At 37.3% G+C, this 72089-nt stretch overlaps 4 protein-coding genes across 8 annotated transcripts in view; 3 read left to right on the forward strand and 1 right to left on the reverse strand.

The window, feature by feature from the left end:
• Positions 1-24382: 24382 nt before the first annotated feature.
• On the forward strand, positions 24383-35169 carry NDUFB6 (NADH:ubiquinone oxidoreductase subunit B6). Its single transcript, XM_039875604.1, has 4 exons — positions 24383-24703; positions 26573-26665; positions 32569-32613; positions 34998-35169. The coding sequence occupies exons 1-4, from the start codon at positions 24524-24526 to the stop codon at positions 35064-35066; spliced, it is 387 nt and encodes a 128-aa protein (XP_039731538.1). The 5' UTR covers positions 24383-24523; the 3' UTR covers positions 35067-35169.
• A 452-nt stretch (positions 35170-35621) lies between these two features.
• TZMP1 (transition zone microprotein 1) lies at positions 35622-36347 on the reverse strand. Its single transcript, XM_039875605.1, has 2 exons — positions 36165-36347; positions 35622-35826 (listed from the first exon to the last, which is right to left on the reverse strand). Exons 1-2 carry the CDS (start codon positions 36207-36209, stop codon positions 35704-35706), a joined length of 168 nt encoding a protein of 55 aa, XP_039731539.1. The 5' UTR covers positions 36210-36347; the 3' UTR covers positions 35622-35703.
• Positions 35999-46419, forward strand: TOPORS (TOP1 binding arginine/serine rich protein, E3 ubiquitin ligase). Of its 3 annotated transcripts, XM_039875603.1 has the most exons (4): positions 36405-36491; positions 37712-37906; positions 38332-38553; positions 42864-46126. In XM_039875603.1, the coding sequence occupies exon 4, from the start codon at positions 42867-42869 to the stop codon at positions 45792-45794; it is 2928 nt and encodes a 975-aa protein (XP_039731537.1). In that variant the 5' UTR covers positions 36405-36491; positions 37712-37906; positions 38332-38553; positions 42864-42866; the 3' UTR covers positions 45795-46126. The 3 variants fall into 3 exon arrangements, with proteins under 3 accessions (XP_039731533.1, XP_039731537.1, XP_039731536.1); XM_039875599.1 differs by lacking the exons at positions 36405-36491; positions 38332-38553 and adding an exon at positions 35999-36210 and having other exon boundaries at positions 42864-46419; XM_039875602.1 differs by lacking the exon at positions 38332-38553.
• Positions 46420-59006: 12587 nt separating this feature from the next.
• Positions 59007-72089, forward strand: part of RIGI (RNA sensor RIG-I) — a 33676-nt gene continuing 20593 nt past the window's right edge. The window contains exons 1-9 of one of the 3 annotated variants that reach the window (XM_039875607.1): positions 59007-59138; positions 61538-61672; positions 64365-64546; positions 65485-65632; positions 66678-66800; positions 68181-68282; positions 68670-68823; positions 69582-69840; positions 71484-71646. In XM_039875607.1, the coding sequence (XP_039731541.1) occupies positions 61651-61672; positions 64365-64546; positions 65485-65632; positions 66678-66800; positions 68181-68282; positions 68670-68823; positions 69582-69840; positions 71484-71646 (1153 nt within the window). In that variant the 5' untranslated portion in view covers positions 59007-59138; positions 61538-61650. Of the gene's footprint in view, positions 59259-61537; positions 61673-64364; positions 64547-65484; positions 65633-66677; positions 66801-68180; positions 68283-68669; positions 68824-69581; positions 69841-71483; positions 71647-72089 lie in introns of those variants that run through there. The other 2 variants (XM_039875606.1, XM_039875608.1) reach the window with 2 other exon arrangements.

A 72089-nucleotide genomic window follows, 5' to 3' on the forward strand; every position in this document is an offset into this window, starting at 1 on the left:
CAAAATTAACCTATTCAGAATCGAACCTGATTCTCCACCAGCACCTTCTGTCCCTCACTTTTCGTACAGTCTTCAGTATATCAGGAATGGCTGTCTCTGTCTTTTCTAGTTACCCAAGTGAAAATCGATTTCCTGTCTTCCTTTGATACTGCACATCAATCAGTAAATACGGTTCGTTTTACCTTAAAAATACTATATATCGAAAATTTGAACACTTTTCACCACCTCCCCTTCTATTTTCCTCTCCCGAGCTTCCACCATATTTTACATCCTCACTTGTATTATTTTAATAACTTCCCAACTGGACCCTGTTCTTTCATTCCCCTTCTATATCTGTTCTCAACATAGAGACTGGAGGGATCTATTTAAATTGCAGATAAGAGCAGGTCAAAAAATTGGAAATATTTACAATTGATAAATGGATTTTAAAAACTGTTCTAAACACACAGTGCAATATTAGTCACATTTGTTAGAAGAATTGCTTTTCAAAAAGTCACGTTGACCCTTTCAGACTGGTCTGACATTTCACTTGCCTCTGTTAACGGCTGATGGAGTATATGGGAGCGCTTGAGAGCAGGAGGATAAACTTTTAACTCAGGGAAAGGCAGCATTATCACCTCACATTTCTCCCTTCCATTTGGCTCTCTCTGTTCCCCATCTGACCTTGTGCTCTTTTAGTCATTCCTGCTGTCGCCTGTGGTTGGGCTCATGGTCCCTGTGATAGGACCAGACAGCCAAGGATGTTTGCACAGGAAGGGCATTTGCTGTGGGCTCAGCTGCCTCACTAATTCTGTCGGGTGTTTCACATCCCCTGGAGCAGGAGGAAGAAATAGACTTGTAACTTGAGGGCAGGACCTTGTCTTGTGCTTCCTGTAGTGATGCATCATCGCCAAGTACAGGGCCTCATGTTTAGTTTAGGGTATTGGTACTGCTTCTTATAAGTTATTGGTGGGAATAAACAGACATAAAACATCTACCAATGTTTGGAGACTTGTATGTGGACAATTGAATCATGTCATGCTTACTGATGCTATGTAGTGACTTTGAATCATTTGAGAGAAAATTTGAATTCAGTAAATTATTTTTCCAAATTAAGATAAATTGAGCTCAAAAGCCTCATTCTCTAAGAAGTCATTACTAGTCATTAGGCATGATGGAAGAACCTCTGGCTTACAAGATCCAAGAGGAAATAGCATATATGCACAGAGGACGAGTCAGGAAAATGGGGAGTTTTTATTACTCTGAAAGCGGGTCTCAAGCTCCAGAGCAGAGCTCCAGTTAGGCTGAGCCACATGGAGGACTCCTTTTAAATATTGTATCTTTTTTTTTTTTCTTAAATTTAAACATTCTCTTATTATTCTTGTATAAAAATAATGTATGATTGGCGGGGAGTAGGGCAGAATGTAAAGCAGAAAGTAAAAGTCCTCCATAATTCTAGGCCTCAGATATGTCTAAACTTTATAACCAATTTGGTTTATATCTTTCAGGCATGCCTTTTAACAGCTGCATACAATGTCATTAGAGGGACGTATATATTTTACTTAAGCAATCCTATGACGATGAGTATTTAGACCGTAACCAATTTTCCTCTGTTATATATAACTCTATAAAAAATATCTTTATACATAGATCATTGTGCCCTTAATAGGTCATCTTCTTAGAAAGAATGCCTAGAAATGAAATTTCTACATTATGAGTCTGAAAATTTTATATTTGAATGCATATTTCCAAATTACCTTTCAAAAAGGTAACACGAACACTGCACTCAACAATAGCATGCATAGGAATGTTAGTTTCTCTACGTTGTGCTTACAAGATTGAGATTTAAATATATAAATGAGATGTTTTCCTTTTTATGTGAATTGTCAGTTCTCATGTGTTGGGCTGTTGTTCCAGTTATCTATTGTTATTTAACAAACTATCCCAGATTAAACAACCACCATTCTATTATAGCTCATGATTTTATGAGTTAGAAATTTGGGCAAGACTCGACTAGGTGACTCTTCTCTCTACATGATGCTGAGTGGTATCACTTGATGATATGGAACTGGCACCTGGAGTAGCCTGTAGGGTCCAAGGTGGCTTTACTCATCTACTTGGCATCTTGATGGGGATAGCTGGGCCCTGCTCTTTGGTGTCTTGAGGGTACACACAGCTGGGCCCTGGTCCTCCTCCATATAGTGTCAGAGCCTCTTGATGTGGACTCCCGGTGGGGTAGTCTAACTTATTCCAGATGGCTCAGGGCTCTAAGAAAGTAAAATGAAAGCTTCCAGTCCTCTCAAAGACTAGAATCAGAACTGGCATGATGTTGCTTCCACCATTCTAAATTGGTCAAAGCAGTCACAGATCATCCCAGATTCAAGGGAGGTTCAACAGACCTCACCTCTCAATGGGAGGAGTATCAAAAAATTTGTGGTCATCTTGAATCTATCACAATTGTTAATAGTAGTATATTTCCTGATATTAAAAAAAAAAATCTCTCCATTCTTTGAGGAAATCTTACTTGGACGTGGTGAAAAATCCTTAAATATGTTATTTTGTTTAATTTGTAAGTATTTTACCCAAGGTTTTTGCATCTATATCAATATATAAGATTGGTTTATAGTTATTATTATTTTAAGTTTTAATAAGGTGATTTTAGTTTTATTATAATTAATTAGGTGGGTTTCCATATTTTTAATCTTTGAAGGAGTTTACAAAGGATGAGAAACATGTGTTTTTTGAGCATTTAAAGACTTACCTACAAAGCTCTCTGGGCTAGGAGGTTTCTTTGGAGGGAATTATCTGAAGATTTAAAAATTTTGTTGCTGGTATTCAGATGAGATAACTGAATCAGTTACAATCATTTAATGGTTTTAAGTCTAAAGTGGTACATTGTGGCTATGTATGTGAACTTGGAAAGTATTTTTTCATTTAAGGAGGGAAAACAAAACATTCAAGCAAGGAAAGGCTTATTGCAGGCATAAGAAGCTAATTTCAGACCTTTATTTCTCTTCATAAAATTCAAGAAGATAAAAAAAAAAATGAAAGGATAAACTTATAAGAAACTGAGATGAGACCTGCGTTTGAGAGACAGGCAGAATAAGAAGCCAAGTTAGGGCCCTTAGGAGCATCCTAACTCCTGGCAATAGATGGTGAATATGTGAAGAAGGAGTGAATGAATGAATAGGAATATCAGTTTTCACAGTGTGGTTTGGTCTTATGGAAACTGTAGGAAAGTGAGCTGGCCCTCAGAGACCATGGGAGTATACTCTGAGTCTGCTTTTGTTGCACGCTTGGCTCGCTCTTCTCCATATCCTCTCAAATCACCACGTGTTTACTCTCCATGCAAAAGTCCAGCATGACTGACTCTCAGATTTCCTCTTCCCATTGCTTGCTGTCGCTCTCCTGGTTCACTTTTTCCCTTCCCTGAGTGTTGCATACATCATGGATTTTTTTAACCACCAGCAATTAATCAGGTATGTCCTCAAATTCTAGAGTTTCTCAGGCTGCACAGCAAATGAAAAGAATACTTAGACTCATGGCTACATCTAGAAGATATTATGGGACATCTGGCGATATCTATCTCATTCCTTTCATAGACTGAGACAACTGCTGGGTTGATGGCACGAGCAAGATCCATTAAAGAGTTTATTTCAAGAGGCTTGAATGTGATTTTCAGAAAACAAAAAGCATCGTTTGAGGTAAAGTTATCAGATTAGAAAGTGTCATGCTATGCAGATAGATACACGAGAAGTAAAAACTCATGAACCTGTCAAATAGAACAAACATCAGTGGGATGTATGTTGAACATTTAAAATCATGAAATCTTAAATGTTCTATTTCATTTGTCCAATCCACTATATGGAATCAAAAAAATCCTTTCAGCGGAATTTTCCTTTACAGCCTCTGAGATGTGAGCCCTTCGCAAGCAGAGAACAAGCACTTTCATCTCTGATATCTCTAGTACCTGCATTGTCCCTGGCCCCAGCCTGGCCCTGCTGAATTAGTCTATTGTGCTAGCCATCTGAGGATATATGTGCTGCTTCCATGGATTTTTAAAAGTGTACAATTTAATAATTTTTTTGTAAATTTACAGAGTTGCACAACCATTACCACAATCAAATTTTTAGAACATTTCCATCACCACACACACACACACACACACACACACACACCTATTTGACATGCCTGTTTGCATTTAACACAACACTTCCCCATCCCCTCCCTGTTTCCACTGCCAGCCCCAGGCAACCACTAATCCACTTCCTGTATCTATAGATTTGCCTACTCTGGGTATTTTATATAAATGGATTCATACAACATGTGGTGTTTTGTGTCTGACTTCTGCCATTTAACACAATGTTTTTGATATTTATCCATATTGAAGCATATATAGTACAGATTGCTTTTTTCTTGCTAGAATAGTATTCCACTATAAAGATATACCATGTTTTATTTATCCATTCACCAGTTGATAGACATTTGGGATATTTTCATGTTTTGGATATTATGGCTAATGTTCTTATAAACATTCACATACAAGTCTTTGTGTGAACAAAAGTTTTCATTTCTCTTCAGTAGATAACTAGGAGTGGAATTGTCAGGTCATATAGTAGTTCTATATTTAACATTTTAAGAAACTGCCAAATGTTTTACAAGGTGGCTGTACCATTTTACATTCCTACCAGCAGAGTACACGAGTTACAGTTTCTCTGCATTCTCATCGGGACTTGTATTGTCTGTATTTTTATCTGTTGGCTTTGTAAATATTGTAAAGACTGTGTGGAACCCCATACCACCTTCCTAGATCCTTAGGTAGAAGCTGCTATTCTAATCACATCTCAAGAAATAGATGAATTATCCTTTATAGAAGCTTAGGAACTATGTATGTTTTCCAGCTGTTGTATAAAATCTAGAAACTAGTACTTTTGTATAAATATTATATGACTTAAAACTTATTGTGTGTGTGTGTGTGTGTGTGTGTGAAGGAAGAGAGAGAGAGAGAGAGAGAGAGAGAGAGAAAGAGACCGTCAATTATACCTAGTATCCAGTCTTTCTTTCTCACAAAGAAGTAGAATTATTGGATGGACACAACTAAAAAGTATATTTTCCAGGCTCCCTTGCAGCTAGATGTAGCTATATGACTGATTTTGGGTGAATGAGATATGAGCAAAATGTTCTGTACTATTAAACAGAAAACGTGAGCCCACCTCTTACTATCTCCACATCTTTACTGGGAAGTGGAAATGATGGTAAAGGCTGCAGTAGCCCTCTTGGACCCAAGATGGATACCCCGTGCTGAAGTGGGTAGGGCTTCAAAGTAGTCTGGATCTCTGATTGCAGGGCCGCCACACCAGCCCTGGATTACTTACCTGGACTTTAACATAAGAGATAAATATCTTGTTTAACTAAGGGTTATTTTGAGGCTCTCTGTTAAGATAGCCAAAATGTGAAGTTACTAACATTTAGAAAATGACATATGAGGGTGTGTAGTCTTCACTGATGAAAATGATCACACAAGGAAAGGTAGGCTAATGCACTAAAAAGAGCATTCGCTTCAGAATAAGGTTACTGGAGATTTAGTACTGATTTTACCTCTAGTCAGCTTTGTGATGTCGGGTAAATTTTATACAGTTAAAAATAAAAATTTAACACTTAAAAATTAAAAGCACCTAGTTTCAGAAGTACTTCACTATATTCATTTTCATAGTAAAGAAACAGTAAAAATTTTAAATGTATAGACTTGAAACTTTGGTCCAGCCTTCTCTAATAAAATAATAAGATGATAATCATCTTTAGCAGCTGCATCATTTGTACAGAGCTAAGAATTCTCCCATGTATTAAGCTTTCTTATCCTCCCCCATGGGTGCCATTATCCTTGTTTTATAGATAAGGAACCTGAGGTTCAGTGAGGATAAGTATCTGGCCCTGTCATGCAGTTTGTTAGTGGTAGAGCCAGAATTTAGATTCCTGCATCCAGACCACAGGTGCATAACCACTGCTACCCTGCCCCCATAATTACTACACCTAACTAATCGTTTTGAAGCATACCAGGAAATCAATGGTAATAGCCATTGGCACACATGGCCTCTTTAGCCATTGTGACTAGGAGGCATTAATATACTTTAAAATGAAAAATAACTCTTGCAAATTTGCTCACTAGGTTAAGGTCACATGCGAAGCAATCATTGTGAATTAAGCTACTGGTGAAGCACACCTGCAAAATGCTAAAAAAGAAGATAAGCAGCCCTCAAGAATCCATAACCTGCAATGCTGGGCAATGTGATCACTGGACTCCAAGGACCACAGCCTCCTGGGCAGCTGTGATTCAAGGGCGGGAGGGTGATGTCAAGCTCCAAAATGTGCTGTTTCCTGCCCATTGCACTTCACAGAGGCACATCGGAGAAGCTAAGCCTGATGGACTCTGAACGCTGTTTTTTTTTTTTTTTTTTTTCCTGGCAACAAAATTAAAACTGTACCTAGGGATTTATCCACCCTTTTGCTGATCTCGATGTGAACGGTGCAGTGAAATCCCTGCACACAGCACTGACTCTATCTCCCAGGGTGTTGCTTAAAATGTGGCTGAGCACAAATGGAAAACATCAAGTCTTGTTGAAGTCAGCACACAGAATTAATCTCTGAAAGTAGTGAAAGAATTAGTTTCACTCTGTAAGATAAATAATTGCAAAGTATGGTAAAGTCAGAGATGTTCAGCTCAGCTGCTTTTAGAAGGAGACATACTGGGAAAAGATATTGCGTACTTGGGACACATTTTAATGCCACTCTGATACCTTAGGTAATTATGATGCTTTGGATTTCTTTTTAAAAATGTATTTAACATATGAGATTGTAACCTGCAACTATTCAGTTCTTTTTAACATTGGGAAAGGTAAAAACTTAAAAGAATCTTGGCCATTTTTTTTCTTTTTTTTCTTTTCTTTTCTTCTATTTTTTAGGTCTCAGAAACATAAGTAATATTTAAGTAAATATTTATATTTAAGTAAATATAAAATTAGGAACCATCTCAATATTTAAAGCCGATATGAAATGAAGCTCTTTGCTTTCCACCCACCCACCCTTGGTGTTATTTTTACCTTGACTCTGAATTTCATGCTTTGTTTTTTTTCTAAGTGTGGGCCATGGACTACCTGCTTGGAATCCCCAGGAGTGCCTGTTTAAAAGTTGTTCTGAAAGTTTGGGGTAAAGGAAGTCAGATCAGAAGACGTTCCTCCCCAAGTACCTAATGAAATAAATAAAAATATTATTTTTCAAAAGGCCCAACGTCTGTCAGCAGTAATCAATATTGAAAAGGGTTAAAACTTCATGTAATAAAGCTTGAATAGTGGCTCTTAACCTTGCTTACCACACCTGCTCCCCAGAAAGAGAACTGAGGAATGGTGAGTCAACAAAATTCAGATAACCTGAATTCACCTTAATTGGAAGAGAAGTGGCCAGAAGGGTGAGTAGGTGGGAAAACTACAAGCACTGGAGCCATCTCTACACCACTGCAGGTCTTATTGAGGCAAGAGGGGTTGACAAGGCCAGCCATGCTCCAAGGTCATTGCCGAGTGGGAGGAACCAACCAGAGTCAGTGGATGAGGCAATGCCTGGACCTCGGTGGGAAGACTGACTCCGGTAAAGGACAGTTGCCGGCTTTAGAAGAAGGAATGTAGTCCAGGATCCCAGCCAGGACTGCAGGCAGCTCCAGAAGAGCTCTTCCCCTTCCCACTCTCAAGTCTTAGGCTACAGAAAAGTAAATAGAAAATGACATACAGCCCCGAAGTTGTTGCCCACAGGGGTGATAGACAGTTTCCAGGGAAGGTAAGAAGAAAGTCAAGAAGAACTTCATTATATAGAGAAACTGAATAGTTATACAGAACTGCCCAAATGTAGTTTGAGCAAAATGAAAACAAATGACATGTCAACCTTGTAAATGCGCCACAGAGGAGAGAGAGAGAGAGAGAGAGACAGAGAGACAGAGAGAGAGAGAGATAGAGAGAGAGAGACAGACAGAGAGAGAGAGAGAGAGACAGACTATATGCCATACACACAAATAAAACCCCTGAAAACAGGAGCAAACTACCCCAGGATGCCTTGTGCTAAAGTAAAGCTTAATAAAAAAATATGCTATCAATAAAATAAGAGCTCAAAGACGAAATGCCGAAACAACAAAAAGGGATGAGAAATTGCAAGGCCAGGGAAAAGAATACAATTATAGTTCTAACAAATAAATTAGAAACCAAAGAACAGTTTAGACACGACTGAAGTGCTACCGGCATTGAAGAGGGACTTAAAATGATCACTTTGAACACAGCATAAAATTACAAAGAAATTAAAACAATTAGAGATCAAATAGGTGTTCAGATCTAGATGATACAAAATATAGATAATTATTATTATCCTCGAAATAGCATACTCAACAATAGATAAAAATTATTCAGAAATATAATGAAAGAAAATTGCCCTGAAGGAAAGATTGAAATCTGCTATTGAAGGGTACAACATCTACCTAGAAACTATTTGATATAAAATAATGGATATTAATTAAGATATTTCATTTTCTTTGGGATAAAGAAAGATTTCCTGAGGCATTCAGGCAGAAAAAGTTAGCCACATACAAGTGGGAAAAGTCAGTTTGGCCTCCCACTTTTCCACAGAGGACAGGTGAACACTATCTACAAGTTTATGTGGGGAATAATGTGGGGCCCAATGATATTGTACTAAAGCTAAGTTGTCATTCAAACGTCAAGGCAAAAGGCAGACATTTTTAAACACACAACAAAATAACCAGAGGGGGTAAAAAAAGAAGGAAGGGAGAGAGGGAGGAAGCAGGAAGAAAGGAAAGGAGAGTGGAAGATAGTATCATTTTACACACACACACACACACACACACACACCCACACACACTTCTTTGACAATAAAATCAAGCTAACCATGAGATGAAGTTAAATCACCAAATTTTTCTATCAACATTTTTCCTGAGATTGTCAGGAATTCGATTTTCAAATTTCAAAGGAAATCTCACCTACTTAAGAGCATCAAGCAGGAGGGAGGATTGAGATTTGGAGACAGGGGAGGAGGAATGGACAAAAAGTACAAAAACATAAAAGCCAAACCATTAGACTGACAATTTTGCATCAGGTTCACCCTCCCTGTGCTCCATAGCCTCACAGGCAACATGAAAATAATAACCCCTGCATCACAAGACTGTTGGGAGGAGCAAAAGAGGAAAAGTACACAAAGATTGGATCACAGAACCTCTGCATTCTAAGTGCTCAATTATTGCAGTCTCTCCTCCATCCCCATTCCTTGCTTGTAGCCTATACACATGTGTGTTTTGTTTTGTTCACTCGGACTCGCTTTATATTCTTATGCCACTGTAGTATTTCTGGTTGAGTAATTTATAGCTTAAAGCTAAATATTTGCTACCAAACTATTCCTACAGTAGCATGGGAAAAAGCATGGCTTTGTCCTTAGAACCAGACTTCGATCCCGGGTTACTTCTCTCAGAAACATACAGGGACTATCTGAAGGAGAAGAGAGAGAGAAAGGAACAGAAGCAACATTAGCAATAACTACTAGGAATTTTCCCCAAATTAATGTCAGACAGAAATCCACAGATCCAGGAGACTCAGAAAGCACTATATAGGATAATTGCCCCACCCCAAACTATACCTAAGTATATCATATTCAAACTGCAGCATATCAAAGATAAAGAACAAATCTTGAAAGAAGCCATAGTGAAAAACACCTTACCTATAGGAGGGCAAAGGTAAGAATTACATCCAACTTCTCCTCCTCAGTAACCAGGCAAGAAGTGAATACTTAAAACATTGAGAGAGGGAAAAACTCCACCAACCTAGAAATCTGTATTCTATGAAAAAGAAATACTTTCTTAGATGAACAAAAGCTGAAGGAATTTGTTGAAAGTAGACCTGCATTGCAAGAAATATTAAAAGGAGTTCTTCAGAGAGAAGCAAAATGATATAGATCAGAAACTCAAATCAGAAACTCAGACCTACATAAAGAAAAGAAGAACATTTGAAAAAGAATAAATGAAGGTAAAATAAAAACTTATTTTTAAATTATCTAACAGATAACAGTTTGAGATAAAAATAGCAATGTATTCAAGGCTTATAGTTTATGTATAAGTGAAATGAATGACAGCAATGACAAGAGATGGAAGGGAGGAATTAGAAATATTTTGTTATTATAAGATATTGGTATCACTCACAAAGTGATATGGTGTTATTTGAAAGAGGTCATACAGGCTACCATGTAACATTGTTGCTTTCACCACCTGTGATTTATCATCCAAGGACTGCAGAGGCGTAATGGACCTCATAGCACCACAGATTGTGACCTACCTATAGCCTAACTGCGTGGGATGACCTCATGTAATTGGAGTTGATGATTCTGCTATGATTCTCCTGGCAACCAGTTCACAAATGACACTTACCGTTGGATGTGTGCATCTCTTTTAACCTGATTCTCTCGGGGCCTGGGTTCCCCTCTTAATATCTCTCTCCTTCATACTCAGTGTATTAGCAAGTCTTGCTTATGCTACTTCTGAAATAGCCCACACATATGTCACACTTATGTCCCCTGCCACAGCATTTGAAGAGCCCTTACTGCCTTGTGGCTAGATAGTTGTACTAGCCTCCTGACCGGTTCGTTTTGCCTCTGAGCTCTTTCTTCTCTTGGCCGACCTCTGCATTATTGGAACAAACCTCATTACTCTGATTATAAAACTTCATGGACTGCTTACAGGGAAGTCTAAACTTCTTGGTATACACAATCTTTCAGTGTCTACCATGTCAGCCTCAGCACCCATCACTCTCATGCACCCTCCAGCTTCATGGAACAGCTCAGCTTTCCAAGGATATTCCACCTGGCTTTAGGCCTCTGTCTTACTATTCACTCTGTCAAAATACCCTTTCCTTCCTTCTCCACCTAAACAATTACTCACAGTTTTAAATCTAACCAAGAAGCTTGCCACTTTGATATGCCCAGGAAATCCAGTTGAAAGTTTCTCCATGCTTAGTTCTAGGCCTTGGCCCTCATCTCTGTATACTCTTTCTCTAGTTACTGTCACCCATAACATGGCTTCAATTGTTGACATGCTTATGATCCATAAATTTATGTCTCCCATGCAGACTTTTTCTCCAAATTCCAGACTCATATATCCAACCACCTACTTGAAACTGCCTTTTTTTTTTTAGTATTCAAGAGCTCTTCTAATCTTCATAAAAAATTATGATGTAAACACTGATATTATTCTCATTTTGAAAACTAGAAGGTGATAGCTCGTAAAAGCAAAATACATTGTGTAAGTTTGCACAACTGATTAATGTTTGATGAAATCTGAACCCAGAACTCTCTGTCCTCAAACCTCATACTTTTATCCAACATGTCATTACTGAGATAGCTTGCTTAACATCATCATCATCATTAATAAAAGTATTACTGTTCAGAAATGGAACCAATTCATTTGAATAGGAATAAATCAACATTCTATATAATTCAAAAACTTACACAATATAATAGAATCTATGTTTGAGGTCATAGATTTTTGTTTTTTATTTTTAAAGAAATATTTTTATTTTTCATAAGAATGGTTTAATATTGCTTTTTAGAGCAATGAGGAGAGAAAATTAATGTCTGTCTCATCTTCAGGAGAGGAAGTTCTGTGGCTATTTGCCCACCATTGTACTTAAAGGCTCTAACACAGTGCTTGAAACATAATTAGTGCACAGCAAATGTTTTTTTAGATGAGTAGATCGACCCCTCTCTATATTTCAGTAGTACTTTGTCTTGATCATTATCTATTGCAATCCAAGTTTTAAGGACATGTGCCTTGTCTTATTCATTTTTGTATTTCATAAAGGGACTGACACTTGGCCTGACTCACAGTAGATCTTCCACGGGGGTTTGATTTTCTAATTGGTTAAGGTAGAAGGGTCCTTGTTACTTTCTCATGGCCAGAAGTGGAATTACATACACATTTTCTTGGCCAAACTTAATCCCTCAACTCTCTGGACACACAGATGTGCAATTTTTGTGGCTCGGAATTTAATGGATAAGGAAATATATGGTTGCCATAAGTTTGGAAGAACCAGGATGAGAAATGTTTTTAATATAATAGATAAGATAACACAAATGACCACACTCCTGGCGGCAGATTATTTTAGCCTGAATGCAGTACTTTGATTTCTTGTCCACAATTGTGGATGTGTATTAGAATGGTTTGATAATGTTGAGTGTAGTGCGAGGGCTCCATTTAAATACAGAAAGAATCCTGAAGGATAGTAAAAGTGGAGGAAGAAGGCTCTAGTGTTGACTTCCTTTGTTTCTGGGAATAAACCGATATTGTTATTATCAGATTTGCTAGAGAGATGATGAGAGCAGAAGGGACAGAAGATCCCACTATTGGTCCCCTTTGAGTAGGATTAAGGGTTGAGAAAGGGATGGAAGGAGAGTTTCAATAGATAATTCCACTACCTATTTCCTTGATTTTCTTAATTTTTAGCAGATAAACTCTCTTCTTGCGTTGAGAGTTAGTACCTGGTACAGGATGCCAGTATTAATGGATGCATGGGTAGGAAAAAGACACTAGTGTCTCCTGTTCTCTCTTGTCAGCAATTCTGGAGATGCCTTATAAGGGCAACTACCAGGCTCTGGTTGCTAAATACTAGGTTTGCAGGTTTTTATTATAATCATCTCATTTTAATTTCAAAGCATATTTTAATTGGGTGGTTTTGACTTTTTTGGAGTTGTCAGAATCCATAAAACATACCAGAATAACCTTAGGGTTTTGAAATGTGTGTCTCAAAATAGAGCTAGAAAAAAAAAAAGGAGTAGAATCTGTGTTAGTTTTAAAATCCACTTGGAACAAGGGAAAGTCACAGCTTGGGCCGCTTTCTGGGCTCTCCACACATCACTGCTGATTCTGCGGTTTGGGGGGACAGGCTGTCATTTCAAGGTCGCCAGGTTGTTCATTTTAAATGATCTGTTCGGAACAAAATACTCTTTATTAAGAAAACTTTGGGCTAAATTCTTTTCCCAAAATGGTTTTCATGTCATATTAAAAGACAAAATTTGCCAGTTTTTAGTATTTTAAGAAAACCACCTACAATTGATAATGAAGTGCCCTAAATACTTGAAAAGGTATGAGTTGCAGCCTCTGATGAGAGGCTGTTCATCTCCGGCTTAGTAATATTTTGAAACAGGGCCATCTAGTGGACTCTCCTAACTGTGAAACCACGAGTGCATTCTCTGAGACCTTACATTCAAGTTTTAGAAATATCTCTTTTAATGCTTCTAAATCCAAATGAACTGTCCCTGATATAAAGAGTCTGCTTAGAAATGCATACCTTTCCACTCAAATCCTGCACTTATTAATTTGACAATACCATAATCTGTGGATACACATTCAATTAAGTTTCTTAAAGTTTCAAGTTGTTTACTTTATCCTCCATCCTATGAAAAACACCCCTTACTCTCACACTGCCACCCCTTCCACCATGAAAATCTCACTGAAGGATTAAGAAACGTATATATGAGACAATCTGTGAATGATAGAAGGCAGTTACAAATGTAACTGAGCTGTACATGACCCATCAAACACTGTTGGTATTGTGTGAAATGTCAAAGTGTGTTTCCTTGGACTGGGTGGAGAGAACAGGCTTCTATGACAAGGTATATATAAATTTCTCCCTAACCAAATGGTATGGAGGATTTGTTCATCAAACTCATTTCGTTCTCTTCTTGGAAACAAGCTAAACTACGTTTTGCAGCATTCTCTGAAGTCAGGTAGGGCCCTGTGACTGAATTTGGCAAATGGCATGTGAATGGAAGAGATATACGTTCTTTCCAGTTCTGTCTCCTAAAATATCCTCTGTGTTTCTTTTTTCTCCCCTTTTCACCCTCCATCTGATTGATGCTGGTGTCCAGGACTGAAGGGCGCTTTATCAGCCTGGGTCCTTCAATACCTGTGTGGAGCCTACCCTGGCCCCCTAATCCCCACAACCTACAATAGACTGTGATGTAGACATGAAATGATTTTAAGCCAATGAGATTTGGGGATTGATTGTGAACTACGCTGATTAACACAGGAGAGAAGAAACGGTCAGGAGAAAGAAAAGAAGATGACGTGAGAGAAAGGCAGTAAAGTCCAAACTTCCTTCAGAGACATTTGTGAGCATTCTGACTCTTTTCTCCAGGTTTCAGAGTAAGCACATAGTTGATAAATTCTGAAAACATCCTGCATAGCAGATGGAAATAGGACCACAGAGTGCTTTCTGATGGGGTTTGAGCTTATGGGGTCAGAAAGGCAGACTTGGATGGAGATGAGGAAGCTTGGATGGAGATACTTCCCACAGCTCGAGACACGGTGAACACAGTGTGAAGTATTTACAATATGGGAAATTTGGGAACAGCGCTTGTCAGCTTTAGCCAGCAAACATGTACTAATTGTTTCATGCTAATCGCACTTTTTAGTTAACTCTATTCCAAGACGTCTGCCTGCAAGACAGGCAGTATGTGCCCGTTTCTTTATAATGGATGTTCCAGCTATATTCAGGCTGAGTAGAGTTCTGGTACATTAGCAAAATTGTTCATCTGAGCCATTTGTGGAAGCAACGCTTGGCACAGGTTTAACACACAAGGAGTCCTTTAAATGTGCAAAAGAAATAGAAATCAGTGAGCCACAGAAGTCAAAATTTTGCAGAAGAGGTGGGACTTGAGCTAAACTGTCTCCTGGAAGAGAGGAAGGAGGCAAGTATCACTGGTGGCAGAAAGCAAAGGAAAAGGAATGAATAAGGAGATATTGTCAAGGGGTAGAAAGATGTTTGGTCTTATAGTGTAGGACTGAGGTACAGAAAGAGGGTGGAATTAAGCAATAAAGGGCAAGTTCCTAAATGCCTAAAAACCATCACTGGGATTTGGGTTTGAAGCTACAGGACATAGCTTCCAGGCCAATGGAATATAATTAATAAATAAGTTGGGCTTACCCAATCATTTGTTCTGGTACCTGCCATCGTTCACTTTTCCCCAGTAGTACACTCATGGGTACTTCAAGCTGGGAGAGGGTCTGATTGAATACCCTGCTCCTGAATCTAAACATGCAGAGATAATGAAAAGTACTAGTCTGTGTTTCCTCCTTGATAACCCTCTCATCTGCCCAATGACGGTGTCTCATTCTTCTAGATCCAGTTCTATTGCCTTCTCTACTGTAACGCCTCCCCTGAAGCCTCACCCAGGTAGCTGATCACTCCTCTTGTACAACCATAGTAGCAGATACATGCCTTGACTATCTCCTGTTTATTGCAAATATTTATTACTTATCTGGATTCCTTGAAGGCAGGAGCTGTGATTCATTTAACTCTGTATTCCTGACTCTGACAGCAGAACCTGCCATCTGGTAGGTACTCAAGATTAATATATGATACATGCACAGATGAATGGATGAATGAAAAGTAGATAGATTTATTTTTCTAAGGCTGGAGACTTCATTAACACATCCACCATAGCCTTTGTGTGCACTTATTTGTCCAAATATTTGTCTTCCTTTGTTAGATTGTAAGACTCCTTGAGTCTTGTTCATAATTTATTTTAAGTGCAGTTCAATGTCTGGCATATGTAAAACACTAAGTAAAATGTTTACTGATAAAGGGCTGCATGGATGGCTTCTGCTATAAGCACTTAAAAATCATGAAGATTTGATGGTATGAGATCTTGGAAAAAATTTGATAAATGAAAATTATATATTATTCTAAGTAAATAGTTGCTAGAAAAGTGCTTACCTATTCACGCATGGTAAGACTCAAACTTGAAAGTAGAGCATATTTGGAATAACATTACCATATATTGTTTGAAGTAAGCAAATTGCAGAAAACTTTGCCTTTGGCCACAAGAATGTTTTGGGTTTTGATACTGAAACCTTTTCTCTCCACATAGATAAACCAAATTGGGCCCATTGTAATTAGTCTCTTGCTTCTCTGAGAAGTTCTTGTGAGTAAATAGGCCAATAAAAAGTAGTAGCCTTGGGGACATGAACTGACGAGGAGCTGACCTCCATTTGATAAAAGTGTGTGTGCCTGGCAGGGGCTATTCAAGAGTGAATGCCACTAGTTCGGATGATACTTTGAGACTTAATGTGACCTTGTGACTTCACCTTCCAATCCAGAGGAGACGCTACCTTGCATCAACCATATCCAAGGCCAGCAGAAAATGTCTTAGCAGGGAGGTTCTTTTCATTCTTGACCCACTAAAACAAATAAACTATCCCCTTTTCCATTTTTAAGAAGGAGAGTGTTAAAAGTGCTTCATTTGATCTTGAGTAGCTTGGGAAGAAATGATGTAGACCATTTTCTTTGACCCTAATTTCTCTAAACAACTCAGAGTCAACAAAAAATAGACTCGAAGGTTGTTGTGAGCATTAAATAAAATATCTACATGAAAGAGTTTTAAAAACTGGAAAATTCTAAGCCAATACTAAAATAAAGATTTATCCACAAAATACATATTGTTTTCACTGAATGAATAATGGTATAAATAATGAGTGAAATGTTCTTTCCTTAATGATGCAGATAAAAAGTTCAGGTAACAATCAATGCATTGAGCAATGCTAACAAGTGCTGATATAATTCTGGCTAAAATAAATATTAATGAAAAGATTTTATGTAGTTTTGTTTCTCAACTCTCCACCTCATTGGGCCCAGCCTAGACATACTGTTTTTAATTTAAATTTGCCAGGTAAATAAATTGATGACAGTGGTTATGATGTTATCAGAAGTAGGCAGAATCTATCTGTTGTGTGTGTGTGTGTGCGTGTGTGTGTGTGTGTGTACAAAGAAGTGGAGAGAATAACAACTATTCCGGATTATGACCACTACATCATCGTGCTAATGAAATACATAAGTACAGAAAAGAAAACAAAGACGTGTTCTCATCACTTATTTTATTACAGAAACCCATGAATATGACGAAGCACACATGTGGAGATCAAAGATAAATTATGAGCAGCAAAGAAACAAAATGTTATTTCAAAACCACAAACAGAAGACAGCTATGTTTTTCGCAATGATGAAAGCTTTTAATGTTAATTAAAAATTTTTTATAAAAAATACGTTTTGTTTTATTAATAAGAGCTTTAAGACTCTTAATGTCAGATCTGTAAAGTAAAAGGTGAGGGCAATGTTTATCAATTATTTTATAAATTTGTGTTATAATAAATTGGCATGATTCAGATTCCACCTCTCTCCCTCCAAAAGCCATCTCTTTCATCCAAGAAAATCAATTAAAATTAAGGGGGGAAAAAGACAAGATTAGTTGCTCTTTGCAGGGGGTAGGAGGGTTGGGGGTGGAGATGGAGGGAATGAGGAAAAGAGGAAAAAGAAGAAAAGAAAAATTGCTTTCTGGCAAATTTCAGAAAATTTCAGGCTTAAACACTTTGCCCTTATGTTCCGTGAGATATATCATTTATGAAATACTATTTACTATGTTGAAATTAAAGAATGGTCTTACGTTTAAGAATACTATATCATACAAAAAGTTAGTTGTCACTCTAGTCCCCAAAAGGCAGTGCAGCTGTTCTTATGACTATGTCCTTACTCTGTTTTTTCCTTACTTTATTCCTGCTGGTCATTAATAACTTTATAGAAAAGAAATAAATCTGCATGATGTTACAACAGTGTTTTTCAAATTTACATAATGTAATAACCCTTTTTAAAGGAAGGAAAACAAATTCTAGTATATTCCTAAAATAAAATAATTTTCATCATAACTTTACTTAAATATTCACAAACACAAATGTCAACGTAAGAAATGTCCGAACCTATAGAAAATCCTAATGAGCTTATGTGAGCCAAACTGATGACAATTGCTGGTTAGCAAAATCTCAACGGACTAAGAAAATGCTCTGGATGAATGGCAGTTTTGCAGCTTATTTTACACGTTAGAATCAAAGAAGATGTAAGGAGAGTTCATGGTGGTAGATTAAGAAGGTGGGAGAAAACAAAGCAGGGAAATCTCTGGGATTGGATATAAAGTAAAACAGAGGGACACATACTTTTATACTGGTGGGTAAAGGAGAGTTCATAATTAGCATTTACGGCACACAGAGATGATATGTGGGAGACAAAATAACCAAGAGGGGTTCTGTGCTCTCATGCTCTGGTGCAGTGGGCCATGCCCTGCAGGGTCTGGAAAAAAAGAATTACTCTGACATTCCAAGGGCGTGTAGATGCGAAAAGACAAAAAACAGGTTCCTTTAAGGTAAAGATTGACCTTTGCCAAGAAAGCTACAGGCCCAGGATGCGACTGGCTGTCATGACCTGCTTTTAGTTAGGAATTTTTATGTTCAGACCATCCTATGTGGTTAATTTCGGTTTCGGAGTTTGTAGGGCCTGCCATGCTGGCCTCCCCTGAGCTTGTCAGGTTTAGTATTTGGCTCTTTTTTCATTTACACAAATTACATGTAATCTGACTGTGTATATTATGTTTCAATCAAAATTAATTTACAGATTAAATGCAAATAAAAATTTAATACTAATAAAATTCAAATAATGAATACATTTGAATAAAAAAACAATAATGTTGGGTTGAATAGTGAAAAGATGCATTTTGGGGTTTTCTGCTTTGTTGTTTATTGCCTTGATTTTGAACATGCTGGAACATTATTTGAGTCATTGAACATTGTTTCTATTTTTCCTTTTAAACGATTTCATTGATTTTAACCAATTTATTGTTTTTTTGGGCTGATCTGCTTAATAGCACCCTCTAAATTGCAATAGTAAAATATTCTTACAATAAAAAGGCATAACAACAACCTTTTCATTTTGCCTATACATTACCTCACTTATTGAATAAACTATTGCTAGTCAATATATACAAAGATGGAATCTTTGCTGTGAGGTGCTGTGTGCTATAAGGTTGCTCCATTCACCAGTTCTCTACCTCTGAATGACTGTGAAATCTTTATTCATATAGTATGGCATAATATCACATGGCCTCCACTTGGCTCCCATGCAATTATAAACACACATGCAAATCTGAGTACTTGATTATAATAAGGTGGTTATACAAATGATCTAGAATATCCTCACACTAAATTTTTTAAATTATCATTGAAATGAAAACAAAAAATTTAGAAATTCTTGTAAAGAGCTTGGAGAGAGGTTGCCTTCTGTGTTACAGAGCTAGTGGTTTTAATAAATCATTCTATAGTGATTGGCATCACTTCCCACTGAGAGTGCAGGGATTCAACTAGAAGTAAAAGCTTGAGAAAATGGACGTTGCCTTGGACTACTAAAAGCTTCAGAAGTCAACTTATTTTGCTATATTAATCTGAGAAGAATAGTAAGACAGCTGTAGTCATGCCAAACGTGCTCCTTCGAAGTTTTATGGGCTGGTTAATGAAACTTTATATAAAACTCAATTTAATTGCATTAATTTTTCAGCAAACTAGAGTGCCCCCTTGTGGGAATATTCAGTAATAATTTAGGTACTGCAAGACCATCTGATTTTGTGAGTACACATTTACCAGGGGTGTTAAGCTGAACATACTCCTCTATTTTGCTTTTTTTTAATTCAACTCATCTTCATGGGTTTCACAGCCATAGGTAAATGAGAAGGGGTGGAAATATGGTAGTTAGTAGACAGTGGTATAAGGATATATTTTCCATAACAATATTGATTTCATTTCTTTCTTTTTAAATAGGGTGGTGGTGGGAGGTGTGGAAAGGATAGTAATTTTCCAGAGTAAGTCAGCGAGAAGATCCCAAATTCAAGAAACTGCTAGATGTCTTTAATTCTTCTCACAAAGGGAATATTTATTCGGGTTATCAAATGCCTGACTGAGGACCTAAAAACAGTCTTTCCTGGGATGATTAAGCACTCAGAGACTTACTCCCACTTCAGTACTAATTATTTGGATCTCATCATAACAAAGTTGAGAACTCTAGCCTAAGTAGGCTGGAGAATTGTAATCCAAAATGTAGCTGTTAAAAAACAGAATGAGGATTAAGAATAGCTTAAATGCAGTTTTCTTACTACTTCAAGGCATAGGTCTTTAAAATGTTTTATTTGGAAGAATATTTTATTTGGAAGATTTCAAACATATACAAAATAGTATATGCGAAGAGTATAAATAATCCTCATTTACCTATCGGACACCTTCAGCAAGTACCAATTTATTACTATTCTTATTTCCACCATATTGATTTCTCCCTCTCCAGTTATTAAGTAAATTTCAGACATCATATCCTTTCACCCATAAATAATTTAGAAGGTATCTCAAAAAGATGACTTCTCCTTTAAAAATATCTCATACAAAAATTAACAATGATTTCTTAATATCATAAAAAATTTGAATTTCCTTCATTGTCTTTTTTTAAAAAAGACTTTTCTTAGAGCAGTTTTATGTTTACAAAAAAATTGAGAAGAAGGAACAGAGATTTCTTATATACCCCCTCCTCTCACACATGCATAGCCTCCCTTATTATCAACATCACTCAGCAGTGTTATGGCACGAACGATTCTAAGACCCATGGAGCCAATTGAGATTAATTATGAGCCTTTATTAGCCGGCCGGCGACTGACTCTCTACTTCGCAGGGTTAGAGGAAATCAGCCCCGAGCTTCCAGAGGAGGCCAGCTTATACTACATCCTTGAATAAGCAGATTACAAGAAGCAGAAGTTAGCCGGTAACGTTTTGTACAAAGATAAATGTTGCGCTTCCAGGGAACTCTCAGATCAAACAGGGCCTAGTAGACAGTTTTATCATCTGCACCTTGGAATGTTGCGCTTCTCCTGGGGCTGGCGCCTGGAGATATCACCTCCCTGTAACTGGAGAATTTCCACTTTTACAAGCAAAATAGTACTTTTTTTTTTTTTTTTTTTTTAACAAGGATGAACCTGCACATCATAATCACCCAAAGTCAATAGTTTACCTAAGGAAGGGTTTACTCTTGGTGTTGCATATTCAGTAGGTTTAGACAAATGTATAATAACGTATATCCATCATTACAATATCATACAGAATGGTTTCACTGCCTTAAAAATCCTCTGCCTATTCATCTTCCCACCACCACCAGCCCTGGCAACCACTGATCCTTTTACTGTCTCCATAGTTTTCCCTTTTGCAGAATGTCATATAATTGGATTCACACAGTGTATAGCCTTCTCAGACTGGTTTCTTTCACTTAGTAATGTGCACTTAAAATTCCTCCATGTCTTTTCATGGCTTGATAGCTCATTTCTTTTTTGGCACTGAATACTAACTATTCCATTGTCTGGCTGTACCACAGTTTATTTATACACTGATCTACTGAAGAACATCTTGGTTGCTTCCAAGTTTTGGCAATTATGAATTAAGTTGCCCTAAACATTAATGTGCAGGTTTTTGTGCGGACATAAGTTTCCAATTCCTTTCGGTAAATACTAAAGAATGAAATTGCTGGACCTTATGGTAAGAGTGTGTTTAGTTTTATAAGAAACTGTCAGTCTTGCAAATTGTCTGTACCATTTTGCATCATTCCCACCAGCAATGAATGAATGTTCCTGGTGCTCCACATCCTAGTCAGCATTTGATGTTATCAGTGTTCCAGATTTTGGCCCTGTTACTAGGTATATACTGGCGTCTTGTTTTAATTTGCATTTCCCTGATGACGTATGATGTGGAGCATCTTTTCATATGCTTACTTGCCATCTGTATGTCTTCTTCGGTGATGTGTCTGTTAAGGTTTTTTGCCCATTTTTTAATCAGGTTGTTTGTTTTCTTATTGTAGAGTTATCATTGTCTCTTTTAATCTATGGGTTCTCTTTTTCTCCTTGAATAATTTAAGAAACAGAGTCGCTTCTCTGCAGTTTATACAATCTGGATTTTTCTACATGTGTCATATTGGTGTTTTATAGGGGTTCCTCTGTCCCCTATATTTCCATTAAATGAGTAGTTAGATCTAGAAACCATCAGATTCAGGTTCAATTTTTTGTTTGGCAAGGCTACTTCACAGGCAATGAGGCAGCATTCCACCGAGAGGCGCAGTTCTCTTTTTGAGATGTCAGTAGCTATCGATCACTGCATTCATTAATAAACTAATTGTTGCAAAATAGTGATATTCTAACTCTGCCATCTCTTCTTTTATTAGTTTTTTATGTTTCTTTGAAGAAATTGCCCCTCATCAACTATATTGCTATTCTAAGATGCAATTTGTATACAGAGGGCCGAAAAATGCTTAACTTTTCCTCTACTTACCAGTTTTCCAAATAAAGAGTTGATTCTCTAACACCACCAAAAAGTGACCAATGAGTTTTTTAAAATCATTATGAACTTATATGTGTATATGTTTTTTAATCCTCTGATGTCATTATACGTAATGATGCTCAAATTGTTCCATCTTGGACAAGTGGACATCTATTTAAGTTGGCTCCTGAATCCTTTTTGACACAACTCTACTAATCTTTAAAAATTTACCTGCTTTTTGCTAAGACAAAAAGGTCCAGGCTTCTTTTTACATTTCATAGTTTGGACCTGGAATTAGCTATTTCTCAAAGGCAATGCTTTCAAAAGCATAATTCGGGACCCGTGGGAGTGCCTGTGATACTTTCATGGTGTCTGTGAGGTCAAACTATTTTTATAATAATACTGAGATGCTATTTGCCCTTTTTAACTCTTATTCTCTTACAAATGTGTATGAAATTTCCCAAAGGTTATATGATGTGATATTATAGTTGAATGCAGAAGTGGTTTTAAGAATTCTGCTGTCATTTATTAAGCCAGGCATCAAAAAAAAATCACAAAAATGTAAAACAATGGCACTAGTCTTATTAAGTAATTTTTGTTAATGATATTTTGTTATTTTTAAATCTGTTTTAATTCCTAATGCAATTCTAATTTAGTAGATATAAGCCACATAAACAAAAGCTCTTTGGGGTCCTCAACAATTTTTAAGAGTTCGAAATCTGGGGGGCAAAATGTGAACTTCTACTCCAAGGAGACCCAGTTCCTTTTAATGGAAAATAGTATTTAGAGATCACGATGTAGGAGTTAAAAATATCCATGGTTACTAGGTCGGCCATTGTTTTTATACCGTTCAATAGGCAGAGCTGAGATAAGAAAATACATATTTAAAGAAATACGTTGTGAGTTGATGATTCTATTCAAATTCAGGACTACAGAATTTTTACATAAACATATACAATTTACATTTGTATTTCCTTTCTTTCATTGCAAAAGTTCCAGCATGAACATTTATTTTCCGTGTCAGATAAACAATGCCACCGTTACCATCACTACCAAGGATATGATTGTTTAAAACAGCTGAAGATTTTTTTGTAGTTCTTTTTGTCTTTCGGGTATATATCTCTAAAGATGTTTAAAGTTACTTGAAATAGTGTGTTTTTGAGATTATGCCACCAAGCAGATTAATTTTGATTTTTATAGACTGCTTATTATAAATTTGTTTTAATGATATGAAATGTTTACATGTTTCTTGAGTCAAATCTATTAAATAAGATATATTCAGAGAAGTTTAGCTTCCATCCCTGTCTCTTCTATTCTATCCCCTTCCTCGCATAGAGGTTAAAAAAAAAAAAAGTATTCCTTTCCATTATTTTTTAAATTTAAGCAAACATATATATATATTTAGTATTGCTACCACCCTCCCTTTTGAAGACAAAAGGTAACATAATATACACACTTCTCTCTCCTTAGCTTTTTTCACTTAACATACCTAAGGTAATCCACGGTTGCATGTTGAGCATTGTTATTGTACCATATTCAACCAGTCCTCTATTGAGGAATTTTGGGGTAATTTCCACTATTTTATTACAAATAGGGCTGCACTGAATAGCCATGCACATTCCTTTCACAGTTTTACCACTATGTCTTTAAGACAGAGTCCTAGAAGTGGAATTGCCGTGTCAACGTGTGTATGCGTCCAATTCTCCTAGACCTTAAACTACTCTTTTTACTTTCGAAGTACAAATGAAGGAACATACTGAGATAGATAGCTGCTCAAGTCACTTTAACACTCACTGACACCGCTGGGAGGAATTCCAAGGTGGGAGACACATTCAATGAATCACATATTTGCACCCTTCCAGCTCCCAGCACAGCAGTTCTTCCGTATTCGAACGTCTAGACCTCTCACCTTTCAAACTGGGACATCACATTCAATGAATCACATATTTGCACCCTTCCAGCTCCCAGCACAGCAGTTCTTCCGTATTCGAACGTCTAGACCTCTCACCTTTCAAACTTTCTTCTTATGGGTCTCTTTCCATCTAAACCCAACTAAAGCGCTCCGCCCACCCTCTCCCGAGTAATCTGGGCCCGTCAAGCGGCCAGTGCAGGCTCTGCGCATGCTCAGTCACTACGCGGTGTTTGGAGCCGCTGCAGAGGTAGAACCGGTGACGTTATAACAGCGCGCGGTGCCCAGGCGTCCTCGCAAGGTCGCTTTGCAGAGCGAGAACGCGCCTAAGGGGCGAGACCCTAGTTTAGGGGCGCGCCGTTTCCTTCTGTCTGGGTACCACCGGCAACATGACGGGGTACACGGCAGATGAGAAGCTGCGGCTGCAGCAGCTACGAGAATTGAGAAGGAGATGGCTGAAGGACCAGGAGCTGAGCCCGCGGGAGCCAGTGGGGCCCCCACAGAGGGTGTGGCCTATGGAGAGATTCTGGAATAAGTTTCTGCAGGACCAGGCCCCCTGGAAGAACGTGGTGAGTGATGGTTCTCCCCGCTACCATACACACAACCCGCGGCGACCTGGGACACCTGCTGCTTATAGCCACATCAAGGGCAGACGTCGCTCTGCGCACCAAGTCCTGGTGGTTCCCCGAGGGAAAAATCAGGTTCAACTGAGATTTAGGTTTAGCGGGGAAGCTGCCTTGTCTCAAGAGTCCTGGACTGGGAGTCAGGAGTCGAAGAGCATGTATGGCTTTGGAAGAGTCATGCCCCTTTGCTGTCAAGTGGGATGAGAAAGAAGCGAATCTTTGCTTAGGTTTTACAGGACGCTGCACGTTTGGGTCTTTGACTGCAGAAATCTTCCCCTCAGAATGATAGCCAAGGATTTAGTAGTTAAAATTCTATGATTTTAGTATTTGAGGACACTTGTCTGATTTTTAAGGTCAAGGTTACAGAGACCAACTACACTACTCCCAACTACCAGAAGGCACAACAAGCGTCTAGCTGGTAGTACAGCCCCCGTAGGATCACCATAAAAGACAGGGTCATATTCAAGACCACCTTTCTCAACTACAGCTATGTACTTTTAACACACATTTTCATTTAAAAATGCCATTCCTGGACTTTACTCTGCAGAAAATTCCTCATTCAAGACCTGTCATTGTTTTCGGGGTCTCTGGACATTCTCTTGAAGTTGTTAATTCAATCACATCAATTATGGGTGACAAACACTATATCTCAGAATTGCTTTCTGTCAGCTATGACATTGGCTGATGATAATGGTAATACTAATAAGTAACACTTGGGTTGTTACTTTATGGGTGGCACTTTGCTGAGGGTTTTACATGATACTTTAATTCTTTACTCCTACAAAACTATTCCTAATTCTTACTTTAAATGAGTGGAAACCGAGGCCTACAAAAATTCAGTGATTTACAGAGCTTGGTCACAGAGCTAGGAATTAGAGTTCACATTGAAATTCATGTGTATCTATTTTCTTACTGTCCTACAAAATCTGGTGCAAATTTTTCTGAAAAAGTGGTATTAGACATATTTATGGTGGTAAACTCTAATCCAACTTTTCTCTCACTCTTTGTATCCTTGACATCACTTGTTGATTTTGGCAGCCACTCCTTGAAAGTTGACATCCCACCCATCAGCTCGTGATGTAAGGAAGTAAATAATCATGGGTTGAAATTCATCTTACCATGAGTTAATTTTTCTTCTATAATCATTATCTATCTAATATAACACTTAGAATCCTTTCCCTGGATGGATAAGTGTGTATGTCAAATTGGTTGCCATGGAAGAGTTCCATTTTTTAGTTCTCTTTTACCTTTCTCTTTTACAATAGTATGAAGGTGTCTCAAAATGAGCTTGGAACACCCTTATCCCAGTATGTAAAACACTCCTTTTCCAGTATCAGTGTGTTCAGGTTGCCTGCCTTACCCCCAGAATGATGCAAGTGGTGTTAATTGTAGGTATCTGAAATTGATAAATTTGGGAGATGACTTTACCTGAAAAATTCTGTATGTTTGATTACTTTGGTTAAATTGATTAAAATTATTTTTTCATTATGTATGCCATATTTTATCTTTAACAAATATATAATATTTTTAGAGGGTTTTTTTTTTTAAATCTGTAAATGCCTTATTATAGTTTTGCAAAAATGCTGCTTGTCTTAAGCCTCATTTACCCTGAACTTTATAGGTTTCTCCTAGCAGGCCCCATTTTTAGTAAAAATATTTGAATGGGTGAGGTTAGCTACAGGCTATAAGGAAATATGTAGCATGTAGAGATTTTAAAATAATCATGACATTGTTATATTATTGATGTTTTTTTCCTGCCACAAATGTGAAAGATGGAATATCTGTTTATTTTGTGTATGTTTTTCCCCCTCGCAGATCTATAAGACATACCGACACAGTTTCCTTGCTTTTACTCATATACTTATACCTGCCTGGATTATTCATTATTATCTCAAATATCATGTGAATGTAAGTATGTTTTAAATATGTGTTTTTCAGAATTTATTTTTAATATTGTACAAAATTACTCCCTATGTGGGTATGCCTTACCCTGCTTTACGTAGTGAAAATAATCTGCCACTTGTAACTGATTTTTTAACTACTTTGAATCCTTTTAGGTAAAAGGTTTAATGAAACTTAAGTAATGTATAGTTTTTCAAAAAGTTAATCATTATATTAGTTGTTTACAATTTGAAATGATCAGTGTTTAAATGATCAGAATGTAGTTGACCTAATAATACTAGTGTAAACTCAGGGTCATGAGTAAGAAGGGAGAAAAGGATTTCTGCTGCTTTTTTTGAGCATAGATTTGATATAAAGTAAAATTAAAATAGATAGTAGTTATCTTTGTCACCATCCCATTTCCCTTTTCTTCATTCTGTCATCATTAGAATCCAAGATGTTCAAAAGCTTGAACTTTTTCACTGGAAGATCTTGCATGTGGTGATTGAACCGAGCCAGTTGCCTTATTTTAAAGGCTAAGGATAGACTGGTGTAGGGTGTTGGATCACAGGCAGGGTGAGGAAGGAGTGCATTTCAGGGAGTGTCATGGAAGGGAGAGAAGTGGTGGCTGTCCAGCATGGAATGTTGTAACCCAGAGGAGGACAGCATTCTTGTACTCATTGAAGAATGTTAGATCCTGGGTGGGTGGGTTTTGAGGGAGCTGGTGAGTACACTTGTTTGGAGAGTAGCAGTGCAGCAGCCTAGTGTAGGATTTAGAAACCTGCGCAGGGGGAGGAGGACATCTGGAAGAAGGGTGGTTTGGAGCATTGATGGAGGTGGCAATGCAGAATGAAATGTCAGAACTTGAATGAGGTGAAGAGGTTATTTATATTGCAATGTGGTGGTGATGACAGGCGATCGTTTATATACAAGAAGATTGATCAGATGAGTATATATAGTGACGATGATGGGACCCAGGATTCTCATTGTTGGAAAAGGGAATTACACATATAGTAAGGGAGAAAATCCTATGTTGCTGTAATGGAATTGGAAGTATTGGTGTTAACACGTGGTTTTTAATAAGTACTAATAGATATAGAAGTAATTATAGATGTTAGTGTAGACATTCCCTAGCTCTGTCCACTGACAGCACCTGGCAGCAGCAGTGTTACCCCATGGTAATTAGCACATCTAGCATCCTGGTCTTATTTTCTAAATAAAATTCTCCACTGAAAGGATCCAGAGCTCTTTGGAAAAATGGCTGATTCCAGGACTGGGGCAGGGAAAATACAAGATGAGCTTGGGGTGTTAGAAAGTAAAAAACTATTCAAAGAATGATAGAAGATATACCAAAAGGACACAGAGTCAGCCTGAAAGGACTCCCACTGGGACAATATGAACATAAAAATGAATAATGATAGTAATAGATGATAGATAACCGAATAAATAAAATCTAAATCCACGAGTCCATACTTATATAAATAAGTAAATGAATTAATATATGGGTAAAAGAAAGCTTTTTTTTGTACGAGATCGCTAAATAATAAATGGACAACGAATGATGGAATTAGAAGTCACCATTCGTGAATCATTATAGTAATACCTTATTCAGCTAAAGAACATCAAAAGATGCTAAGGTTAATCTCAAAATACCTATCTTCAACATACTTACTTGATACAAAGGTAAAAAGGGTAATTTTGTGGTAGAGAAACCTGGCAGACATCAGCTTAATCAAGAAATCTAAATTAACATTCCCAGTAATGGGACAAATTGAAATTGTGTGCTACTTGATAGGATGCAGTAAAAAGAAAATAGCATCCATGTTTCAATATTCCTGCCAAAAATGCATAATCTAAATCTACTCATAGGAAACAAGACACACCCAAATTGAGGGACTTTTCTACATAATAATTGGCTTGTTATCTTAAAAAATGTCAAGATCATGAAGGTTAAAGATTAACTAAAAAGTCATTCCAGATTGAAGAAAAATAAAGAGACATGTCAACTAAATGCAGTTCTTGAATGGGCTTAGTTAAAAGAACAAAGATGGTACTGGCAGTCGGAATTTTAAAGAGCCTACCCAGTGGAGAACAAGACATGTAAGAGGGGATTTTCCTGAGAATTTCAAACAATTACTGAGACAGTTGGTAAATTTGAATGGGTTCTTTAGACTAGGTAGAAGGTAGTAAAGTATCAATGTTAATTTCCTGATTTTGATGGCTGTATTGTGATTGTTTTAAAGAATATTATCCTTATTAGTAGGCAATACACCCTAAAGTAATAAACTATGTCAGCAATTTACTATGAAGTGATTAGGTAAAAAAATATATATATGTATATATATATATATATTTTTATGATTTTTACATCTTTTTTTAAGTTTAAAATTATTTCAAGATAAAAACAAAACAAAAGTTTGGGACTACCTAACAAATTGTAAATAATTCAGTTGAGGTTTGCTTTCTGTTAGCCTGTTGAAAGGAAAGTGAAACAAATAACTGGTTTTCTCAGAAAATTTCCTCTAACACGACTTGTTCTCTGTTGATTATGTGGTCTCTTTAAAATTCTGATTGCTGACATCTTTGTTCTCTTCACTAAGCAGATTATATTTTTTGGTCAACAAGTATGGAGTGCCTAGTATGTTGTTTTACAATTGTATTGCTATAGAAAATATATAAGACAAAATTCCTGACCTCAAGGAGTTTATAATAAAGTTGGAAGATAGGTATGATTTGGTTAAGAGTATGTTGGAGAAAAGTTACTCTAGTCAGAAAGAAAAATAAGGAGTCAGTAATGAGCATGGCTGTGTCTACCCAAGACTGAGATGACTAGAATAGCAGGTCTCTTGGCTTAGTAGCCTGGGGACCACTTAACAGAATGTCTTGAAAGCTAGGCAGAGGAGGTTGAAGTGTATGTGGTAGGCAGTGGGAAACTTTCCATTTTTAAATAGCTGAGTAACTTGATAAAAATGATAAATTTAGGAAAATGAAAAACATCGATATGTAGGGTGAATTGGTAGGAGGAAAATATTGACATAAGGCACATCAGCTGGATTTTGTTGTAGTTTAGCAGATGTTGTTGAGAATCTGGTTAGGGCAAAGATAGCAAGAATGGGAAAAAAAAGTGAAGCCAGAGACACTTTTTAAGGAAGAAATAGCTCAAGTTAAGTTGGCAGCGAAACCAAAGTTCAGAGTCATTTATGGCTCTAAAATTTCTAGCCTTGGAAGTTATAAGTAGAGTTTTGGAAAGCTGAGCATTCTGGTCATGTGGTAGGAAGTAAATTTGTTTAGGAGTATGTGTTGCCATATCAGTTTCTGGGGATGTCCATGTGGACGTGGCCTGTCTTATGTGATTAGTGGAGGCTAGTAGCAATTAAGAGTTGGAGTTTAGTGCTTTCACATGAACACACACACACACACAACAGAATAATGTTTCTACAGCCGTTAAAGAGGGCTAACAATTTATATGTGTAAGGGTCATGTAGTTTATATTTCTATTGTTAAGGGCTCAAACAAGATTTTATATTTAAGATCACCTGCAAGTCCACAGGCCACTTCATATCATTATAGGTCTGTATTTTTTCACTCTCTTAACTTGCAAGACCCTGGAGAATAAAAATACAGCTTTCTCTCAATTTTTTTTTTTTTAACATTCAAGAGTTATCTGTAATATAAATTAATATTCAGTTATTTTCAAATTTATAAACTTCCTTTTTTTCTAATTCTTTAAACTCATTTTAAAAATTCTGTTAAACTACCTATACATCTGGTAAAATAGGAAGTCTCCTTTCTTTGTTATTATTTTTGGATTAATTCAAGTTGAACTCTCCTAAAATAATTACACTTAAAAACATAATCAAATTCTCTTAAATGTTTTAAACTGCATTTTGAAATGCATTTTAACTAGAATCCTAAAACTAATATTTTAAAACTGCTAATAGCCAGATTATGTTAAATATTACAAATACTTTAAATAAGAGAATATACGGATTGTTCCAGTGTTTTCAGCACATATTGAATTTGACATTCACCTGTTTCGACTCTGGTGAATATAAACTCATATCTATATTTAATAAATTTTTCTGGGATTGAAAAGATACTTACTTCCTAAGAGAAGCAAATTTAACACTGCAGTTACTGGGTTGACAATTCAAGACATTAATATGATTGTTTATCTGAGGATTCATATTTCCAGGTGATTTTTTTCCTGAGCCAGAGATGGACATATTAAGTTAAAGGTTTTGTGTCAGTAGAGGTCCCAAGGCCTCTCTCTTCTTACCTTATTCTTTCTCTTGATTTGGGCAGGACTCCATTCTCAGTAACTGTTGCAAGCAGTTTGCTTTAGCTAACCTTTACTGCCTACTGGAATTTTACAATTTTCTCTGATGACATTTCAATGTCTTCTCACTTCTGGCCACAGTTCTTAAAGACAATTTAATATCTTCACTTTGTATTATGAGAAATATTTTTAAAGACACTGTAATGTCCTCGCATTGTGTTCTGAGTTTCTCTCCTGCATTTGGCTTCAGTTTCTCCAAGTTTTACATCCTGCCAGTAGTCTTCTAAAGTTTTGGTTTGGTATTTCTTGCAGATGTATATGCTTAATAAGTACATTTAACAAATATTTACTTAGTTCCTCCTGTGTGCAAGGCATTGTTCTAAAAAAAGGGATACAGCTGTGAACAAATCAGGTTGAGTCCCTGCCCTCAGGAAATATTTATTCTAGTCTTGGAGACTGGTAATACATAGATAAACAGAGGTATATGATGGAGGTAATAAGTCTATAGAAGAAAAGCTAAGCGGGATAAAAGGCTAGAGAATGAGGGGGGCGTGCTATTTGAAGAGAAACATAAATGAGACTAGGATATGGATTAAGCAGATATTTAGGAGAAGAGCATTTCTGGTAGAGGACTCATTAAGTACAAGGGCCCTGAGGCTCAACCAGGTGCAACTGATTGGACTAATAGCAAAAAGCAACCATGGCTATAGTACAAGGGGACAGAGAGGTAGGAGCTCAGAGAGGTGGCCAAGCGCCAGGTTGTGCAGTCTTAGAGATCACAGCAAGGACTTTGTTTTTTTCTCTAGGAATTAAGAAACTTTGAGCAGAGGAGTAATACATCTTAAAAGAATCACTGTACTCTGCCTGCAGTGTGGAGAATAGACCGTGGGAGGACATGAATGGAAGACAGGAGACTAGTTGGTGAAAAATGATAGAGGCTTGGATGAAGGGTAGTAGTACTATGCTTAATAAGTACATTTAACAAATATTTACTAGAGGTGGTGAGAAGCAGATTCTGGCTATAATCTCAAGGTAGGATCTCAACAGGATATAACCTCAACAGGATTGTTGAGGGATTCTTGAACGGAGAGATGGGACACCGAGGCTATAAGCAGGAAGCAGCGTTTATTGATGCCAGCACCAGCTCAGCGGATTCTTATCCAAAGGCTGAGCCCCGATTGTAACATAACAGGCAGTTTTATACAGTCTTGTCATTCCTACACAGCTATAGATATAAAGAAGAACATTAATTGGTTGGCAAGCTATGAGAAAACTGATGTTAGCTGGAGAGTCCTTGAGGTAGGGGGAAAGCAGTCAGGAACAAACTCGTTCGAGCAGGAAATTTCTAGGCAGGGTCAGGCTGCCACAGGATCTGCTGAGAAGTCAATGTTTTTGGCCTTCTTAATTGGCAGAATTCAAGGGTCATGTACTGGGATAAGAGATAATTAGGGGTTGGGGGAAGTGAAGAGTTGGACATGGTTAAGTTTGAGATGCCAATTTGATAGTCAAGCAGAGATCTTGACTAAACAGTTGGATGTATGAATCTGGAGTTTGGTGAAAATTTGGGACTTAAGTTAAACATTTGGGATTTGATCTATTTTATTTTAGGAGAAACTCTAAAACCGTAATTAATACATTACTTTTATTGCAGACAAAACCATATGCCATTGTTGAAAGGAAGCCCAGAATATTTCCAGTAAGTCTTAAAATGTCTCTGATTTTTCTTTTGTTAATTATTTTTCTCCCTCTTTTCCTTCCCTAAGTGATCATTAGTCTAAAATGTTCCTTCTGTCAGTTTAAGTGCCTGCTTTGTATATTCTTTTTTTGTTTGTTTTGTTTTTTAAAGAGGAAATAGTATGAATTAGCAGTTGAAAATGAGAGGTGGGCACATTTGTTTTCAACCTGGCTGTAACACTTGTATGATCTTTGTAGTCCTAAAGTGAATTGAAGGTAGGTGCCTGATTTCATGTAGGGTTAAGGACTTGGGACAGGGAGGGCACCAGCCTGAGCAGATACCTGAGCCTAGTAATAGCAACTGAATACTTCTATTATTATTTCCAAACTATCATTTCTTTTGTCAGTTTGACTTTAACCTCTCCATCTGTGAATTTAAAATCTGTTAATGTGTGCTTAAATTTTATAATATGAATATGTAAGCTATTATCCTAACTAAAAATGAGTCTTTTCAGCATTAAAAGATTACACAGAAGTCAGTTGGTATTTTTACTGGTTGCGAGGTTATTATTTGACATATAAAATATATGTTATGTTATTGTCCTATTTCTAGTCACAGATAATGAACTACCATCAATCTCTAAGTTCTATAATTTTAAAAATTCTTGCTAAATGACATAGTCACAATAATCCATTATCTACTGCAACAGAAGGGAATTTTAGGGAAAACCACCAAATAAGCTACCCGTCCAGTTGGAACTCTGCTTTAGGAAATAGTAGGGGATTTCTTTATATTTCATTGTGTATAGTTGATGTGTGTCAGGGCCTAGATAGTCTCAAAATAGGAAATTCTCTTACTGGTTTTACCAGTTGGATAATTTATTTATTCTTCCAGTTATACATTTGTTTATTATTTATTTTACTATTACTGTGTAAATAATGCCAGAGGTTGTTTTAAGATGAAACATTCACAAGTCTTTGTTGCCTATATATTTGGTTTCTTTGACTTTCTAGTTCCCACAACATTTGGCAGGCATAAAAAGAAAAATACTTGGTAGGAGTCTATTTGTTTCTAGTCAGTCCCCCATGCATCTATCCTTTCTATACATAGTTACCAAGTTCTGTCCTTTCTTTGTCCTTAAGCAAACTGCCTCTCAACTCAGTGGCAGCTATGTGGAGGCCATCTGAAAGAGACTCTGGTTCACAGGCTACCTTCGTTTCAGTCTGATCTTTGTCATAGGACTGAGTCTCTGTGTTTATTGAGTTTTATTTGGCTTCTGTTTCTCAGAATTTCTTCACTGTTAACTGTTTAGAGATTCAGAAGCAAACTGATGTTCCAATCCCACAAGTTCCTGATTTTTTTTATTCTCCATTTTTATTTCTCCTTTCAAATTAGCCACTTCTTGCCTGAGCTCATGCTTCCTAAAATACATTCCCAAGGGAGCAAGTAGTAGTCAAACACATACTATAACTTTCCCCAGATACCTCTCCTAGAACCCCAAGTTCATTAGATTCTGCTTCCAAGTTATTACTCCATCTTTTAGCCTCCAGTGCCAGTGTCCTTGCCCTCAAACTGCTAAGTCAGTGCCATGTGTTTCAGTTTTTATTACAGCAGCATTACTACCATTTCAGGATACTAATTTCTGTGTTAGGGTAATGCTAGTTGTGGTAACAAATTATCCCCCAAATGTATAATGGCTTGAACATAATAGTTTATTTCTTCATCAGATAACAGTCCTAAGCTGTACCAGGTCAGGAAATTGGAGGGGTGGGGACTGGGGCATAATTCTATTCTACCCAGTCATTCAGACTGTCAGGCTGACAGAATCTATCTTGAACACAAAGCTGAAAATAAAGCTAAGTAATTTGCCTATAATCATATAGCTTGTCAGTGGAGGTTACAGGATTCTCACCACTTGGTTCTGGCTCTAAAGCTCACGGCCCTTTCTGTGTTTGAAAAGACACATGAATCAGCTGCTTAGGCAAAGTTTGCATTCATTCTGTCTCTAATATCTGAACCAAATGGTCAGCTGGTGATTGCCTAACACATTTAGTTGCTGGGAATACTTTACACGCTTATATTGAGCTGAAGGTGTTTCTCTGTAACTTCTAGGGCTTCTCCTATTTTTTGGGGTCATGCAAAATAAACATGATCTCTTTATCACTTTGTGAAGAGACCACTTTCATGCCCATTCTAGTAATTTTGAGTGGAACCTCCCCTATTCTTTCACTTATACCTTAATATTTTGAATACTAGTTACTCATCTTTAGACTGCCTCTACTTTGTCTAAGTCCCTTTTGTAGTATGAATGCCAAAGCTGAACTAGATTTTTGGTGTGAGGTCTGATCAAGTGGATTTATCTCTGCAGACAAGATTTTTGTACTAACGCATGTTTGTTTTCCTAGGGTGATACAATTCTGGAGACTGGAGAAGTAATTCCACCAATGAAAGAATTTCCTAATCAACATCATTGAAGATTACTTTAAAATTTCAAAGGCATATGAGCCCAAGTTGCTACATTACCATATTTACTGAATGTATTTTCTGGAAAAGTAACTTTAATAAAGTTTACTCTCAGATATGTGTTGTTTATTTCTCCTCAAAAACTGTACAATTTGAGACTCTTGATTAATAATAAGTAAAAACTGGACACGCTAACAAAATATAAGAGCGATCACCTACTTTTTCTGGCTGTTCCTGACTTGAAAAACAGGATGTAGAAAAATAGTCACAAGACAGATTTTTTCTTACATGATACTTAATCTAGTCTGATGTGTACGTATGCAACAGAATGAAATGTTACAATAAACATAAGAATAGAAATTCCACACACTTGTTTTAAAGGTGGCTTTCGGAGGCATTTAAAAAGTATTTTATAAACTATAAATTGAAAAGCATGTCATTCCATCTATGATCTGATACTCAAAAGCTGTCTGATCTAGACTGCTTTGTTACATGAGAATGTAAAAGACATAAATAGTTGAAAAATTAGCACATTAGTGGTTAATATAAAGCACGATAAGCAAAAATAAAATTGGAAACTATATGGATTTTACTTTAAATCTACACACGTGCCAGAGAAGTATTTGCATAGAATAAAATTTAGAGGAATTACAAATTTTCATTCATGCCGAAGATTTTGTCAGGGTATTCCTTCCTTAGCTGTCGTCGAGCAGCTACTGTTGATGCATAGATTACATATCCCCAGGAGAGTAATACGATCGCGAGGAGCAACTGAAAAAAAAATGGAAAAGGGGAAGTAGAAGCAAAAAATTCACTGTAATGTGAGTGTTACTTCTCTTCGTCCCCCATAGGTTGCCATGTACGTTGCTAAGGTGGAAATTATAGTGACAAACTCCAATAAGGGATTCCGGCAGCGAGTACACCCAGCTGTCCTTACGTAAGAAGCGGAAGAGCGTATCATCCAGGAAGAGGCGGAGTCAAGGTGAAGGGAGTGAAATGCTTAATTCAGGAATGGATTTTAGAGTTTCTGGGCGCTGAAGGAATAGGGGGGCTTCGCCTACGGGCCTAGGGAGTCGACACCGTGGAGCCTCACCAGAGCCGGGACCTACCACCGAGTAAATCCAGTCCAAGGTGCGGCGACTCACTGGCTTCATGGTAAGAAGGCGACAACGGTCCGCGGGAACGCGCAGAACCTGCAGGCCCTAGAGTAACCTCCGGGGCGGCGGCTGCCGGGCGGCGGCGGTGGCGGCGGCGGCCATCTTTCAGCCTGGCACAGCCGCCCGCCCACTCGCCTCCGGTAGCGCTTCCCACCCGGAGGGTCGGCCTCTTCCGCCCGGAGCTGGGGGCGGGCTCACGTGATCGCAGGCCTAGCCCGCCTTTCAGGGACGGAATGAGATAACTGAGAAAATGTTTAAAAATGGTTTGTTGGCCACTAGGTAAGTGTACCTCGTCAGTTGGTCTGTTCGTTGCAGAGCAGTGGTAATGCAGGATAATGTACCGTAAAGTACATTTAAAAGCGTATCTGAAAAACTAATCCATGTTTTAAATACTACACCGGCGTCTGGAAGAATTCACGTTCTGTCTCGCATCTGTTCCCACATTATATTGATAGGCGTTCATATATTCATCTTTGACGTAAATAAAAATGCCACCCACTTTTATATAACTGACGAATTGTGGGAATCTGTTAATTGAGCCCTTCTTCAAGAAACAGAACGCAGCGGCTTGTTGATGTAAATGATAACTTCTGAGAAGTAACTTGGCACCGATTACCTGGCATAATGTACCTGCCAATCAACAAGTGTTTGCTGAGCGTTTATTATGTGCTTAGAACGGTAGCATGTTATCAAATATTAAGTCAAAGGTTGGTGGTTGGCACTTGGCGGGTTCTACCAAATTCAGTTCTAGAATGTTTGGGACGCACCCATCTGAGGCCAGAGGGTAGAATGGAGCAATGGGCCCCTTTAGACTCAGACGTTCTTTCTCTGTACATCTCAGACGTCGTCTAAAATAGGGTTTTAATCCTGATTTCGGGGAGTGGCACAAGGGGGAGTGGAGAGAAAGTGTTATCTGTTTGGGCAGATTTCAAGGCTCTGTTCTCTTGGAGTTAATCCATGTTCATCCCCAGCCTGGAGTAGATCTCTCTCTCCGAACACTATGTAGGATTCTGTTAGAGCTCTCGCTTTGGGTTCCATTTGATCCTGGTGTTATTTCCTAGCTGTGCAACAGGAGGTAAAGTCACTTCACCTCTGTGTAACTCAGTTCTTTTATACACTGGAGATAGTTTTAACTTCTCGCAGAGTTTGGTGAGGTTTAAATGAGACTAAACTAGTTATCGTGTTTTCCGGGTAAATTAGGAGGGAACATTAAGTTAGTGTCCCTGTAACCCCAGAGATTGGTAGTAACGAGGATGACGGTGATAAAGATTTCTGCCTCTGTGTCTTGTTACTCCCATTCCAGGAACAGAGGGAGCGGTGGGTGAAGGGCCAGGGCTCTGGCCGGGCGCGTAAGCCCCGCCCTCATTGCCGGCGCCTTTCTACTGCGCATGCGTTACGCAGGCGGGTGTTGTGTTTTGACGCGCCGGGGGCCGCGGGGTGGGCTTTGCTCCTACCGCCGCCCCCAAGCTGCCATTGGTGATGAGCGCTTTACGTCACAGGGGTCGCAGCAGCCGCCAGGGGCTCCGCTGTCTCGCGAGGAGGGTGAAGCGCCTCCGCCTGCTCCCGCTCCTGAGGGCCGGCGGAGAAGTCGCCGGGTACGCCTTCGCGGATCCTGCCGTCACCGACCTAGCTTTCTGGGCCGCCGGGAGCTTGCGACGAGCGCCCCAGCTCGGCCTGCGCCAGCATCTGCCGAGGTGAGTGAGATCGGGAACAATGGGGTGCGGGGGTCGGAAGGGCTGGGCCAGCTGGAGCTCCCGTCTGGAGCGAGGCCCAGGGACGAGAGAGCTGAGAGGCCAGGCCGTCCAAGCCTTGGCGAGGCAGGGGACCGGGCGGGCGGCACCTGCGGCACACCTGTGGATTTGTTCCGGTGGGTGGGGGGAGGGCTGCGTTTCCAAGAAGCGCTCCCGAGAGGCGCGAGCATAGCCGTGTACTGGAAAGAGCTTGGTCTCAGGGGGAAAAACCCAATACAAAACAAAACGTTCGAGTCTGAATCGTGACATCTCCACTGTCAGGTGTGACCTTGAATGGGTCCTCAGATCTCTCTGATCCTGTCTGTAAAATGGGAATAACAATATTTTAGTTCGTTGTGATTATGTAATGCACGTGGTGCTTGTCTTAGACCCTGGCTGGTGGCAGTTCTCAAGCAATGGAAGCGACTGTCACCGTGACTGTGGAGTTGTCTGCACAGTGTTACACATTGTCGACTTACTCCACATCAAGTGACTTATTCATCCATCGAGTCAGTGCAGCTTTCCTCGTGGGCTGCAGATTCCTAGACTGGAAGGGGGCAGTACTGACATGAGGCAAATAGTGATTTAAGAGGAAAAATGAATCGGATTTGGTAGGTAATTTTCAAGGTTAAAATAAATTAAGGGAAGGGGCTATCCATTAAGTTAATAGTGGTGAGGGTTGGGGGTTTTGTCTTTATTAGTCAATAACATGCAAAGCTATGCAGTCAGCTAAAACAATCTTGCTAGTCTAGAATGAGTGCCTTTAGAGGGGAATGGTTCCCAAATACTTTTTTTTTTAATTTTTATTGCTGGAATTGAAATTAAACTTTATAGGATCTGGTCAATAGATCCTGTAACTTTCATATGATCTTTTGGAATTGATTAAATTGCAGTTAAGAGAAGTAATGATTTGTTTAATGTCACAAGAGGCAGAACTCAGATTATTTTTAACACTTTTCTAGTTTATTTGTGAACCCTTTTTAGTTACTCTGCCTAGATATATTAAATACAATAATTATATTAAGTATGAAGATTAGTTGTTATAGACTGTTACCTTTCTGGGCCTTTATAATCAATCAGTTATGCGTGATGAAAACAGATTTTCACATAACATAGGGAAACAGTATTCCATTCTTACTGCTCAGCAAGCACTATCCTCAGTGTTTATGTGGAATATATTTCTTCACATGACCGCCTTTTCAGGTGAGTACTGTTACTTAGCCCATTTTGAAATTGAGAAAATTTAAGGTTTTGAGAAATTAAATAACTTCCTCTAGATCACACAGCTGTTTTGTGGCCTTGGCTCTGCATTAGAATTATCACTCCTCCAGATATAATCAGCTGGTGATTTAATTTTCTATTCAGTCATTTAAGAAATGCCATAGAATATGACTTTTATAAGAAGTCTGGCTTTATAAAATATTTAATTCTTTAGAATATTTCTACTTTGTTTATATCACTGTGTGGTTTTTATGTCTAGTCAGTCTATGGTCTTATTTAGACGTCAGCCTCTTGATTCTTTATCCTCACTCCAATTTGTTTTTCCATAGATATGTTTGCCTATTGATTATCTGAAATACCCCGAAAATATGGCACGAAGGGTTCTTATCCTTGTTAAAGCCACCAGATTTGAAGATTTGGGGAAGGGAAGGTTTGGCTTAATCAGTTTGTCCTAAAGATGATAAACTTTAGAATTTTGGAGGCAGTTAAGGAAATGGGATCAGAAGAACTGACTAATTTTCTCCCCTATGGGGAAATGAATTTGAAGTCCTAATTCCTAGAGTGCTAGGGTAGAGAAACCTTTATCACAAACTTCTAGAATCTGAAGCACTGAATTTACCATCAGGTCCACCTTTGCTATCTAAACCCAGAACCCTGTCTACAAACCTACAAATCTTAATCTGTCTCTTGCCATCCTGTTTTATGCCATAATTTGTATTTTTTACACAGCTTTGTTAAGATATAATTTATATTCTATATAATTCACCTGTTATATATAATCCAGTGGTTTTAGTGTAATTACAGAGTGGAACTATGATCAAATTGAACATTTTCGTCATTCTAGAAAGAAACCTTGTAATCCTTCCCACTCCCCCCAGCAACCATTAATCTGCTTCCTGTCTAGATTTGCTTATTCTGGACATTTCATAGAAATGGTATCATACAATATGTGGTCCTCTGTGATGGATTTTTTTTCATTTAGCATAATGAAAAGGTTCATCCATGTTTTAGCATGTATCAGTACTTCCTTTTTATTGCCAAATATTCCGTTGTATGGATATACCCCATTTTATTTATCCTCCCCAGCTGATAGGCACTTGGGTTACTTTCACTTTTGACCTTTTAGGACAAATGCTGCTCTGAATATTCGAGTTTTTGTGTGGAGATATGTTTTTATTTCTCTTAAATAGATAGGTGTCGGATTGCTGGGTCATATGATAATTCTGCTTCATTTGTATCTTAGCAAATATTTTAATTTTAGTACTGTAGAGTGATGATTTTGAAGGAGCAAATCCCTGATTTGATGATTTACATTTGTTGCCATATTTGATATTTTGGATGAATACCATTCTTTGTAGCTAAAGATATTCCTGTGTAGAAATACAAAACAGAACTCTAATATGTTCTTTTTACTTATTATGGATGACATTACTGGACATTCTTTAGACTTGTGCTATCAAAGTGATTAACAGGCTTATAAAACTAGAGGAGGGAATACTAAGATACCATTTTTTAAAAATCATACTTAGTTGAGATTTTTTTAAATTAGAACTTCAAGTTTACTACATTTCTTTAATAAATTCATTCTGGGTTGTAATTTTTATGTGAACTGGAAATGGTTAGTGAACACTAAAATTCTTTATTCCAAAGACATAAATTAGGATAAAATGTATTAGCTTGAAATTTACCAGTCTTTTTAAAGTCTAATTATCTCTTTATTATATATAGAAGGGGCAGACTAAACTCCAGAGTTAGTGTGGTCTTCAGTCCAGATCTTCTGATAACCTCTCCAATTCTCTTTCCATTTTTCACACCTTCTGCTAACACATGCATACTGTCTCTTATCCTACAGTTTTTTGTTTTTAGGATTTTTTTTTTCCTCCGAGTAGGAGAATGAAAAATAATAGAACTAGGGGAAACCATCGAGAAATTTATGCAATATTAAGGTTGCAGAATTTAAATATATTGACAGAAAAGCAATTGGTATTATGTATTTGTAATTCTGTTCTCTTTAAGGACAGTGGTGATTTTTACATTTCTGCTCTAGAGAATATAAGACTATAAATATTTGAGCGCCTTAAAAAAACTTGCTCAACATTAATTGATTCCCTATTAAGTTATGGCTCTGATAAAGTTAAGATGCCTGAAATGAGCAAGTTTAATTTGAAATCTGTGATGAAATAACTTATATTTTACAATTTCAGATTTTTGTCGTGGGTTTGTTTTCGTTAGAGCTTGGAATGGCCAATGGATTTAGAAAATTACAGTTATATTATTTGACTAACTTGATAGAGATTGACGAATGATAGCACTTCTGTGATAGAGGAGGTAGAGAAAGATGGATAATAGGCCCAGAAAAACATAAAGGAAGAAACTATATAATGATTAGTGTAGAATGCAGCTAAGGGAGGATTTTATACAATAACAAGGCTAAAATGTAACACAAACTAAATTTTAGCTCTGGCAAATTCATTGTTTAAGTTATGGGCCAATATAAACTGATAAATTCAAAGAAAACTAATCTCTAAGATTCTTGTGATCCTTGTGGGAAAAGATAATAAGGGAAGGGGACCGAAAGCATGATTCAAGATACTTTGGGCTGACTTTGGATTAAATAAAAAGGCTAAGAAAGACTTTTTAAGGGTGCTGAAAGAAATCAGTGATGAACTGAATATAATAGTGTAGTAATAGTAGTATCATAGTACTGACAACAGCGACTAACATTTAATGAGCATTTGCTGAGCCAGGCACTTCCCTTGAGTGCTTTTACATTTGGTATTTCATTTAATTTTCACTAAAAATTCTTTTTGTGTATGAAGGGATCTTTTACTAAAAGCCATAGAGTTGGTTTAAACAAGTGAACTTTCTGGTATGCAGATTATCTCACTAACATTTTTTAAAAATTATAATTGACCTACAATATATTAGTTTCAGGTGTGCAACATAGTGATTCGACATTTATGTACCTACCATGTGCCCACCATGATAAGTCTAGTAACCACCTGTCAAAGTTATTGCTAACAATATTTTTAAAGGTCTGTATACAATACTTACCATAAATAAAACAAATCAATAGTCTATATTGTCTTGAGGCATATATGTGAAAGATTTAAAACTGTAGATAGAAATAACATCTAAGAACAGATGTTTTTGTTTTTTGTTTTCTAGAGAGGAAGGAGAAGACAAGGGATGTTTTTAAAAATCTGGAATAACCTTGAAAAAAATGTTAGTTGCTAAATCTGAGTGGTAGATACATGAGTACTTCAGTATATTTTCTTGGTATATTTTTTTTTAGTTTTTTGTATATACCAAATATTTCTCAATTAGTTTTAAAAGAATAATAGAATGTTATTTAATATTTGAGAACTTACTATGTACCAGGCACCTTTTCTAAGGGTACCTTGTTCATAAGCCCTGTGAGGTAGTGATCAATTTCATCTACAGATGAAATTGAAGCATAGAGATAGTAACTGGTACACAGCCACACTGCTAGTAAGGAACCAGAATCCAAACCCAGGAAATCTGACTTGAGAGCTTGTGTTTATTAAGTATATTACTATGCTACACTGCCCCTTTATATTACAAAGATATTGAACTATTCAACTATTTTCACCAAAGTGTATTTCAGTCATTTGAGTTTTTTTTCAGATTTGGTCATTTCTTTTATCAGGTTACTGATGTAATTTTTTCCCTTTTACAGATAATGGCATCAGCCGCTAAGGAATTTAAAATGGACAACTTTTCACCTAAAGCTGGCACTAGCAAATTGCAACAGACTGTACCAGCTGACGCATCTCCTGATTCTAAGTGTCCCATATGCTTGGATAGATTTGATAATGTGTCTTACTTAGACCGCTGTTTACATAAGTTCTGTTTTCGCTGTGTACAGGAGTGGTCTAAAAACAAAGCTGAATGTCCACTATGTAAACAGCCCTTTGATTCTATTTTCCATTCTGTGAGGGCAGAAGATGACTTCAAGGAGTATATCCTAAGGCCTTCATATAATGGTTCTTTTGCCACTGCTGATGTTCGGCGATTCCGGTATCGTACAACTATGACCAGAGACCGAAGTGCTTCTGTTTATTCACCCAGTAGTACCATGAATAGAAGAACAACAACTCCACCAGATAGTGGAGTACTCTTTGAAGGGTTAGGCATTTCAACAAGACCTAGAGATGGTGAAATTCCTCAGTTTATGAGACAGATTCCAAGGAGGCCAGCTACTGCCGATGAAAGATCTTTGCGGAAAATTCAAGAACAGGATATTATTAATTTTAGGCGAACTCTCTATCGTGCTGGTGCTCGTGTTAGAAATATTGAAGATGGTGGTCGCTACAGGGATATCTCAGCTGAATTTTTCCGTAGAAATCCAGCTTGTCTTCATAGATTAGTCCCTTGGTTAAAACGTGAACTTACAGTTCTTTTTGGAACTCATGGATCTTTAGTAAATATAGTACAGCACATCATCATGAGTAATGTTACTCGCTATGACTTGGAAAGTCAGGCATTTGTGTCTGATTTAAGGCCATTTTTACTTAATAGAACTGAGCATTTTATACATGAGTTTATCAGTTTTGCTCGATCTCCTTTTAACATGGCAGCCTTTGACCAGCATGCTAATTATGATTGCCCTGCTCCTTCCTATGAAGAAGGTAGCCATTCTGATTCTTCAGTCATAACAATATCTCCAGATGAAGCTGAGACCCAAGAGCTAGATATTAATGTAGCCACTGTTAGTCAGGCACCATGGGATGATGAAACTCCAGGGCCATCTTACTCAAGCTCAGAGCAAGTACATGCTGCCATGTCTTCCCTTCTAAATACTTCTGACAGTTCAGATGAAGAACTTGTAACAGGAAGAGCCACGTCTCAGATACAAGGAGTACAAACCAATGAGGACCTAAATAATGACAGTGATTCTTCTTCAGATAATTGTATCATTGTTGGGTTTGTTAAACCACTAGCTGAGAGGACCCCAGAACTTGTTGAACTATCCTCCGATTCTGAGGAGTTAGGCTCTTATGAGAAAATGGAAACAGTGAAGACACAAGAACAAGAGCAGTCCTATAGTTCTGGTGATAGCGATGTGAGTAGATGCTCATCTCCACGCTCCATCCTTGGAAAGGAAGAACAAATCAATAAAGGTCATTGTGATTCTGGTACAAGAATCAAATCAAAGAAGGAAGAGAAACGATCTACTTCACTGTCCTCTCCCAGAGACCTGAGCTCATCTATCAGAGGAGACAGAGTATATTCCCCATATAACCACAGACACAGAAGGAGAGGAAGATCAAGAAGTTCAGATTCACGTTCTCAGAGTAGAAGTGGGCATGATCAGAAGAACCGTAGAAAGCATCATGGGAAAAAGAGAATGAAAAGAAAACGATCCAGAAGCAGAGAGAGTAGCAGACCCAGAGGTAGGAGAGAGAAAAAAAGATCAAGAACTAGAGATAGTAGTTGGTCAAGAAGAAGCCAAACCCTGTCTTTAAGTAGTGAAAGCACAAGCAGATCAAGATCTCATAGCAATGATCATGGTAAAAGAAGATCACGGAGCAGAACTAGAGATCGTTATTATTTAAGAAATAATTACGGAAGCAGATATAAGTGGGAGTATACTTACTATAGTAGAAACAAGGATAGGGATGGCTACGAATCATCTTACAGGAGGAGAACTCTGTCTAGAGCTCATTATTCCAGACAATCTTCAAGTCCAGAATTTAGAATTCAATCTTTTTCTGAAAGAACAAATGCCAGGAAAAAAAACAGCCACAGTGAAAGGAAATATTACTACTATGAAAGGCACAGATCAAGGAGCCTATCTAGTAATAGATCAAAGACTGCATCTACAGGCCCTGACCGAGTGAGAAATGAAAAGCCTGGAGGGAAACGAAAGTACAAAACACGGCATTTAGAGGGTTCTAATGAAGTGGCTCAGCCATCTCATGAATTTGCTTCTAAAATGAAGGAAGGTCATTACCAAAAATCTTCAAAATTGGATGGAAACTACAAAAATGAAAGTGACAGCTTTTCAGATAGCCGATCATCAGACAAAGAGACAAAACACAAGAGGAGAAAAAGAAGGACCCGGAGCCTGAGTGTAGAGATTGTTTATGAAGGGAAAGTTACTGATACAACTAGACATCATAAAAAGAAAAAGAAGAAACATAAGAAGAAGCATAAGAAACACCATGGAGATAATGGTTCACGTTCCCCAGTTGTAATTACCATTGACAGTGATAGTGATAAGGATTCTGAAGTAAAGGAGGATGCAGAATGTGACAATAGTGGTCCTCAAGACCCTCTACAAAGTGAGTTTTTGGCTCCTTTGGAAACATTTGAAACTGAAGATATAGTTACAATAGAAGATGAATTCGGTGTCCTGGACAAAGAATGTGATATTACCACACTAAATAACAACTTACTTAATGCCAACAAAACTGTAGATAATATTCCACTCCAGGCAGCTTCAATTGAACAGACTCTCGATGTAAGAGAAGAAAGCATCTTTGCCTCGGATTTGGAGACCCAGCCCAGTAATGTCTCTATTCATATTGAGCCATCAAGGCCATTGCCATCTCCACGGACATCATTAACGTCATTGTCTCTTGGTAGAGACCATGATATGTCTTAGAACTGCCAAAGCCTCTTACTGAGAATTTTGATGGTATGAAAAGAAAAAAAAAAAGGAACAGTGTCATCTACTGCAGTCTTTTTAAAGATGACTTTTGGTGAAAACACTTTTCCCCCTTAAAAATATTTTAAGTGATTTTTTTTGTGTGTGTGTGTGTTAAAAATTTGTAAAAATTGTTTGTTGGAAAAGTATGTATGTCCCACCCTCAGAGATACGCACTTTTAAGTGAAAAAATGATATTGCTAGTGGTTTATTTAAAACTTGGGATCCTTTTTAAATAAAAAATTATAAATTTTAGAAGTTATTTCATAAAGCCATATGGTATTGACATATTTTTAAAGTAGTCAATGAGTATTTTTGAATTTTTTTTTTTTTTTGAAAGTTATTCTGGAAATGTGTTATAAGCTAGGAGAATCCCTTTGGACAGTCTTTATTTTTCTTCTTAAAAATTTGTATGATTCAAAACCATTTCTTCAGGTTAAATTGAGGCATTTTAATCTGCAGTTTATCTTCTACCAAAAGAAAAGTTTAAATATTTCCTTTATATACTTGTTTATCTGGACTGCCAGTAAAACAAATGTATATTCAACAAAAGAAAAAATAAAACAGTAACACTTTAAAACAAGAATCCAGAAATTTTCCTATGCAGTAATGATACGTTTTTTAAGTCAAATTATTTTAGTGAAAATATGGCTATATTCTGTCATAAACTGAATTTCAGGTGAGCTGCATTTATTCTTCAATCTGATTATGAAGAGCATATTGTTTCTATTCTATCTTCAGAAAAATGCAGTTATGTAGCATTTAGTTTACTAAAAGCAAATGAAAGAACCCTTGCCACCCTTCTACGTTGGTAGTTGTTTTTTACACAAAGTGGCTGTGTTTATGTTTGAACCTGTATAAAAATTGCTCTATCTATAGCGCAATGTAGGATTGCCAGTGAACAGCAGAACTTGGATTAAATCTAAATTTAGCCTCCAATTTGCCTTGCTACCATAGTCTTTCGTTGTTCAACAGAAATCAGACTGCTGGCTGGGTGGTAGGTTCCGTACTAGGTTTTTAGGGATTCAGTGATACAACAAAGCAGATAAGCTCTTTTGGGTTTGTGTGTGTAACAACAATCCTCTGGAGAAGAAAGTATAATTTACTATATACAATGGGGGTGTAATCTCAGGTGGAAGTGATAGTTGATCTGAAATCCAGAAATTAAGCATACATTAACTGAGAGTAGAGTTGCTTTTAGCAAAGGAAAAGATGTGCAAAGAGCCACAAGCAGAAGGGAAGCCTAGCAAATTCTACGAATTAAAGGATTAGCCAAAGGACAAAGTACAGGGCCAAGCTTTGTAGGCTATATTTAGAGTTTGATGGGTTTTTTTGTTTGTTTTTTTAACCTAAGGGCAGTAGGAAACATTTTAAATGACAAGAGTCTAAAATTGACATTGACAATTTTTAGTAAGTTCAGACATTGAGAAATTGTGAGAGGACTATTGTTGATCAAGGAATATAATTTGAAATTATGAAATGACTGCAGTTTTTCTTAATATTACAAACAATGCTGTTTTATTTCACATTCTGATTTTACAAAATGTTTTCAGTTAAACACTTAATGAAAACCCATCTTAATACATGGCACTATCACATCATCCTCTTAAGTGTTCAAGCCCAAAATTTCCAAGTCTTTGATTTGTCATTGTCCCTCATCCCCCTTATCTAGTTACCAAAAAATGAGTTATCAGTTATTTATATTCAAAAGGGGGAAAAATCACAAAGGCAAACATGTAGTGACTATTAAAGGCACTTTTTCTGTACGAGTCAAAATCGCTCCATAAGACAAGTGCTCTGGTTCCATTTATAGGGTGGGGCCTGTGGAGATGAGGATCTTAGTCTGAGATACACAGTTAAATACACACTACAGTTAAGCTTGTGAGGGAATAGAATCATAGCAGAGGTTTTTTTTGTTTTCTGTTTTTTTAAATTTAGGATGGGAAAGAGAGATGAGCTTTTGGGGAAGGAGCCCATGGAACAGGAAAAGTTGAAAATAAAGGAGAGAGATAACTATAAAGCAAAGTTCCTTTGGTGGGAGAGGGGACCTAGAACCCCAGGTAAATAAATCAGTAATGGAGAAACAGGCAAGTCTTATTCTAAAATAGCAGAAGGAGGAAATGTGCACAAAGACATTGTGGAGAGATGCATTAAGATGTAGTTCATGCTCTAAAGCCTCTCATCTTTGTGAACGAAAAGCAATCTGAGAAAGATGAAGCATGAGTAGGATTGGGTTTGAGCACAGGAGTGGAAAAAATGCCCCTTGAGGGACATGGAGAGAAGGTTAGCTAAGAATTGGTGATGAGTGGTGAGCCCTCCCCTGAGATAAAAGATATTTAAATTTATGGGACACCAAGATTGGTGGTTTTGTTCTGGTAGCATTAGCACTGTGGAAATAGAAGCAGAAACCAATGTTAGACATAGTATGCATTCAGTATTTATACCGTGAATGAATAAATGGATGGCTTTACCCATGGTTGAAGTTCTACTAAATGTGAGTAGTAAAACAAAGGGGCAAGGAAATGAGGGAAATACTGGTCAGTATAGTTGAATTGATGCATTCTAGTATCTGTTGTGCAGGAAAAGAAGTGAGGTTCTGAGGTGACCATTGGAGAGAACAAGATACCCTGAGATTAGTTTTCCAATGCAGTTCAAGTAGGTATAGTGGGGGCAGGAGTAAGAAGACTGGAAAATTATTTTAGAGAGCACCCAGTTGTAGGCATGATTGGAAATAACTAAAACTGGTGAGGGTGAAGGAGATTATTGGAATTGAGGATAATCCATAAGGCTGTATGTAAGTATCTGCACCTGTGGTCCCCAACCTTTTTGGCACCAAGGACCGGTACTCCTATGAAAATCTAATGCCTGATGATCTGAGGTGGAGCTGAGGCAGTGATACTCGTACTGGGGAGCAGCTGCAAATACGAAGCTTCGCTCACTCGCTGCTCATCTGCCATGGCCCGGTTCCTAACAGGCCATAGACCGGTACCAGTCTGTGGCCCTGGGGGTCGGAGACCTCTGCTTTACATGGAAGACACTGGGTGATGGCAGGAGATAGAGGAGAAGAAAAAGTTGTGTCACAGATATTATATCTTGTCCTTTATTATGTTCTGCCACAGCAGCTAGCATATGCACAAAGAAATAAAACTTGCTAAATAATCGATTATTTCCTCATTAAGTACAGTGAAATTGGCTGTTAGAGTGTCATGAAAGTCAGTAATCTATCTTACTTTACCTGCAAGAATACTGGGGGAGGTAAACCATTGGATCTGTGCCTGAAAAAAGAGGCAAGGAAATGCCATTGAAGTTAGGCCAAGGTCTGAAATTAAGTTTAAATTCATTCCATTAGAAAGTGCAACCATGATGTTTGTCAGAACATTAGATGATATACTTTTCTATAAACATGAAGGGGCATCTGATATTTGCTAGGAGTGTGCTGGTTTCTGCTTCCTTGCATGACCATCTGCACTTTAATGAGTAATCAGTTTTCTCCTAAGCAAAGAGGATCTTTGCTTTTCTATCTAAAATTCATGTATTCATCAAACACAGTACACATGATCTAAGACTATGCTAAATGATGGAGGTATAAGGATGAAGGTACGGAACCAACAGGCATTTTAAAGAAGGTGGGAATGTGCCAGATTGGTTCTTAAGAAACAATTAGCACTAATGTAAAAGAAAATTTGGACTGAGGAAAGCCTCAGTAAAAAGACTTTAAGAAACTCATTGCTCAAACCGGAAATCAGAAGAGCCTGTAGAAAGAACAGTGACAATAGGGATCCAGAGGAGACTGGATTCAATAGATTCCTGAGGTAGGCTAGCCCAAGATTGGGGCACCATTTAGATGAAGATGGGCTGTGAGGGAGAGGGAGAAGTCTGGTATGACCAGACTTTTTTTCTCCTCATGTGAGATTTGTTGCATGGTGATAATATTCAAGGTTGGGATACAGGAATAAGGATGGTTGGAGGAGGAAAATGAATTCAGTTTGAGACTGAGCTGCTTAGAGCTGCACTGTCCATTATAGTAGCTACTGGGTGCAGGTCGATACTGAGCACTAGAAATGTGGCTAGTAAAACAGGAATTAATTAAAATTATTTTTTTAGACAGAATACAGGACTAAGAAGTATGATCTTTTGACCCTCCTCTATCAACCACCCTCCTTCTCCACACTTTAATTCATGCCCAGCTATGATTTTCTGGATTATGTTTAAATCACTCCCTTGCAATACCCTCCAACTCTCTTGCCCTTTCTCTCCTTGTTTACCTAGTTTAGGGGTCAGCAGCCTTGTCTTATAAAGAGCCAGATAGTAAATATTTTAGGATTTATGGGCCATATGCAGTCTGTCATATAGTTTTTTTTTTTTCCTACAACACTTTAAAAATGGTAAAACAATTTTTAGCTTATGGCTAAAACAAGCCATGTGCCAGATTTATCCTGCAAGCAAGAGTTTGCTATCCGATTACCTAAGCAAAGCCTCAGTCTGGATGAACCTAACTCTTCAATTGTGCCTACACGCATGCTGCTAAGTGTTTTTGAAGGAAATCAACAACTATAGATTGATGTCACCATAAAAACAAAATCACCAGCCTCAACTTCATCAGAAACATTAGTGGACAAGTTTCCTTAGTATTCTTGCTCATTGGTATAGTGGCTATTTCACATACCTTTTCCTCCTCAAACTTCCCACTTCTCCCTACCACACACTTTTTATGTTGGCTGGGCAGTTCTGGTCTGCACTAAGGTCAGACAAATATAAACCCTGCCTGCTTACCAAAAACAGTACTTCTAGCACATTATTAGAGACACTGCCTGCTCAGTTGGTCTTGACCACCTTTCTCGTGTGTATTCAGTCAACTTGGGTGAGTCCGCTGACCTAGGATGGCCTCAGCTGGAATTACTGGACTTTTTCTATGTGGTTGCTCATCTTCCAACATGTTAGCCTGGGCTTGTTTTCATGGTGGTCAAAGGGGTCTGAGAGAGAGCAGAAGTGTGCAGTCTCTTGACGCCTGGGCTCAGAATTGATACATTGTCATTTCCATATTCCGTTGCTTATAGCCAAATCATAAGGCTGGGCAGATTCAAAGGGAGGGAAAGACACTCCACTGTTGATGGGAAGAGCTGCAAAGTTCCATTGTAAAAGGTAAATACTGTGAAAAGTGAAGAATCGTCATAATTTTTGCAATCAATGTACCACAATGCCTAATTTCTCTTCACTCAGTAGATGGATCCCTCTTCCTCTATGCCTTCGGTTCTTAAACTTTCACATGCATCAGAATCATCTGGAGGGTTTGTTAAAATAAAGATTACTGAGCCCCACCCCCACGTTTCTGTTTCAGAAGGTCTAGAATGCCAAGAATGTGCTTTTCTAACAAATTTCTGGGTGGATCTGATGCTGCTGTCCTGCAAACCACAGTTTGAGAACCACTGTTCTAGGCTTATCCCTTCCTACGTGCTCTGGATTTCATTTACCCTCACTTTAATAACAAATAACAAAAAATAAAAAATAATTTTTCAGTTATCCTTTTTTCTTTATCTCTTGGTTTTTAATGACTTTGCTACTCAGAGTGAGGTTTGTGGACCAGCAACACCAGTGCCACCTGGCAGCTTGTTAAGAATGCAGAGTCCCAGATTTACTGGATTAGAATCTGCACTTTAACAAGATCCGTGGGTGATCCGTATGCACATTAATGTTCGAGAGTACTGCCTGTGGATCATTTTCATCAGTAAGCAAGTGAGCATGTTCTTGATTTCCTTCTCCAAGCCTGCCCCTCTTCCAGTGTCACATGTTAATAGATGGCACCACCATTTATGCAGCTGCTCAGGTTAAATAAGTTGGAGTTCTCTTTGACTTCCCTCTTACATATCTGACATCCAATTCATCAGCAAATTGTGTGGGATTTTAGGATTACATATACTGTAACTTCACCACTTCCCCTGCTTTGAGTCTAATCCATGATGCCATCCTTTCTCACTTGGTGCTGTAGCTTCTTACCTGGTCACTCACTCTGCTTCTGCCCTGTCCCCCTGCAGTTTGTTGTCCTCTAATCATCCACAGTAATCTTTTAAAAACAAGATCATGTTATTTCTCCTCTCAAAATCCTACAGTGGTTCCCCATCATATTTATGTCAAAACCAAATCCTTACCTTGGTCTGTCAGGCCTTAAACGTGAACTGCCGTGGCCACTGTCTCCTCTTTCTCTTTCCCCAGCCCACTCCACTCTAGCAACCTTGCTCATCTCTTGTTCTTTTGCAGACTCAGTTCACCCCTGCCTTTGGGCCTTGGCACTTTCTATTCCTTTTGGGTAGAATGCTCTTCACCCGAATGGCTTTCACTTCAGTTAGGTCTTCCCTGATCAGCTCATCTAATATAAGCAGCCCCATTATTCTTTATCCCCTTATCATGCTTTATTTCTCCGCACTCCACTTACTACTACCTAATATCTACTTTTTTTTGGTCTGTCTCCCACACTAGAATGTAATAAGCTCTAAACCTGTCTTTATTTCATGTTTGCAGTTGCTCAAACCAGATACCTGGAATGTAGCCTTATTTTTTTCTCTTCCTTTCCATTGCATTTCACTCAGTCCTATCTCTAAAATATATCTCAAGCAATTCCTTTCTTATACACTCTACTGCCACTGTCCATATCTATGCTGCATCATCTCTTACTTGAGTCACCTATCAACTGATCTACTTGTTCCGCATAAGAAGCAGAGAGATCTTTTTTAAAAATTTGACCTTGCTTAAAACCCTACAGTGTGTTCCTTCCCATTGCATTCCATTCCTTGCCTTATAAGGTCCTGTTTACCTGTTCAGCTACACTACATACCATTTATCCCCTTGTTCATGAAGTTCCATCTACAACTGTCTTTCGCCCTTTCTTTTTGACCTGTATGTGCATTCTGTCCCCCTGCATGGAATCCCCCTTTCCCTGCTTTTTTTGAATAGTCAATTCTTTCTCATTCTTAAGGATTCAGCTGAAATATTACCTACTCAGAAAGATATTCCCTTACCGCTATATTAAAAGTTTTTTCCAGTCTCCATTATTTTCTCTTACAACTCCATTTACTTTCTTTGTATCACTTCATATTTGGTAATTAATTATTTGTGTTTTTACATCTTTATTGTCTCTCTTCTTCCTCAAGAGGCTCTAAGCTTATGAGAGAGACTCTTTTTCACTTATCTCCATATACCCAGTACTTTTCACAATACCCGATATATAGCAGATACTCTGTAAATGTGTTGAGTAAATTAATGCCCAAGTAAGGAGAGGGTCTAAGAGTGAGTTCTTTCTTCTCGTCATTCTGTGACACTCCCCTTCTTCTCTGGCCTTGGTAAAATTTTACTTACAAATTTGCCAAATGATTCCATTTCTGGGATTTCATATCTTTCAGATTCAGTTTACACTATAACTGCTGATGTTTAATAAATGCATTGTTATTCAAGGCTATGTTATGTCCCACTGTTAGCATAAAAGGAGGCATGTGTTTATCCTTTTAGAGAAATTTTGGATCTGATTTCTTTTCTCAGTTAAAAATCCAAAACCAAGTAGTGGCAGAATAGCTTGTATGATAGATAAAAATGGACAAGACATGAAGAACAAGTACTTGAAGGCACTGGAGAAAAATCAAAAGGCGAAAACTGGAGGGACTTATACCATTGAAAGATAAGAACTGTACTGCATTTATTTCATGCAATAAATGCATGAAATTTCATTCATTTCATGCAATAAATACATGAAAACTGCATTTATTTGGCTTTTCCTCAGTCCCCATGGAAGTTAGAATACAAGCTGCGGTCATTGAATTAGAAGGTAAACCCTAGGGCTGCCAGAGTAATGATTTTGAGGGGAAAATGTCAGAAAGAAAGGAAATACAAAGAGAAAGCCCTAAAATTTGTATATAACTTTCACTCAAATCCTAGCTAACCTTGAAATGCAAACATGCAGGGGAGACTCCAAGGAGCCCAGGTAAGCAATAGCCAGAGGGCTGAAAGAGCTCCATGACATCTCAGCCGCCACCACAGGGAATACAGAATTTGGAGTCTGAGTCCCACCAATTTAGAGAGCAGGGAAACATATAAGGCTTTTCACTGAAACCCCTAAAGGGTAACAGCTTGGAAAAGACTATGACCCAGGACTCAGGGATTCATTTTGCACTGATGGCACAGCTTAAACAGACCCTCCACTATGTAAAACAAAGCCTCTATAAATTCAGAACGAGTGGCTGTTAAGTTAGCATGCTAGAACAAAAAACAACACTCCCCAGAGTAAAATAATAGAACCTCGAGATTCTAAAGCATATCTATAATTTCCAGTATAAAATAAAAAATTACTAGACATATGAAAGTACCTATAGTAAAGAGAAAAAGCAGTTACAAAAACATACTGTGAGATAATCCACATGATGGAATTAGCAGACAGACTTTAAAGACCCTATTAGAAATATGTACATGAACTTAAAAGATAGTTACAGTGAATGAACAGATAGAGGTTCTCAGCTGATAAATGGAAAGTAGAAAAAAAGGAACCAATGGAAATCTCAGAATTTTTAAAAACAATATTTGAAGTGAAAAATTCACTGGAAGCCTTAATATATTAGAGAAGCCAGATCGGAAATGACATCAGATAGAAACCAGTATTTACAGATAGGAATGAATATCACCAGAAATGCTAAATAGATGGGAAAATAGAAAAGACTATAATTTTCTTATTTTATTTAAAAGACAACTAACTGACTACAACAAGCTTATAACATTGTATTATGTGGCTTATAACATATAGAGAAGTAAAAATTATGACAATAGCACAAAGGATGGGCTGGGGTAGATGGAATGATGTGGTTGCAAGGATTTTATATTTTACCTGATGTGGTATAATATTCTAAGTAGACTGACATAAGGATGAGGGAGAGAGGCATAAAGCTAAAAGACTACAGTCATGTGCTGCATAAAGACGTTTTAGTTCATGATGGACTGCATATAAGACAGGTCCCATAAAATGGTGATGGAGCTGAAAAACTCATATCGCTTAGGGATGTCATAGCAGTTGTAACATTATAGCACAATGCATTACTTGGTTGTTTGTGGTGATACTGGCATAAACAGACCTAGTGCACTGCCAGTCTTATAAAAGTATAGCATATATAATCATGTACAGTATATAATACTTGAAAATAAATGACTGAGTTACTGGTATATGTATTTACTACACTATATTTTTTATTGTTATTTTATGGTGTACTCTTTCTACTTATAAAAGAAAAGAAAAACGTTTTCTGTAAAACAGTACGCTCTGATCTACCAGTAGCAACCTCATACAACTCTTTACTGTGTTTCTTGATTGCATCTTTTTCTCTTGGGCTTGATTTACTTTCATGTTGTTTTGTACGATAACAGGCCATACAGGCTTATAGCCTAGAGGCAATAGGCTATACCATATAGCCACAGTATGTAGTAGGCTATACCATTTAAGATCATGTTAATGTACTCTGTGATGTTTGCACAATGATGGACTTGCCTAAGGAGGCATTTCTCAGAGTTTGTCCCCATCATTAAGTGGCATATGACTATACAGAGAACTATAGCTAAAAGAGATAAAAGTAAAATATGTTTGATTATCCTAAATTGAAGTACTGGAAGAGCAGAGGAACAAGATTGGATGCAACAAACAGCAAGATTGCAGTTTTAAACCCATGTCAATAATTAAATGTAAATGGATTTATCGCTCCAGCTGAAAGGCAGAGATTGTCAGATTGGATTTAAAAAAGAGGAAGATCCAACTATAATCTGTATACTAGAGATGTGCTTTAAATATTAACAGAGAGGTTGAAGCAATAGTATGGAAAAAGAAATACCATGCACAGTAAGCATAAGAAAGCTGTTATGTGTATAAGAATACCACATGAAGTATATTTTGATATAACAAATATTAACAGAGACAAAAGAGACATTTTATAATGATAAAAGACATAATATATCAGGAAAATATAACCTTAAATGTGTATGCATCTAATCGTAGAGTTATAAAATTTATGATGCAAAACTGATAGAACAAAAGGGACAAATGGACAAACTGATAATCATAGTTGGAGATTTTAACACCCCCTCTCAGTACTTGACAGAACAAGTAGACAGAAAATTAGTAAGGATATAGGAGACTTGAATCACACTATAACTCAACCTGGCTAATTGACATTTATAGAACATTACACCCGAGAACTGCAGAATGCACATTCTTAAGTACATCTGGAACATACATCAAGATAGTCTATAGGCAGGGCCATAAAACAAGTTTCAATAAATTTTAAAAGGTTGAAGTCTTATAACATATGAAACTGGTCATAGCATTAAAATCAGAAGTCAATAACCCTAAAATATTTAAGAAATTCCCAATATTTGGAAAATAGACAGTACACTTCTAAATAACTCACAGATCAAAGAAGAAATCACAGAGATAATAGAAACTAAAATAGAAAGACATTGCAAGTAATATATCAAAACTGATGGAATGTTAGAACTTCTCAGCTGAGAGGGAAATTTACAGACTTAAATGCTTATATTGGAAAAGAAAATGAATAAAATCAGTGATCTAAATGTCTACCTTAAACTAGTAAAAGAAGAGCAAATTAAACTCAAAGGGAGTAGGAAAAAAGACTAATGATTAGAGTGGAAATCAGTTAAATAGAAAATAGAATAACAATTTTTAAAAACTAAGGCTAAAGTTAGTTTTTCGAAAAGATAATTAAAATTGGTAAATTCCTGACAAGACTGATTTTTTTTTAAAGGTAAAGAATAATAAGGAATTCATGAAAACTTTATGCCAATAAGTTTAAAAAGAGGAAATGGTCAAATTCCTTGAAAAGCACAACTTATCAAAACTGACTTGAGGTAAAATAAAAAATCAGAATAGCCTTATATCTATTAAAGAAATTAAATCGTTACAAAGACTCTTCAAAGAAAACTCCAAATGGTTTCATTAGTGGATTCTATTAAATATTTAAGGAAGAAATGATACCAGTCTTACATAAACTCTTGTTTTAAGGGCCAGCATAACCCTGACATTACAAGAAAAAAAACTTACAGACCAAATTCTCTTATGAACATAGATATAAAAATAATAGCAAATCAAATCCAGAAATATATATATATGAAAAAACAGGATGCTACATCATGACCAAATGGGATTTATCCCAGGAATTCTAGGTTGGTTTAATACTCAAAATCAATCAATGAAAATTCAGTATGTTAACAACATATGATCACCTTACTAGATGCAGAAAAAAACATTTAAAAAATTCAATACCCATTCATGATGACTCTGAGTAAACCAGGAATAAAAGAGAAGATCAATCCAATTAAAGGCATCTAAGAAAAACCTACAGCCAACATTGTAATTAAAGTGAAACATGGATCGTTTCCCCACTGAGATTAGTAATAACGTAAGGGTGCCAAATCTTATTCAACATTTAATTGGAAGTCATAGGTGGTGCAATAAGGAAGCAAAATAAAAGTCATAAAGATTGGAAAGGAAGAAATGAAATTCGTATTCACAAATGGCATGGTTATTTACCTAGCAAAATTTAAGAAATCTACAGAACAATTACTGGACCTAATAAGTGAATTTAGCATTGTTTTATAAAACAAGGTCAAGAAACAAAAGTTGTATTTCTGTATACTAGCAACAAATTTGAAAATGAAACTTTAAAAACAATTCCATTTAGAGTAGCATCAAAGAACATGAAATAGTTAAATTTAACAGATACATATAAGACCTATACTCTTAAAACTATAAAATACTGCTGAGAAAAAGACAAATAAATGAAAAACAAAAGAAAACCTGAATGAATGAATTCATGGATTAGAATTCAATATTGTTAAGATGTCAATTCTCCCCAAGTTCATCTATGGGTTCAATGCAGTCCTGATCAAAATCCTAATAGGGATCTGTGTGAGAGTGCATGTGTGTAAGAACTGACAAGCTGATTCTTATGTAATAGCAAAATGCAAAGATCCTGAAATAGCAAATACAGTCTTTACAAAATAAGAATAAAACAGTATCAGCAAATAGATAAATGGAACAGATGAATTAGAAACAGACTTGCACACATACAGTCGATTGATTTTTTTTGACAAAGATGCCAAGGCTATTCAATGGGAGAAGGAAAGGTTTTCATCAAATGTTGAAACAATTTGTGCTTAAACAATTAGAAGTATGGGAGAAAATGAAACCTTAACTCCTACCTCACACCACAACAAAATTAGAGATGATCACAGACTTAAATGCAAAAGCTAAAAACGCAGAGACTCTAAAACAAAACACAGAACACCTTCATGACCTTGGAGTAGGCAAAGATTTATTAAAGAGGACGCAAAAAGCTGTAAACAAAAGGAAAAAAAAAACCTGATAAATCAGATTTCACCAAAATGTATTTCTTGCTCAAAAGACACCTTTAAGAAAATGAAATGTTAAGTCACCGACTGGGAGCAGATATTTGGAATATGTATATTTGACAATGGGCTTGAATCTAGAATAAATAAATAACTTGTAAATTTATAATAGAAAAACCCACTCGATCCAGCAAAAGATCAGAGCAGATGCTTCACAGGCAAAAAGACATGACTGGCCAATAAGTACATACAAATGTGCCCAACATCATTCATTATTTGAGGGATTAAAATTAAAACCACATTAACAGACCATTTCACACTAACCAGAGTGGCAAACAAACTAACTGACTTGCGCGTGAGTTTACTGGATTTGGAGCTCTCTTACATTAACGGTGGGAATGCAAAAGGCCATTTATGAGTATGGCCATTTTGGAACAGGTGGCAGTTTCCTATATCGTTAAACACACACTTACCCTAGGATCCACACGACCTGGGGAAAGTGGTTCCATTGTATATATTTTTCAAAACTCAGAATTGGTACACTTCAAATTTGTGCACTTTACGGAACCTAAACTTTACCGCTATAAAAGCAAAACAAATAATATATATATAAGATAAAATGAAAATCAAAACATCAATTCCCAGGGATCCTCTTCGGTCCCTCTAGATCAGTGAGCGCCGACAGGTGGGAAAAGCAGGCGGCCAGAGACCAACCGAACCTGAGCGGGGGCGGCTGGGCGGGGCGGCTGTCCCCTGCTGCAGCCCCGCCTCCGCCGTCCAAGCCCGCCGCCAGTTGCAGTTTCGATTCTTCCTTTCTAGTTAAGGTTCCCCAGCAGCTCCGCCTCTCTGTGCTGGAACCATTTTTCGGAAAACCACTGCCGGCTCACAGCGGGCTTTAAAGGGAGAGGAGCGCAGGTAAGGCTGCGAGCATGACGGCCGAGGAGCGGCAGAATCTGTACACTTTCCGGGACTATGTCACGAAGATTCTGGACCCTACCTACATCTTGAGCTACATGGCCCCCTGGTTTAAGGAGGGTGAGTGGTCCCCAGCAGTGCGCGCCCCCTGAGGCAGGAAAATAGAGGTGTTTTCCCTTTGCTTTTCTCCTTCTTTTAAATTGGTACGGGTAGCCTCCTGGGAACGTCGAGTTTGCAGCAAGCTCTCGACAGCATTTTAGACTAGAGATTGTCAGAATTTGAGAAGCCGTTGGAAGCCCGGATGGGAAAACTGAGTCCCAGCGAGGTGAAATGACTTGCTTAGGGGTGCACATCTATTTAGGTTCAAAGACTGGAGAAACAAGTCGCTGTTCATTTTATTTGTTTCTATTAATAGTTAATGTCTACTGTGTGTGTTCGGCTTTGTGCTGACATCAGAGAGGTTCAGAAGATACAGACCCTTCCTTAAAATACTTTACAGCCCAGGGTTTTGGGGGTGGGAGACGGGTGAGGACGGATGTATACAAATGATTACAAAATAATGTCAGAGCTACAAGGCAGTTAACGCTTACTCTGCCGGCCATTTCCAAATAACGAAGCCTGAGAGGAGCAAGACTTGGCCCGGGTGGCTGTAGGCTTCAATTCAGGTGATTCCATCTAGCTTTTGAGACACATGATGAAGAATAATGGGCCGTTTTGTACATTTGTCTCGTAGTGCTTTGTGCTGCAGATGAGCAGAGACTTTGGGGAGAGAGAAGGAAGGTGGTGCCTGGAAGGAGTTGAGATGAGAGAGGGGATCTGGCAATTCCTTTTCAGACTCTAAGTGCCTAAATATCTTTCCTGATGTGAGGCATTTTTTGCAAATTGCGTTCAAGCAGGCAGGTAACTTGCCTGGTAATTGCTCTGCAAAACCAAAGCACAGGATGTGGAATGAGGAGTAAAAATACCTACAACAAAAGTGGACTGCCACTTTCTAGTTGTGCTTAGAATGAAGTAACAAAACACTACCCTAAGGACCACAGAGTAACTTTGGTCCCTGAAGAATGTAAGCCCCTGCAAGACATCTCTTAGAAATTCTTGGAATGAGTGAAACAAACTGGTGTGAATCCCAGTGCTCTGGTTAGAGACATGCAAAGAGACAGAAAGCATAGAAAGATATCAAGAAATTCTACTTTGGAAAGCTGGGGATAGCATTACATGCTAAACATGGATGCACCTTGCAAACAGTATGCTAAGAGAAAGAACACAGTCACAAAGCCTGCGTATTGTATGATTTCATTTATGTGAAATGTCCAAAATAGGCAAATCCTTAGAGACCCAAATAGATTAGTGGTTGTCTGAGGCTAAGGGGAGGGTAAATGGGGAGTGACTGCTAATGGCTATAAGATTTTTTTACAGTAATGAAAATGTACTAGAATTAGATAGTGGTGATGGTTTCACAACTCGAAAAACCATTGAATTTTTACACTTTAAAAGGGTTAATTTTATTGTTGCCAAGACAGAGACCTTGGCAGAGAAGGAAGACATCCCTTCCTTTCTTCCAACATACCTTACTGAGTGTCTGTTATACGTTAGGGCCTCTGGTAATCACTGAGAATACAGTGGTTAATCAGCCAGACAAACTGTCTTCTCCCTTGGGATTTACATGCTATTGAAAATGGGGAAAAAATGGAAAATTACCAAATGTCAGTTCATATGAAGGCAACAGTTTGGTTACCACCCCAGACATGGAGTTAGTGTACAAAGTCAGTATGACCACCAGCAAGTTAGTGGATAGTTTTCTGCTGCCTGGCCTCACTGTATTTCTCTTTTAACTCCTCTTGCTTTCTCTCTTCTGCCATATTGCCTAGTGTCTTAGCAAAAGCCTGGAAAAATGACCCTCAAAGTGTCTCTGTTTATTTCTAACTCTGCTTGCTGAGTCTACTGTACATGTTGCTGATGCCAAGGAGTGGTCCTATCCTCACACTTCTTTAGTCCTTCAGTTAATTCTGACTTTTGAACAAGAGACTATCAAAATGTTTGAGGAAGCCTTTGTTCTTCCTTCTAATCCAGAGCTACCAGGACTTCTCTCTTGTCATGGGGACTCTTTCATACATCTTTAAAGAACTCCTTTTCTTAAAGACTGCCTGAGAGTGCGCTCCCACATTTACATACCAAACTAGGAGAAGTTTCCAGAGAGGATTGCAGGGTGAGGGATTGGTGAAGAATGGACGTCATCTGCCTGGGAAGAGAATTTGCTGCCTTCCTGCAATTCCTTCTATTGCTGAGATTTGTTACAGTCTTCATCCCTATTTGAAAAAGTTTGACAACGCTTTTCCAGTTTTTCTTCCAATAATTAATGGTTCTGCAGTGTGATGAGTCACTTTTGCTTCTGTTTGTAGATGAAGTGCAGTATATTCAGGCTGAGAAAAACAACAAGGGTACAGTAGAGGCTGCCTCACTTTTTCTCAGGTTCCTATTGGAGCTCCAGGAGGAAGGCTGGTTCCGTGGATTTATGGATGCTCTTAACCATGCAGGTTAGTTCATTCTTATTCATAAATCAGAGTATATTGCCCAACTATTTCGGAATGCTGTACAAGTGAAATGTTATTAATTTTGAGGTATCCACATATAGCTCATGTCTTTTAATCTGAGAGAATGTAAAAACTATTTTCAGGCAGATAATATAATTGTCTACCTGAAATATCCAAAGGAATCTATAGAGAGTATTGTAACCTATGGGGTTTAGTAAGTTTATTAGATATATAAGATCAGTATACAAAAGTTAGTTGCATTTCTACCCACTGGAAACAAATAGAAAATCTAATCTAAAATGAAATATTATTTCTAATAGTAACAAAAGTTGTAATGTATTTAGGAATAAACCTAGCAAAAGATGTGTAAAGTCTGAATGGAGAACATGATAAAATGCTATTGAAAGGTATGAAAGAAGTCCTATCTAAGTGGAGTTACATGGAGAGGAAGACTTGTTATCACAAAAATGTCAGCTCTCCCTACATTGATCTATATTTTAATACAATTCTAATAAAAATCCTACCTGCTTTTTCATGAGTTTGACAAGCTGATTCTAAAATGTATATGGAAAAGTTATGACTCAAGAATATAGTCAAGGTATCCCTAAAGAAGAAGAATTAAATAGGCTAGGGTTTCCCCTTCTAGATAACTGGATTTATTGTAAAGCCATAGACATTGAGACAATGTAACTCCGGTCTTGGTATTGACCAACTGACCACTGAAATAGAAAAGAGAGCCTTTAATTAGGCTTATGTATTTGTGAAAGTCTATTATATTAGAGAGCATTGGGAAAGGAGGATCATTAGGAAAGGAGGAGCTTTCTGATAAATCACAATGGGCCATTATAAACAGGATAACCTAAAGAGGATAATGTTAAAAACCAAACAAACTCTAACTTTCATATCCATGTGGATATAAATCAATTTGTGTTCCTTACCTCATTCCATTCATATAAACACAAAATGAATTCAAAAGAATGAAAGACTTAATTCTAAAAGGCAAAATTTTAACAATTTTAGAAAAGAACATAGAATCATATTTTTATGACCTTGGGGTATGGCAGGATTTATGAAATAAGACATTTAAGCATTAACCATGAAAGAAAGATTGATAAATTTGAAGACATTAAGAACATCTGTTTATCAAAGCACAATATAAAGAAAGTAAAAACACAAGTCACAAACAGGGAGAGGATATTTGTAAAATATGTAATCATCCAAGAATTTGTATGTAGAATATACTAAAAAGGCTTTAAAATCAATTAGAAAAAGAAAGAGAATATCCACAGGGCAGAAGATATGAACTTATATTTCAAAGGATAGGAAGCATGAAAGGTTAATAAACACAAAAAGATTCTCAGCTGAATTAGCAATTAGGGAATTTTAAATTAGGAACATGAGATAGCATTTTATAACTACTAGATAGCAAAACTTAAGTAGTACAGTGTTAAAGTTTGAAGAGGACATTTCATGGGAAATCTTACATATCACAATACAGAGTGTAACTTGATACAACTATTCTGAAAAACAATTCAGCATCATCTTGTATAGTTTAAGATCCTTCTATCCAAGTTTCATTCTTAAATATGTGCCCTAGAAAAACTGTTATACATATATTTCAGAATACTCACACAAGAATTTTCAGTGTTTAACTGTTTGTAGTAACAAAAGCAAGCAATCAAACAAACAAAATTGAAAGCAACCCCAATATCCTTGAAGAGGAGAATGGATAAATAAATTTGAAAATATTCACACAATGCTTCATTATACTCCAGTGAAAATATATGAACAAAACTTCAAATGACAACACAGGTAAAGCTTAGAAATATAATATTAAGCTTTTTTAAAAAGCCAAAGAAAATTACATTTAGTAGGATTTAATTATAAATATTCAAACAAGCGAAACCATATATTGTTTAGAGATTCAAACATATGTCATGCAACTATTAAAAAAAATCAAGGGAGTGAAACATCAAATACAGGATAGTGGTATATTCGAAGGGAGATAGAAGGATGGGGAAAAGGAGGCACATACCCACAAATGTATTGAAATGTTCTAGTTCTTAAGTTGGGTAGTGGGCTTACATGTGCTCATTTTGTTGCTCTGCTTTTTATAGCCTAATGAAAGAGTGTGGGCCTTAAAATCAGACAAGCTTGGTAATTCTTAAAATCAGAGAACCTTAGAGTGAAGCAATCTTGGATTATTACAGTTGGAAATAATTTTTTTCCACCTGAAATTTCTTATTGTACTTAATATATTTTTTTGGATAATATAGAAGGTAAGCTCCTGAGGGGCAGGAATTAAGATTTATATTATTTTTTACCTTCTTTACTACTTTGCATTGACAAGATTTTTAATAACATGATGATTTGACTCACTGAAAGACAAATCAGGGGTTGTAGGTAAAGTCTATGGGGGTACTTTGGAAGAAAGATTTTACACTAAGGCCAAATGTAAGACTTCACATTTATCCTTAGTTCTTTCTCTTAAAAGATGATTAATATTGATAGAGGACCTAAAATGTTAGGTGTCTAAAATGAATATTGAGTTTTCTTTTTGAAAGATCATTAATAATTAAGGTGATTTATGGATTTTTTGGGGGTTCTGTCACTATACAGTCCCACATGACTCCTATGATATTAATCTCAAAGTATTTTTTAGTTGGTCTCAAAAAGCCCCTGATTTTTTTTTCAGGTTATTCTGGCCTTTATGAAGCCATTGAAAATTGGGATTTCCAAAAAATTGAAAAGTTGGAGGAGTATAGATTGCTTTTAAGGCGTTTGCAACCAGAATTTAAAACCAGAATTATCCCAAATGATATCCTTCCTGACATATCTGAATGTTTACTTGATCAGGAATGTGAAGAAATTATACAGGTAATTTAATTAAAGTACTGAATCTGGGGGAAATAATTTGAAAATGGAAAATGTTTTCTGTTTTCTATACTATTTTAAACCTAAGAAAGATCATTGAAGTCCACAAAAGTCCACAAACCTAAGGTAGAATTACCTAGAAAAGTACTTTTAATTGTGAATTGAGTAATTGTTATGTGACAAGTTTTTTTCAGATTTGCCCTATTTTCAATTAAAATTATTTTATTACTTATGTGAATAATGTTTTATGTAAATTTAGATAAAATTAAGCAGTTTAGCAAATAAAAAGAAAAAAGCCATAAACTCTAGTGTTTCAGGCTCTAGACACATAAATTTTGTTAGGATGCTGCCTCAACCAGTTACTAATGGTGTGACCGTAGGCAAGTTTCTTAGTTTCTCTAAGCCTCTATTTCTTTGTGTATAAAATGGAAATAATAATAGTATCTTATTACTCTATTTTTCTAAGGATTAAATGAGGTAATGTAAAGTGTGTATATATGCCTGGCACATAGTAATAAGTGCTCAATAAATCTTAGTTATTATGATTAATAATAAAAGTCATGTAAGTCCCATTACCCTGAAAAAAATATTTGTTAACATTTGGTTATATCCTTCCAAATATTTCTCTATGCCAGTATTCTGAGTGGTTGTCAAATGGATTGTTTTCCTAGTATTGCTGATGATGATTGGATATAAGATTTCAGAGAAAGTGAGAATGTTTGGCTTGACATAGTGACATAACATGTAAAGGACAAGGACGAAGGAATAGACATCTTAAAAGACCGTCTTGAATGGAGCAAAACTGGTCATGAATAAGACCTACTGAACCATAATATACAATGATTTTAAATCAGATAGCACTTAAATTAGTATTTCTTCAGTAAAAACTCATAAAAGGAAAACAAAATTATTGATCCATCAACGATATTTGTCTTGCTTAGATTTGTTCTAACAAGGGGCCGATGGCTGGTGCAGAGAAAATGGTTGAATGCCTTCTCAGATCAGACAAGGAGAACTGGCCCAAATCTTTGAAACTTGCTTTGGAGAAAGAAGAAAGCAAGTTCAGTGAACTGTGGATTATAGAGAAAGGTGGGATATTCAAGGAAGAACTCTGAAGGGAGGGAGTATCTGAAAACATGCTCTGCCTGCCTCATAGTTCTGCTCATGGCTTCCTTCAATCCTACTTGTTTTTCATTCACTGTCAGAGGCATTTTTCTTTGGTCAGATACCCATGGCTAAATCTCTAATGTTAGAGACCAGCACGAAACTGAGTTCTGGAAGGCAAGTGGCTACTTGCCTAGGAAGTAGTTTGATTGCATATAACCCCTAAAAAGGGACCAGTGCAAGCCGTTCTCATTCAGAATTAGCCCATCTGGTCCAAAGGATTTGGGGAAGGCAGAATCAGAGCTCGCTGTGTGCATTTAGATGATCAGAGAAATAGCCTGAAAATTCTAGAGGTAAAGGTTTAAACTCCAGGACTCACCCCCTTTTCAGAGTAGACTCACAATAGGCATTGCTTGGTTCTCTTGCCTAGAAGCCAGAACATGATTGAAAAAAAATAATCTGTTGTGATTAAATATCAAAGCCATCATTGGGCTTCCTGAAGCTAACATCTTCTCAGAGCATTGTTTTAAAGGCTGAGTTTGGTAAACCTTCGGAGAATCTAGTCTTTGCTTTTCCTAGGCTTCTTCAGATCACGAGTTGTTCCAGAAATTGTATAAAATACACATCTGATTTCTTGAGTCAGGTCAACAATGGCAGACATGAATATCTGCTCAGCTTTGCTTTTCACCCTTAATATGCATGTGAATCACCTGGGGATCTTGTTTAAAATCAGATTATGATTCACTAGGGGCTCCAGAGTCTGCATGTCCAGCAAGCTCCCGAAACTACTGGTTTAAGTTCCGCATTTTGAATAATAAAGTCTGTAATGACATTGGAGTTCAAACTCTAAATTGAGATATCAAACTCAAAAAAGATTCTTTTAATTGTTTTGAAAGATGAAGGGGGTGGTTGCGAGATATCTTAATGGAAGTTTAAAATATACTATTATGGCCTCTTTTTGTAGGGCTTTCACCATCAAGATTGTAATCAGATCATGTAAAAATTCTAAGATGTTTTTTATCTCATTAAGGTGCAAAAGATGTTGCATTGCAAGACCTTGAGGATGAGGAAATGAAAACTTCCGAAGTACAGATTTTCTACAAGGAAGAACCAGAATGCCAGAATCTTAGTGAGAATTCATGTCCACCTTCAGGTATGCACCATTGTTGTTCTTTTCCATAATGGTGCACTTCAAGTAGTTGTGTAAGGACATGTTTTCAGTGCCAAAAGTCATAGCCTTACGAAAAGATTTTTAAGGAAACATAAGTAAAGTGAATTTATATTACAATTGATACTTTTTTCCTGTAATTAGGAATGTCATTCTCTTCCTTCCATAGCTATTGTCAGCTTCTCCCTCTTTTACCTTCTTTTTGTCTTCTTTTATCACTAAGAAAGTATGTGCATGTCTACATTGAAAATGCAAATAGAGTCCTCCCAGAAACTGAATGTCTGTGAAATCCAAAATCAGCTTTGCTTTCTAAAGAAATACTTCTACGATTTGTGAGTTACTTGCTCAATCTCTTTTTAGGATCCCAGGGTGCAGTGTAAGTAGATGAAGTCTGTGCACTGCACGTATGTGCCCAGCTGAGAGGTTGAGTGGAGGCTGAGAGGTTGAGTGGAGGCTGAGATCCAGCCTGTGTTGTTTGTCAAACAGTGCATTGAGGGGCACTTTTCCTAATTCATACAAAGGCCCGTGTAAGTTAGCTGTGGCCTTCTAAGGCCCACCTTATGTTTCTAGAAGGATATTTTCATGAGGAGTCCAGAAAGTTGCATAGTAAGTTATAGTAAAAAGTTATTTACAAAAAGGCATCAGGGAAGAAATTATGATTAATAATAAGTAGTGTTAGAAGAAAGATGTGACTTGATGATAACGCCACAAGAATTAAATTTACAGATTACTTCTGCGACCAGAATAAAATCAATAAATTTAAGTTGCTTTGAACTTTTCTGACATTTAAAAGTCATTAGTGAATTCTCTTAACCTTTTTGAAATTCTCCCTTTTTAAAAAAATGGATAGGTTGTACTCAATAGTGATTTCCAAGGTCTTTTGTAGCTCTTTACATTCTATATACTTATCTATTAGTGAGAAAAAGCCTCTGATTACTTTTTAAAATTTCTGGTTCTATTGAAAGGAAATACCATGTGAGAGCAGAATTACAAAGTATAGTTGCTCTTCAGTAGGAAGTTTCTTTGGGAATTTACTATTTACAGTTTGGTGTTTTTCAGAGATCTTGGAGGGATTTTTTGCTGTTTGTTCCATGTAGCATTTCCTTTAACTGATAGCCACCTATCTTGCCCTGATTTAAGCCATTTGTTTTTTTTCCTGTTTTTTTTTTTTTTTCCTTTTCCTTCTTGCCATCAGTACTTTGTCAGTGATGGAGAATTCTGAACTTCCGATCAGTGGAGAAGCTGGACTGGTTAACAGGAGACAGGCTTGAGGCCCTTGCTAAAATTGGAATTCCTGTCTATGTGTGAATGTATAGTGACAGAACCCAAAAAATATTGGGTAATTTTGTTCCTTTTGTATTTTAGAAGTATCTCATACTCACAGCCCAATGAAGCCAAGAGGTTACCAACTAGAGCTTGCTTTGCCTGCTAAGAACGGAAAAAACACAATAATATGTGCTCCTACTGGTAAGCTGATTGCCATTACTTACTTATATGGTTTGTTTCTTAATTTCTTTTATTGAATACTGGATAAAATGGCTAAGTTTCACTTTTTTCCTTGTTTCATTTGTCTTTTGAGAAAACCATTCTACTAATAATCTCAAGGTATTTTAAGGAACATCAGGAAAAAGAAAAATACTATTGTTTAGCTTGTTTTAAGCCATGACTAAATACATATTACCTAGAAGGTACCTTGATATTTTTGAGTCACGGTGCAAATTCTGACATTGTTAACTCAGCCACAACTTACTAGTCTGCACAGTAGTTTTAGGAGAGTCAAAAATAATTACTTTTCTACAGAAATATTTTAGCATGATATTAGTTACATGTTTTCTTTTTCTTTATATGTTAAAGGTTGTGGAAAAACCTTTGTTTCACTTCTTATATGTGAACATCATCTTCAAAAATTTCCACAAGGACAAAAAGGGAAGGTTGTGTTTTTTGCTGTTCAAATTCCAGTGTATGAACAGCAGAAATCTGTGTTCTCAAAATATTTTGAAAGACGCGGGTAGGTATAACAGTTGACCCAACTTCTTTTTCTCTAGCTTCATGTAATTCATGTACTTTCTGCTTTGTTTTGTTTTTGGAAAACCATTATTCAAAAAATTTATAACAATTGGACGTGGTTCCATAGTGTAGTGATTAGCACGTCTGCTTTTCATGCAGAAGGTCCTGGGTACACGCCCCAGTGGAGCCATGGTCCGTGCTCTACGGCCATGCCACCCCGAATAGGTCCGATGTCTGATCTTGGAATCTAAGCAGAGTCGGGCCTGGTTAATACTTGGATGGGAGACCACCTAGGAAGACCAGTTGCTGTAGGCATAAAAAAATTTTTTTTTTATAATAGATTGAGCTTTTTATATAGTCTAGATATAATTCCTTCATGGATTTAGGTCTTTTTTGTTAGATATACCCAAAATCCTACACTCCTTTGGTTAACTCTTACAGAGTGAATAAATGACTTGAGATAAACTTCATATTTAAATGGCACATTTAACTTTTTAATGATTTTATAATTTATTTAATTTAATTCTTTAGGTACTTTTTCTTTCTCAGTGGCTTGAAAGGATTAATATATACCAGTAGCAATTTTAACTAGCTTACATTTATTGAGCACTTACCATGTGTGAGGCTCTGTGCTAAGCACTTGTCTCCTTTTGGACTTAGGGAGATTTAATCAATTGATGTTCTGATCTAGTATTTCTTATTTTTGTGGTTCCTCATTCACACTGTAGTTAGTAACAGGCAACTTTCATCATTTTCCAGGTACAAAGTTTCAGGCATTTCTGGAGCAACAGCTGAGAATGTCTCCGTGGAACAGATTATTGAGGACAATGACATCATCATTTTAACTCCACAGATTCTTGTGAACAGCCTTAAAAGTGGGACTGTTCCATCACTCTCAGTCTTTACTTTGATGATATTTGACGAGTGCCACAACACCAGTAAACATCATCCTTACAATATGATCATGTTTAATTATCTAGATCAGAAACTTGGAGGATCTTCAGACTCACTGCCTCAGGTATCTGCAAAGTCCGATGGATCCTCAGAAGAGCTGTGATATTCCTAAATCCTATTGACCTCCCCTCTGGCCCCAGTGAAGATGTCCTTCTCAAGTCCTAAGTCCATATTATATAATTCATTGATTAATTTTGATTGATTGATTCATTTATCCACTTCACTGATATGTATTCGGTGCCTCCATGTGTTTTACACTGTGCAAGGCCCTGGAGATACAAATATAAAAAGACATAGTCCTTGCCCTCGAATAGCTAAAGTTTCGTAGGGAGCCAATTATGTAAGAATTAGATCATAATTTTTCATGATGGCACACTGTGGAGGTGAGTACAAGGTGCAATCAGAAGTAAGAGTTCCTAAGTGTGCTATGAAAGTAAGGCAAGACCTAACAGACTAACAAAAGTTTACAAGGTAGATAGTCGGGTGATTTTCATTAAAAGCTTCTGTGTGTCCAGAGGTACAGAGGTATGAAAGAACATGGTGTGCTCAGGAATCTTGAAGCTCTTCAATATCACTTGATTATAGAATATGAAGTTGTGAATAGCAGGTGATGCAGAATAGGATAGAGGGAATGATTGACAGAACAAGATGCCAGGAGAGACCAGAGAGTGTGGGAGAGGTAGGCAAATAGATGGATTAGTATGGGAGAGCAGATGGAACACCATTTTGGTGTCATTAGAAGAGAGGATGCGAGAAGAGTCAAGATGGAAGCAGGATGGATAGGGAATTCCTGGAATATAACCTCTCTTTTCTCTTTAATGTAGGAGATGTAGATAGATCATTTGCTAAGAATAATCAAGATGGGAATGAAGGAGGAAGCTCAAGGTGCATGGAGAGGATTTAAAATGGGAGAGAGAACTAAGAGGAGTACACAGAAGAATTGATGGGTCAGATTGGGGGCTCAAATGAGGTTGGAAATCATGAATTTATAGTATACCAATCTCACTTCTGTGTTAAGATCTCTAGCCTTTATTATTACCTGTTTAGAAAACACAGGTTAGAAGAAATTCAGTATGGTGCCCATAGACAAAATTCAGTAGCAATCACATTTCTTACAGCTTTTTCTTCTAGGAAAAAAAAAATTGATAGTTAACTAGTTTCCTTGATAATGAGCCAATTATTCAGTATTTATTGAATGGCTATTAGAGAAAGAAAGAAATATTTATAAGGTGACCATTAAGCTAAAGTCTTTATAAATGTATTATACCAAATTCACACAGATATCATTTTAAATAGCTATTGTTACCCAACTTTACAGAGTCGAAGATGCTTGTTCAGTGTGACATGGCTGAGACTGGAATGGAAATGTGTCTTGTTTCAGTTCTTTTCAGTATGTTGTTCTATACATCATGGGGACACGAGGTTTAGGAAGAGAGAAGTCCTACCTTGAAAGAGTTTCTTCTCTTTAATCTGTGCTGATTTGTGTTCAGCTGATGCTTTGTGATTCCTGCGTTTATTCAGTGCTTTGCTGAATGGGGACCTTTCCATCTGCGATGTCATAGAGAATTTCAGAAAAAATGTTCTTGCTCTTTATCTGAAGTTAGGGGAAAAAACCTACTTTAGTAGAAGAGAGTTACATGGGGGGGGTGGTTGTTGAAATGTCATGCTATTTCTCAGATCTCTAACAGTTTGGAACGCTCTTCACAGGTCGTTGGGCTGACTGCCTCGGTTGGCGTTGGGGATGCCAAAAGCACAGGTGAAGCCTTGGAATATATCTGTAAACTGTGTGCTTCTCTTGACATATCAGTGGTAGCAACAGTCAAAGACAACTTGGAGGAACTGGAGGAAGTTGTTTATAAGCCCCAGAAGTGTAAGTGGAATCCAGTTACATGCCCTTTGGAACTTCGTTATACTCTGCTATTCATAGTTCAGAGCCATTTGGATGAAAATGAATTTTTACCTCTGTTCAGTAGAAAATATTTAACCCCTAGATTTTGAAATAATCACATTTTGGATCTCTCTCTTCAGCTGAGCTCTCTCCCCAAGCAATGAATGAACCGCAGGAATGGCCTGGAGAAAGCAAACATTCTTACTTCTTCCACTCCATAAAATTCTTACGAAGATACTAACAATCAGAGAGAGGTGATGAGAAAATCTAAGTATGTAAATAGCCAAGAGCGGAGCTCAGTCCTTCCCTGTGCTCCATGCCTGAAAAGGATACTCTGTAGTTATTATTTCAATATGTATCTGATCATTTTGGTTGAAATGAAATTATCGGAATTCATCATATCTTTGCTCAAAAGATCAGAATAT

The sequence above is a fragment of the Pteropus medius genome, unplaced genomic scaffold, assembly GCF_902729225.1.
Source record: "Pteropus medius unplaced genomic scaffold, Ma_sr-lr_union100, whole genome shotgun sequence".
Lineage (NCBI taxonomy): Eukaryota > Metazoa > Chordata > Mammalia > Chiroptera > Pteropodidae > Pteropus > Pteropus medius.

Coding starts and splice junctions, on each gene's coding strand:
- NDUFB6 (XM_039875604.1), top strand. CDS start 24,524: ATGACGGGGTACACGGCAGATGAGAAGCTGCGGCTGCAGCAGCTACGA. Junction 24,704..26,572: donor AGGCCCCCTGGAAGAACGTG/GTGAGTGATGGT, acceptor TCCCCCTCGCAG/ATCTATAAGACATACCGACA. Junction 32,614..34,997: donor GGAAGCCCAGAATATTTCCA/GTAAGTCTTAAA, acceptor TTGTTTTCCTAG/GGTGATACAATTCTGGAGAC.
- TOPORS (XM_039875599.1), top strand. Junction 37,907..42,863: donor CTGCGCCAGCATCTGCCGAG/GTGAGTGAGATC, acceptor TCCCTTTTACAG/ATAATGGCATCAGCCGCTAA.
- TZMP1 (XM_039875605.1), bottom strand. CDS start 36,209: ATGAAGCCAGTGAGTCGCCGCACCTTGGACTGGATTTACTCGGTG. Junction 35,827..36,164: donor TGGACTGGATTTACTCGGTG/GTAGGTCCCGGC, acceptor TTTTTTTTTCAG/TTGCTCCTCGCGATCGTATT.